This window comes from Oryctolagus cuniculus, chromosome 7, assembly GCF_051225735.1.
Source record: "Oryctolagus cuniculus isolate XC-2025 breed Fujian yellow rabbit chromosome 7, ASM5122573v1, whole genome shotgun sequence".
Lineage (NCBI taxonomy): Eukaryota > Metazoa > Chordata > Mammalia > Lagomorpha > Leporidae > Oryctolagus > Oryctolagus cuniculus.
Window position 1 is genome coordinate 64182198 of NC_142873.1, and position 72089 is coordinate 64254286.

The following is a 72089-nucleotide window of genomic DNA, read 5'->3' on the forward strand; positions in this document are numbered from 1 at the left end:
AGTAAGAACAATGCAAGAACAGCACTCATGTGTAAATGCTTGTAGTCTATGGGGAAATATCACTAATTTTTAAAGTGGCATCACCATAAATGACACCCTGAATTAGAGCAACTAGTTTTGAGGGCTTAGAGGATTTTAGTTACATATGTAAGTTTTACTGTGGTTGCCATGAAACACAGCTAAAACTGAGGCTCAATTTCACCGTATGTATAAATCTTTTGATTACATTTGCATTTTATGTCTTTAGAATAAACTTCTCTTTTTCAAGAGTTTCATGTTTCATTGCATGCATTCATTTCACACTACTTTCCTAACCTTCCATATTGATGGAACATGCTATCAACAACTAGGAAATAAGTATAATTGATATTTAGTTTGGGCTATCAAATATAATATGCTATCTTTTTTTTTTTTTTTTTTTTTTTGGACAGGCAGAGTGGACAGTGAGAGAGAGAGAGACAGAGAGAAAGGTCTTCCTTTGCCGTTGGTTCACCCTCCAATGGCCGCCGCAGCCAGCGCGCTGCGGCCTGCGCATCGCGCTGATCCAAAGCCAGGAGCCAGGTGCTCCTCCTGGTCTCCCATGGGGTGCAGGGCCCAAGCACTTGGGCCATCCTCCACTGCACTCCCGGGCCACAGCAGAGAGCTGGCCTGGAAGAGGGGCAACCGGGACAGAATCTGGTGCCCCGACTGGGGCTAGAACCACGTGTGCCGGCGCTACAAGGCAGAGGATTAGCCTATTGAGCCACGGCGCTGGCCAGCTATCTATTTTTAATTTGAAGCTGTTAATGTTGGTGCTCTATATTCAATCATTATCGTTGATTCATTAACAATTTTTGAACAAAGTGTGACAGATGCTCTGCTAAATTCTGAAGATTTATTGATGAGCAAGATAAACTCTTATGAAATTACAGCTTAGTAGGGAAGACAGAAAGTAAAATAAGCAATGAAAATAAAATAATAAATGCTGTGCTAAAAATATATATTTTTCTGTAATCAAGGCCAGGTGTGGGGGTCAAGGAATCTCCCAGATAAGGGACGTCCAAATCATTTCTAAAGGATAGGATGAAGTGAGCAGGAGAAAAGAAACAGAAAGTCTGGTCAGTCTGCAGAAGTTTAAGATCTTCGAGTTTGTAGTGGTGGTGGATGTATGTTTGTGTCTGTATTTATGCACACTCCTGCAGCCATGTTTGGGTCTTAAAAAGCAAATGTTGTTTAGCATCTGAAAATCAGCAAGGACAATTTAGCTCAGAAGCAATTATATATACACACACACACACACACATTATGCTTTGTTTCCTTGGTTTACTAAAATCCTCCTGTACACTAAGCTTCTTTTTTAATCTTGACCACAAAAAAATACATTTACTTCACAGCTATGTACACATATATGTAATAAAGTTTTTAGAAAAGAATACCTTACTCACTGTAACATTAGACACTCATACTTTGTAATCTTTTATGCTCTTTTTCATTGTTTTTTTATTATGTTGAACATTAATGATATAAAATTGTCTACTTTAACTATTTTTGATTGTACAGTTCAGTTGCATTATGTACATTCTCCTTATCGAGTGTCTGCTACTCAGACATCTTTGTAACATTCTAATTTTCACAAATTAAAATTATGGACCCATTCAACAATAATACTCTATCCTCCCATCTCATTTCTTGACAATCACTCTTTTACCTTCTGATTTTATGAATTTGGACACTCTAGTACCTAATTTTAATGGAATCTTATTGATTTATTTCACTTAGCCTAAAGTCTGCAAGATTCACCAAAGTCAGAATTTCCTTCTGTTTTGAAGCTTCCTCCATTTAAAAAAATATAATTTTTTGAATATTTTACACATACAAACTCATTTGAACCTTGAAAAAACATGGTTTTTCTATTCCATTCTAAAAAATGCAGGATTAAATTGACCCAATGAAGTTTCCTTGTTTTATGAGTCAAAGTTCATAGTTTGAAATACACATTAATCACATGTCCTAAATCTGTCAGATGAAAAATAAATGCAATACACAGATTCAGGGAGAAAATGGGATGAAGAAAGAGAAAAAGGACCAGTGGATGTGTGTGAATCCCATGCACATTGAGAACTATAGGCTGTGTTTTCCATTGCTTGAGATCCAGAATCATGGTGACACTATGAAGACTAAGAGAGCTGAAAAAGACTGAACCATTATGTATGATAAGCCACTAAAAAAATTCTTAGCCTAGCAAGTATAATGACTGTATGTATCAAAGTTTCTTTTAGTCTTAGTTGCTCTATTTGCCATTATCATATGCTACAGTGAAAATGGTAGCCCACTATTAAGTTGTGGAATGTGTTAGTCACTCTTAGTGCTCATGGCAGTCACATTGCTCTGAGCCCACCAAACCTGTTTGCTATTCTTCCCAGGCAAACCACTAGCCCTTGTTTTCCAGGCATTTTATGTGATAAGTAAGGCATATGACTAGCCAATAGGACCAATAGGTTGTGAGTGGAGGAGACATGTGAAAGTTCTAGGCCATAGTGGTTAAGGTGCTGTGCCCTTTGGCATTGTTTTATGTGGCCATTATCTCTAGATCAAAAATAGAGGATTCAGTGAAAGAAAGAATCCAGGGTCCAAGGGTCAAAGATGTTTTCTGGTGAAAGGGACATGTGTCTTTGAATTGTCCAATTTTGTAATGATAAGAGCAACAAATAATGCAATTTCTGTGGCAAGACTCGAAGATTTGGGGCTTTTCAAGGTACAGCAGTTAGATTACTCAGATTAATACTGGACTTATATACTAATTTATTGACATTTGTAACAACCCTATTACACAGATAATTTCCTTTCCTTATAGCTATGATACAGACGAGAACGTTGAAAACAGAGTTTAAGTAACCTATACAGCATATACATCTAATAAGAGTCTGGGCCAAGGTTCAAACTGGGCAATCTGATTCCAGAACCCGTGTTCTTTACTACTGGAGTCTACCCATTGACTCTGAGGAGCATTTGATTAATTCTCACTGCGTTTCTTTGAGGTGATATTCCCAATCCATAGTTGGGAAAATCGTTTCAGAAAGGATAACTGATAACCAAGTTCTATAATTCACTTGAGTCCAAGTTTATAATACTCTGGAGCTGTTTTTAATAAGACATATTTTTTACAGCAGGCATAAAATGTAGATAAAAGATTCATACAGTTCTGTGGAGCAGGGGAATGAAACTACAAGAGCAACAGCTACAGAGAAGTAACGTTGAGCTTAACAATGCAAGATTTGTATAGTGATGTTAGCTGCCCAAGAATGGAGTGAGGCTGCATCGTGAGGTGGTGATTCCACACCACAGGGTTGCAGCATGGGCTAGAGGGATCTTTAAAGAAGATTGTCACATAGCTATGTGTTCCACTTGGTAATGTCTAAAATGATTCAAAGTCTGCAATTCTGTGATAAGGACCTATTAGAAAGTCAGTACTGAAGATTCTAGAGTTTCAAAGGCTGTACTGCAGAGCCATAGGGAAGTGACAGTCTGTGGAATGTGAATGTGGCAGGTAAGACAGATTAGTAATTAATGATCCATAACTTCCAGCATCTACTTCATATTGTTAGAATTAGGTGCCAGGCACAGGTGGAGACTGCATCACTGTTGTAGGACCTCTGTTCTGATTTGCAGACATAAGATCCTCATTGTGAGCCTGGAATGTTACTGAAAACAATCTCAAGAAGAACTGACTGAAGAACAAATGTAAATGTTTTATGCCCAATAGACAATTTCTTTGCCCCTGCCGCTGTCTGGAGTCTTGGGTCCTGAGACACATCTACTCTCTTCAAGGAGGCTGCCTGACCCTGAGCAGTTGCCTCATTGTTTAATGTATTCATTATGTCTGAGGTCGGCTTTAATTTTTCAGGTCCTCATCTGGCTGCCTGGGGATAAGTGTATAAAAAGCCTATCATCAAAACATCATGCCCTCCCCTCCAGAAGTCATTTGGTAACCTCTTCAGGGTTTCAAAAGCAGAGACAAAATGCAAGTCACATTTTACACCCAATGTGGAATACTTTTTTCTGTGCTTTACAGTATGTGCCAAATTTGATTTCTGTGACAATTCATATTGTACAAAGTGAAAGGAAGCTTTTCAGCCTGTTCTTTTTTTCTTCCTTCCATATGGCTGATTGATTCATCTCATACTACAAACTCTTTTTCTCACTAAAATGTGATCTCTGGTGCTTTAAATGAATATATCATTGCTTAAATGGTGCAGCGTGGCACAGTGTTTCCATTTCAAAGCACAGGCTATGGAGTTGGAGAGAACTGGTGTTAAAATACAGCTCTGACTACTTATTAGCTATGAAACACTGGGCAAGTCACTCACATTCTCTGCACCTCTGTGTCCTTAACTGTAAAATCAGGGCAAATCTGGAGCTGCATATTCCTTCTCTTAAGAAAACTCTCCTATGAGTTCACATCACTTAATTACTTCATTTTCCAGTTATTCACTTGACAACAAATATCCATTGCCCTACTCCTGTGTTTCGTCCATGGCACTAAACACAAGGAAGAGAGTCATCACTAAGATCAGATAGGCCCTACTCTCATGGAGCTTAATGTATGCTAGAAAATATGAATGGTCTTCAAAGTCTTCATGGAAAATTAGTGTTGTTAAAAAGCTATGTTTGAATTTCATTTTTGCACCAAAATAAACATATCTTTTAATTCTATTTTCTGTGAATTTTTGAAGTCCCCTCTTGTAAGCTAAATAGCCACTCACCCAGTTCATCAGTTAATGAGAAATGTGAATACTTCTAAGAAGGAGAAGAATGGTGAATTAAAGAGTGATTAATAAGGGCCATGACCTATTATGAGGGACTGGAGAAGGCTGATCAGAGAAAAAAATGACACTTAAGTTAGATTCATTCATTTAGCCACGTGCATATTTATTATTTATTCAATAAGCATTTATATTAAACACTGATGACATCCCAAGCACGATTATATATTTCAGGCATACTGTGGAGAAAAAAAGAGTTTAAAATCTAAATGGTGATTTTACTGAACTTCAATCTCAGTACCAAAATCCACCATAGGAGACTGGAAAGAGATTGTTATAAGACAATAAAATGGAGAAGGCTCTTTAAGGTGAAAATATTGGCATTTATTTTATGGGAGAAAAGAAAAACAAGAAAGAAGTGTAAAGTAAATTAGGGGAAATCTTTGAGGAAAACATGGAGAGGAAAAGTGTATGTGCAAAACTTGGTAATTTATCAAGGGAATTTAGTTTGATGCCAGAATGGATTCTGATGAGAATGATGAGGATTTACTGAGAGGAGTTATTTGGTTGGATGCTGATTCCTTCCAGAATAAATGGCCACATTGTTCATTAGCATGCATACTCAGTGACCCAATAGAGAAAGCTACAAAATCTTTACAAATTCAGAAATGAATTTTTCTGTCAAATTCAAATAACACTCTAATGCCTATTTAGAAAATAATAATAATTTTCCCCATTATACACATTCTATCTCTTATTAATGTTGAACAAAATTCATGCTGTCACTTGTTGGTACTACTATATTAACATGTAAATCTGACTATTACATCCATAGTTACAGGTGCAATAATCAACTTACTTACCTTCTCAAATGAGCATCACTAGGGGATGTTCAATTTATCAACAAGATTGCCAGATCTGCTTCTTAATATTTAATTGTTTACTCTTCTCACCATCACCGTGTTTTCTATGTCCCAATCACATCCATCCTTCAATAATTGCAGTAGCCACCCAATTGGTCAACATTCAATTCATTTGGTACCATATCAAATGAGTGTATGCACTGCAGTCACAATGACCATTTAAAAATGCGAATGTGAAGGAGTTATTTATTTGAAAGACAGTTATAGAGAGGCAGAAGGAGAGAGAGAGAGAGAGGTAGAGACATAGAGAAAAGTCTTCCATCTGTTGGTTCACTCCCCAAATGGCCGCAATGGCTGGAGCTGCACCAATCTGAACCCAGGAGCCAGGAGCTTCCTCTGGGTCTCCCACGCAGGTGCAGGGGCCCAAGGATTTGGGCCATCTTTTACTGCTTCCCAGGACATAGCAGAGAGCTGGACTGGAAGTGGAGCAGCCGAGACTCGAACTGGTACCCAAATGGGATGCTGGCACTGCAGGTGGTGGCTTTACCTGCTATGCCACAATGCCAGCCCCCTTTTTATTTTCTTCAGGATGATGACAACATTTTTTCTGTGGCTTTGACTGATCTGCCTAATCTATTTCAAGTCTTTTCGAAAATGAAGTCCCTAATAATTATTTTAGGAAATTTACTTAACGGATTTTATTTCTTAGAACAGTTTTGTCCTCACAGCAAAATAGAAAGTTATAAGGATTATCCCTGTATGTTCTGCCTTCACACAAGCATAGGCTCCCCCATTAAGAACTCACCCATCACATCATAGTGGTGTATTTGATATAATTGATAAACCCATATTAACATATCTTTAACCCTTAACATCCATAGTTTGTGTTAGGGTTCACTCTTTGTGTGGTATATTCTATGAGCTTGAACAAATGTATGTATTCACCATTATAGTGTCTCATAGAGTTGTAGATTTACTGCCCTAAAAGTCATAATGCTCTGCTTTATCCCTCCCTGCCTCACCTCACATCTTGAAAACCACTCATCTTTTTTCCTGCCTCCATATCTTGTTTTTCGAGAATGTTCTATATCATGCATATGATTCTACACAGAATCCTTTCCAGATAGGCTTTTTCACTCAGTAACATGTGTTTAAGTTGTCCTTTAAGTAGATGTGAGGTATCTTTTCATATTTTTATTTAGCATCTGCACATCTTCTTTGATGATTGATCTGCAATGGTCTTCGAAGCACAAATCTTTGGAAGTATCTCAGTCAGACAAAAAAGAAAATGTTCAGGATCTATGGGATACCATCAGATGACAAAATATACATGTCTTAGGCTTTTCTGAAGGAGTTGGAAAGCAGAATGGCTTAGAAAACTTATTCAGTTAAGTGATAGCAGAAAAGTTCCTTAATTTGGAGAAGGATATGGACATTGGATACAGGAGGCACATAGAACCCCAAATAGACATTATAAGAAAAGATTTTCACCATGACACATTACATTCAAACTTTTAAAAGTAAAATATAAAGATCCTAAAATATGCAAGACAGAAATATTAGATTAACTTAAAGTATATCCAAACAGATTGACAGCACATTTCTCATTAGAAACCCTATAGGCTAGAAGAGAATGGAAAATACAGTCCAAGACCTTAATGAAAAAACACCCTGCCAACCCAGAATACCCAGCAAAACTTTCATTTATAAATTAAAGTGAAATAAAGACCTTCGAAGACAAACAAAAATTTCAAGAATTTGTCACCACCCATTTAGTCTTACAAATGATCCTTAAGGATATGCTACACAGAGTAACAAAGATAATCAACAAATGAAAACCACAATAAGCTTTTACCTCACCCCAATTAGAATGCCTATCATCCAAAATGTCAAGAAATAACAACTGCTGGTGAGGATGTGGAGAAAAACGTACCCTAATCCACTGCTGGTGGGAATGTAAACTAGTACAACCATTATGGAAGACAGTCTGGAGATTCCTCAGAAATCTGAAAATAGATGTATCATATGACCCAGCCATCCCATTCCTAAGAATGTACTCAAAGAATATGGAATCAGCACATGAAAGAGTTATCTGTACCCCCTGTTTATAGCAGCTCAACTGACATTAGCTAAGATATGAAATCAACACAGTTATTTATAAACTGATGACTGGATAAAGAAAATGTGGTACACATACACAAAGGAATACTACTTGGCCACAAAAAAGAATGAATGAAATCATGTCTTTCTTAACAAAATGGATGCAATTGGAGACAGTTGTGTTTAGTAAAATAAACAAGAACAAAAAGACTATTACCATATGTTTTCTGTGATTGGTTGTAGCTAATATATTGAGTACAAAAAAACCCTTAATGTATATTGTGCTAAACTGACATCTAGTGATTTGATTGTTGGCTATAACCATTGTCTATAACCCTGCAGATCATTGGTTTCATCCACTTTTTATTTATAGAGCTCTTTGTATAGAGGAGCATTGAACCTGTTATTATAAAGCAAATTGAAAGTATGTTATCAGAAAGAATTTAAAAGAAATGAAAGAAAGGAAGGAGGAGATATAGAGGGAGACAGGAAAGTATCATTGTATTCTTGTAATTGTATCTATGAAATTCATGAAATATTTTCTCTATATATTAATAAATAATTTAAGTAATTTTTAAAAAAATTCCTCTTGTTTAGTTTTAAGCCTTTATTGTATATTTTTGTTGATAGCCCTTTATCAGATGTGTAAATGTGTGTTTACAAGCATTTTCTCCAAGTTTGTGATTTGTCTTTTTATTCTCTTAACAGTGTCTCCTACAGAGCAGAAAAATTTAATTTAATGAAGTTCAGATGATCAATTATTTTGTTCATTATTATAATTGGCATTATATCTTAAAAGCCATCAACAAACCCAAGGTCATCTAGATTTTCTCCTTTGTTAAGTTTGAGATCTGTTATAGCTATACATTTAATGTTAACATCTGTGACTCTTCTTGAGGTAATTCTTATGAATGCATAAGGCCTGTCTCTACACTCATTTTTTTCTGCATGCAGATGTCTAATTATTCCAGCATCATTTTTCAATAGAGGAAATCCAAATGGCCAACAGGCACATGAAAAAATGTTCAAGATCACTAGCAATCAGGGAACTGCAAATTAAAACCACAATGAGGTTTCACCTCACCCCGGTTAGATGGCTCACATTCAGAAATCTACCAACAACAGATGCTGGAGAGGATGTGGGGAAAAAGGCACACTAACCCACTGTTGGTAGGAATGCAAACTGGTCAAGCCACTATGGAAGTTAGTCTGGAGATTCCTCAGAAACCTGAAGATAACCCTACCATTCAACCCAGCCATCCACTCCTTGGAATTTACCCAAAGTTATTTCTAGAATCTGTTTTCTGTTTCACAAATTCAACCATTCTTTTTCCAATATCACACTCTCTTGATTACTGTAGGCATGTAATTAGTCATGAAGTCTGGTAGTATCAGTCCTCCCACTTTGTTCTTTGCTTTACACATTTTATTGGCTTTTATGAATCTTCTGCTTTTCCAAGCAATTTTAGAGTTGGTTTTGTTGATAGACGGTAAGTTTCTGGGATTTTGATTAAGATTGTGTTGATTCTAGAGATCAATTTAGGAAGAACTATGTTGGAATATCTTTTTATTTATTCTTTGATTTCTTTCATCAATTTTCTCATGTATACATATACAGTTTTAGAATTGTGCCTAAAATTTTAATTTTAGAGGGTGCTAATGCAAATGATACTACGTTTTCAATTTCAAATGTTACTTGTTAATTGCTGTAATATAGGAAAATGATTAACTTATATATTTACCTTACATTCTGCAACCTTACTTTTAATTCTTAACCAACTGTACTACCAATCTGAGACCTCAACTAAGTACCCCAAATGCTCAATCCCTATTTTTCCTTATTGGAACTCAAGTGTCTCACAGACATACATGAACTCTGAGAACTGCTTATCTTAGAGCTGAAAACAAAGCTCTTTGTTCAACACAATGAAATTTTCTCGATACATGTGCAGCTTAGTATAAAAAAAAAAAAAAAAAAAAAAGAGTGGTGGGCAGTATGGCACACAGTTTAAGCCATTGCTTTGGATGCCTAAATGTTATATGGAGTGTGGTTCAAGTTGAGGGCATTTGAGAAGTGAACCAATAGATGGAAGATCTCTTCTTCTTCCTCTCCTTATTTCTCTCTCTCTCTTTCTCGCTCTCGCTCTCAAATAAATACATCTTTTTAAAAAACTCCCGGAGGACTTTCTCTATATTTCTAGTAATGTTCTTCTAGTTAGATTCCCGATTTAAGCCTCCTCAGATGATCAGATTTTAACCTCTGTCTCAAACGCAGACAGCCATGTCCCACATAACATATCAGTCAACCATCAATCACATTTATTAGAGTGGTATCATAAGATTAAGTCTTCCAGGATGCTGTAGCTAGCTTAGTTTGTGTCAGTACACAATACAGTATTGGTACAACTATGAAATTGCCTAACAACATGTTTCTCAAAATGTATCTCATCTTTAAGTGACAAATTACTGTAATTTGCTCAGGCTTCCCTCTCCACTATGGCCCAGATAATGTCTACAAGACAAACATTTAACTCACCTCATTTATTTCCTTTCTCTAAGGGATCACATTGCTGAGATGCCAACTGTCCAAAGCCTGAAGAGTTGTTTAATGTATTGAGTCTATTCTTTCCAGTCATTTATGGTGAGAAGGCAAGCCTGGTACCAGTTGACTATAAATGGGATTCTACTACACTATATTTTAACTGCTCCTTTTCATACTTGTTCATTTTTAGTTTGAACAAGGCTACATGCAGGCTGAATTTCAGACCTATATGCTGTGTTTGTTTTTCTTATTGCAACTGTCACAAATTACTGAAAATTTACTGACATAAGAATAAATTTATCTGGAGTTCAGAAATCTTAAATGAATTTTCTGGGACTGAAATCAAGATATTGGCAAGAAATATTGCTTTTGGAGGCTCTAGATAGAATCCATTCTTTCTCTTTCAGTTTCTAGAGACTACCCACATCCCTTGGCCCACAGACCTTTCATTCTAATGCCTGCTTCTGTTTTTCCATCACATTCTTGTTTCTTTCATCCATCTGCCTTTCTGTTATACTTGATCTTACACTGATCCACCCAATAACCCAGGATTATATACGCATCTTCAAGAAACATTTACGAAGTACCTTGTACTGCATAGAGAAACATATTTACAAGTTTTGGTGAGTAGGAGTTGAGCATCTTTCTTGAGGTTATCATTCAGTCTACCACATTTGATGATTAATGGTAATTATAACATTAGTCCATTTACATGAAGATTTGGGAATTGAGTTTATCAAGAAAGAGGAGATTTCATGAATCATTCAATAGAATGGACTAACAGATAGAGAAAACAGTGTATTGATCATGGTTCTACATTGAAACCAAGAGGCTGGAAAGAAAGAACGAAGTGCATTTGGTTAGTCACATGATTGCATAGTCTGGCAAGTCAGAAATGTGCAGGGCAGTCCAGCAGGCTGCAAGTGTCAGCAGGAGTTACTGCTGCAATCTAAGTCAAACACCATCTAGAGGCAAAATTCTTTCTTTTTCTGGATTCCTCAGTCTTTTCCCTGAAGGCCCCAACTAATTGGATGATTCCCATCCACATCATGGATGGTAATATGCTTTCCTCATATCTGCTGATTTAAACGTTAATCACATTGCAAAAATACGTCCACAGCAGCATCTAGACTGGTGCTTGAAGAGACAACTAAGTGCCATAGACGAGGCAATTAGATGCACAAAATTGACACTGACAGCATAGTGTCTGTTCCACCACCTAGTTATCTATGGATATTGTTATAGGCATAAAGTAGCATTACTAGATACAAAATTTAACACATATTTTCATGGCATATGACTCTGCCATGGGGAATGTGAAGTGAACATAAAACCATCTCATCACCTCAAGCATTTGGAGGCTTTTGGAACATTGGGACTTTAATCTTGATGTGAACTTCTAAGTAAGGAGAATGTCGTTTAGGCAGCATGTTTAGCAGCAGCATGAGGCACTAATTGTGCATGAGACAAGCCAGCGCTGAGAGGTTGACTCCTGACACAGGTGACATCCCTGAGCATTTTCAACTACTGGAGGGAGATTCTGTAAGCTGCTGGGCATTGTTTGCTAGCTGGAGAAAATTGCATTAAATTGCATATTATAAATATTAAAGAGATGTAATCTTTAACTGTAAGAGAAAATATCTAAGAAAATTCAGGTTACAGTTATCCATAATTCCATGAAACAGAAAGCTACTTAAGTGAGGACTGTTTTTATTCACCACTGTATCTTGATTGGCAATCGATTAAAATTAATTGAATGAATGACTCAGTCATTAAATAAGTAGGAAGAGAATTATGGAGGGAAGAAAATGAAAATAACCAAGTTCCTTCTAAATAGATTTTTTTTTCTTTTTTTTTTTTTCCTTGGGATGCCTGTATCCCATATCAGAGTGCCCAGTCTGTGTCCTGACCGCTCTGTGCTTTTGATCCAGCTTCTTTATGCTAATGTGCTTCAGAGGCAGTGGATAATGGGTTCCTGCCACCCACATGAGAGATCTGGATGGAGTTCCTGCTAAACAGATGTTTGAAAGTAAGTAATATTCAACATCATCATCCACTCTTGATCTACTATCATAGTTCCACATTTCTCGCTCATTCAGAAATACAAGATGCTAGTAAACACATTAAAATGACACCTCACACAAAGCAATATAGTTTTTGAGCTCTTGTATATAAATATAAAAGTTAAAAATCATTATCAACTTCTAGCATGTAAGTTTGTTTACAAAAGTAGTGGACTTAATCTATTCATTTTTTTTTCCTGCTGGGTATTAGAAGTTATATACTCATGGTGCACCCAGTGACCTCTCATTTGTGTTATTCTGAGTGCTTCCTTTGAAATAATAGCAAGTGTTTTGCTATTAAGCATAAGAAAATAGTTTTGATAGATAAAATGATGAGAATTTTCTGGGAAAAAAATAAAAATCAAGAAGAAGAAGATTCATGAATCATTCAAGAGAACAGGCTAACAGATGGAGAGGACAGTTGAAAGTAAAGTTTTTGGGGATAATACATATTCAGGGGACTGATAGTAATAAAGTACAAAAGGCAAATGTGGACAGGATGGAAACTAGAAGAGATATAAGAAAGAATAAAGAATGAGGGTTTTAAAATGAAGAAGGAAAAAATGAAAAGGTTTGGAAAATTAGAGACACTGACAAATTGAGGGAGAATGATATAAAAGAAGTGGAAGGTTATCTCTGGACAAGTCAAAGGAAGGAAGACGTGAAGGAAGTCTGGGAATTCAATCTGTGAAGGTGCTAGGTAGACAGGAAATTGATAGAAAAGGTCAAAAGATTCATATTGGTAATTTTTGTTTTCTTCCTATGGTAAGAATAGAAATAACTTGTGTGTTAAAGGCAAGGTTGTGGAAAGGCATTTTATTATTACACATTTTATAAGTGAGGAAATTTAAGGTCTAAGAGTATTTTTTCAGGGCTACAGAGTCTATAATAAACGTCAACAGTGAAAATAAAGTACGTGCTCCATCCAGTATACAATGAAAGCAAATGTTTGCAGTGTCTTGCACTTCTTGAGGGTTTACTTTATGCAAGGCTTATCTAAACATTTTAGAAATGATTACACAATTTAGTGCTTACAAAAATTCTGTGATGTAACCGCCATTATTCTCACCTTATATATGTGGAAAATGGGATTTAACGAATGTAACTTAACCAAGATCTAGAAACTAGCATTAGTGTTGGAATCCAGACTTGATGCGTAAGTTGTCTGTGTTGAGGCTCAATATTTTAGACAATTTTCTCTCTCTAAAGGTATAGTAACTACTGTTGTCTATCCATCTTCCTGAGCCTCTTATTGATTTATTTAATAGTTATAAATATTTAATGCAGAATCCAAGCAAGATCTCAGGGTACTCTTATCACAGAACTCCGCAGAACATTAGAATTGACTCAACAATTACAACTGCCTTACTTGCTTTACTCCATTCTAGGTTCCAAAGAGAAGAGTGGAATTGATTTTAAGATAGCAACATAAAGATCTTTAACTGTTGATGATATACATAGAATTATGTCATGTAAAACATCAACATTTGTGAGTTCGATAAAGGAAATATAAGTGATACTATGCAAAAATAAAATAAGAGAAATTGAAGTCAAGAAAGCCATTGAAGTCTTTCTGGAGCAGTCATCATTGAGGTGAAATATGAAAAAGTAATCAAGTTAATTGGGGGCAAGCAGAAGGTAGAAAATCCTTCTCAAAATAATTAATAGTATTCACAGAGATTTCTTAGGAGTAAATTTGAAAGAAAGTCTTTGTTTCTAAGCAATCTAAAGTTAGGGAAAGCAACGAAATTTATCAGGGAAAAAGTGGGGTATCACATAAAGATCAAAGAAACCAATTCTCCATGAATCATAACAGTCCTCAATGTGTATGCACATATCAACAGTGCATCAACATAGATTAGGCAAAATCTGATAGAACTGCAAGCAAATACATGTGGACCCACTATTATGGTTGGAAAATTTAACCCCACCCCATCCCCACTATCAGAAATGGACAAATTCAGTAGGCAGATAATCAGTAAGAGCATAGTTTAACTCAATAGTGTTAACCAACACTATATAATGTGCACATGTAGACTACTTCATTCAACAACAGCAGGATACACATTCTCCTCAAGCTTGCATAAGATATTCACCAAGATAGACCAAATTCTGGCCCATAAACGTTTTAAAAATTTAAAAAATAGAAAGCATGCAAGTCATGCACTCAGACAATAATGGAATTAATTAAAAGTAAATAAGAAAAAGATAAATTGAAAATAAAAAGAGAAAAAAAGTCAATGAATTTAAAACAGAAAATCAATACAGAAATTCAACAATACCAGAGGCCAGTTACTTAAGAAGCTCTGTAAAACTTATAAGCCTCCTTCTAGGTTAACCAAGAAAAAAGAGAAAGATTACTTAATTTTAAAAAGTTACTAATATATGAAATGAAAGAGTAGAAGACACTACAGGTGCTACAGAAGATAAATGATAATAGAAGTGCTAGGGTAAAGCCTATGCCTGTGTTACCAGCATCCTATGTGGGAGTCCCAGCTGTTCTACTTCCATCCAGTTCCAAGCAGAAAATGGCCCAACTGCTTGATTCTCTGCTACCCATGTGGTAGAGGCAGATGAATCTCCTGGCTTCTGGTTTCATTCTGGCCCAATCCTAGCCTTTGTGGACATCTGGGGCATAGACCAATGGACAGAAGTTCTCTGTCTCTCCCTCTCTTTCTGTAACTCTGATTTTCAAAATAAATAAATAAATCTTAAAAAATAAAAATATAATAAGAGAGGCCAGTATTGTGACATAGTGTGTTAAGTTGCTGCTTGCAATGTTGGCATCCCATATCAGAATTCCAGTTAGAGTCCTGCCTGCTCTAATTCAGCCTCAGACTAATGAACCTGGGAAGGCAGCAGATGACAGCCCAAGTACTGGGATCTTTGCCACTTATGTGGGAGATTCGCATAGAGTGTCTGGTTCCTTGCTTTGTCCTGGCCCAGATCTGGCTGTTGCAGTCATTAGGAGAGTAAGCCTAGAAATGGAAGATTCTCTCTGTCTCTCTCACTCTTTCTCTCTCTCTTTTTCTGTTGCACTGCCTTTCAAATAAATAAAAATATTCTTTTAAAATAGGGTAGAGTTGCCATAGCAGAGGGAGGCATATGGCTGTGTGTGTTTCTGAGGCTTTGCTGCACATGGCTTGCAGAACCAGCTAGTGCCCCCAGCATGGACTTATGCCATTGTTATGTCCCACTACCTGCACCTCCTCAGCACATCTCTGTTCACCAGGAACATGGCAGATGACACCAGGTCTGAAGAATTACAGGATCAATTTGTTAATCATGGTCCGACGGTTGATGTGTGTGTTCCACTTGATTTTTCACATTTACCATTCATGATTTGTTAATGTTCCATTTGAATTGCTTCAAGATGTCAAAGATACTTTATGAAAATTGGAAACAAAGTGGATTTCTGTACAATGAATTGAAATACAGTTTTAACACTGGGACTGGAAGACATCAAATCAGCTGAAATCCATGAATGGAGAAATGTATACAGATATGCAAGTATGATGATTATGACAGATAAAGACATTATAAAAGCTGAAGTTATGAAAGAAATAGATCAAGAAGTCTATATTTACAACTATAGAAGATCTTATGGTTCTAGAAGATATACTTTTTATCAGTAGACCAGTTGAAAGACCTCCCCATATCAGAAGCCATTCTGACAATGAAAGATTAAACTGCAGCTGGAATACCCAAAATAGTTCTGCTTACTACACTTCAAAAGAGATTTGAAAGTGGAAAAAGAACAAAGAAAGACAGTTGGAGCAACCAAATGTTGGGTGGAATGAGCTGCAGTATGAAGAGTGTACAAATATTTTTACTTTGGTCAGAAAATACAAAAGAATTATTTAAAACTACATGGAATAATTGAAATCTCTTAAAGTTTGAAAGCAAGCATTTTAGGACAAAGAAAGGAAGTTCAAAGTTGTACCTGTGGAAACTCATCCTTAAATATGAATAGATTTTTATAATTTATGGGTAACACATCCATAATAAATTATTGGAAACTAGGATATCTGAATATTAAGGGAGACAGCAATAGTTTCTTAGAGTGCTTCTTTGGGCCTGCCTTAAATTGAACTGGAAGGGAAAAGTTATGGTCCAATATAAACTTTTTTATCTCCCCTTGCCTTTGTTTATTCTGGTGCCAGTATTTTCTGCTTAATCATTTGCTTTGTTGACATCTGAATCTATTTGTTTATATAGCAAATACAGTTGATTTTTAACCACATTTCCCCACATAAATCCCAATTACACTTGACATTCAGCTGAAAGAACTGAACTCTTCTCACGTTTTTCCTAGCCAGTATGTTCATTGAGTATTTATTGAGCTCTTAACAGTGGAAAAATATTGTACTTAATAATTAGATAGAAAAATATGTAATTCCTATATTCAACAAATGTCTGCTAAAGATAATCTAATTACAGTATGCCCTTGTTGTTTTATTTGAGGCATGTTATATGTGACAGTATACTACACCATTTACCTCCTTATGTAATTATAAAACCCAGTATACTATCACAGAACTCTCATTTGTTGTTTATCTATTTTTTTAGAAAGTACCCAGTGTTTGTTTACATCACATTAATACAAATAATGAAAAAGGACTTGTTTGCATCTTTAATAAACTGATTTATTATACTGTTACTGTAAAAAAAGTATAATTAAGGAATACAGACAATTCTATGCTTACAAATTTGGTAACCTAAATGAAATAGATGAATTCCTTGAAAGAAGCAGTCTGCAAAAACTCTGGTAAGAAGACACAGACAATCTGAATAACCCTGTCTCTATTAAAGAAGCTGAATCAATAGTTAATTAATAATCTTTCTAAACAAAACCCACCAGGCACAGGTAGAGTCAATGGTGAATTCTACCAAACATTTAATGAAGAAATTACACCAACTTTATATGATCTTTTATACATAGAAGCATAGGGAATACTTCCCAGCTGATCCTATGTGACCAACATTTTTTTAATACAAAACCATATATATTACAGGAAAAAAAAAACCCTAGAGACCAATATTTATCATTATAGATAGATACATACAAAACATTCTCAGCACAATATTAGTATGTCAATTCCAACAGTGCATAAAGAGAATTATATACCATGACTAAGTGGAATTATCAGAAAAGCAGTATAGTTGTTGAAATTCAAAATTCAAAAACTTACTAATGTAAAGGAAATTCAAAGTTTTACTAATGTAAAATTCAGTTGAAATTAAAAAAATGTACTGATGTAATCCATCATACCAACAGGCTAAAAAAATATATATCTATCAATGCTGAAAAAAGCAGTAGACATATTTCAATATATACTTACAATCAAAACTCTAAATAAAAACATCAGAACTAGAGAGAGCACTTCCTCAACCTACTGAAGAATATCTACAAGAAACCTACAGCTGATATCACACTTAATGGTGAGAAACATTTTCCACTAAGATTAGGAACAAGGCAAGAATGTTTCATTCCATCACTGATTTTCAATATTATATTGGAAGTCCCAGCTGATAAAAAAACATTAAAATTATACAAATTAAGAATGAAAAAATTAATTTATCCACAAATAACACAGTCTTCTATGTATAAAATCTAAAAGAATTAAGAAAAAAAGGAAACTTTAGTATTTGAATGGATTGCATTGAATCTGTATAGTTTTACATTTTTTTAAAGAAGTATTTCTTGGAAAGAGTTACACAGAGAGAGAAGGAGAGGGAGAGGGAGGGGGGAGAGAGAGAGGTCTTCCATTTCGCTGGTTCACTCCCCAAATGACTGCAACAGCAAGAGCTGAGCTGATCTGAAGCCAGGAGCCAGGAGCTTCATTCAAGTCTCTGACGTGGGTGCAGGGTCCCAAGGTGGGCCATCTCGTACAAAAAAATTATTTATTTATTTGAAAGTCAGAGTTACACAGAGAGAGGGGAGGTGCAGAGAGAGAGAGAGAGAGAGAGAGAGGTCTTCCATCCGAGGGTTCACTTCTCAATTGGCCAGCAACAGCCAGAGCTCCGCTGATCCGAAGCCAGGAGCCAGGAGCTTCCTCCAGGTCTGCTATGCATGTGCAGGGGCCCAAGGAGTTGGGCCACCTTCCACTGCTTTCCCAGGCCATAGCAGAGAGCTGATTCAGAAGTAGTGTAGGCGGGTCTCGAACCAGTGCCCATATGGGATGCCTGCGCTTCAGGCCAGGGCTTTAACCCGCTGTACCACAGCACCAGCCCCTAGTCTAGACGTTTTGATTATATTAATTCTTTCAGACCAGGAACGTGGAAGATTTTTTCCATTTTGAGGATCTTCTATTTCTTTCCTTATTGTTTTGCAGTTTTCATAGTAGAGGTCTTTCACATCCTTGGTTAAACTTATCCCAAAGTATTTGAAATTTTTGTAGCTATTCTGAATGGGACTGATTGATCTTACAACTTCTTTCTCAGCCACGATATTGTGTATACAAAGGTTATTGATTTTTGTGTGTTAATTTTATATCCTGCAACTTTATCAAACTCTCTTATGAATTCCAATAATCTCTTAGTGGATTTTTTGGTTTTCTTATATTTAGGATCATTTCATTTGCAAACAGGGATAATTTGACTTCCTCATTTCCCCTTTGTATCCCTTTGTTTTTTTAAAGGTTTATTTTATTTATTTGAAAGACAGAGTGGAGTGTAGCTGATGTGGGTCAATGCAGTGCGTTCTGCATTCAGACTGAGGACCACACAGATCCTTTGTGCTGTTCATGTGCCTGAATGTGTAGGAGTTGTAGCCACTGTGGGATAGCACAGTCCTCAGTCTGAATGCAGAACGCATTGCATTGACCTACCCCAAGTAATCAGGAAACTCTAAGCCTCTTAGACAAAACATAGTGATAGCCAAGAGGCCCAGCTACACTCCATATCCTATTTTGCAGCCATAGAATTCCCACAATTGTAAATCTTAAGGCTCACAAAGTCACAGCATGCATGGGATCCACTCTCAGCCTGGTGTGCCTGCCCTATCCACAGAGATAGCAGATGTATTCTCAGAGCCAGCTGACTGTGGGTGCCCCACCTTGCCAAATTGAGCCCTGGAGCCTGTGATGGGGTGGGGGATGGGAGCGCTTCACTTAGTGAGTACCTAGCCCCCTGCCAACCTTCCAAGCTAGATTTAAAGTCAGTGGGAAATGTGAGGTTATCCCTTTGATAAAATCCCTGAGTCACATGTGCACGAGAACCGCCACAACCAATACTGGCATTAAGATGGCGGTTTCTTCCTGCTGGTTGCTGGGTGCCCTTGTGGAGGGATGGGGAGAAAGAAACATGCTTTTGCTTCACAATTCTGTGTGGGTACCCTGTCCTCTTCTAGGGCTCCATGTCTGTCTCATAGTGTGATCTACAAGGTTTTCTCTCAAGCAATATCACTAGTGACACAGGCTGCCGCAGTCTGCTCTCACCTTGCTCTCAGTATCTGGGATCTTCTTTAGTCCCTGGCTGTGGGAGTCTCAGGCAGCATCCCCACTCACTTGTATTTGTTTGTACAGTCCATGCTGCTCCACAAGTCTCTTCTTTCTATAGAATTCCCACTGCAAACTTTTTCCCAACTCTGCCCAGGAAATGCACTTCCTTTGCTCTTCTGTTACTGTTTCATGATTAAAATTGGCATATTTCCCCTATTTGGCTATCTTGGAATAAGACTCAGAACATGAAATTATTGAGCCAAATTAAGCATCTAAATAAAATACTATGCCTCTTATTTAATGTAAATTGATTCAGTAAATTTAACTTGAAAAGTAAACGGACAATGTGATAACTGTTGGAATAAGGGGTAAAAACTCTTAATCCAATTTTGCTTGGGTGGAAAGTACTCTATCATACATCTTATAACTAAAAAAATGTATTTTTTTAAAATTTGAGTGAGAGAGAAGAAAGGCAAGAGAGAGAGATCCCATCCACTGGTGTACTCCAAAATGCCTGCAACAGCCAGGTCTGCAACAGGATAATTGTCAGGAGCCAGGAATGCAATAAAGGTCTCCCACATTAACAGCAGGAACCCAATCGCTTGAATTATCATTACTCCTTGCCAGGGTCTGCACTGGCAGTAAGCTGAAGTCCGGAATTGCAGCCAGGAATTGAATCTATATACTTTGATGTGGGACATGGGCACCTTAATCACTAGAGCTAAATGCCTGCTCCCCCAAAAAAGTGATTTTGAAGATAATACCATTAATCAGAGCTTTTCTTGTCTCTCTTTTTATATAATGCTTCCAGCGCTTTTAATTGTTGCTCATTAAATTGATTATCATTCAATTATCCTAGATTGTCAGTGCTCTTTTTAAAATATCTGTGTTTTTGTTAATTGAGTAGACTGTGACTGGATCTCAGGGTAACTCCCTATTAGTGATGTAGATTATCCTGTGTGAAGCAGAGTTGAACAAGCTCCACCCTTGATCTAGTCCTACTGTCATCTCCTAAGCTTGAAATAATTATATTTTAGGCAGATCCAAGATGACTGTAAAAGGAAAAGACGTGCATAGTTTGCCCACTGGAAGATAACAAAAACAACTGGATTAACTACATTCAAGCAATCTTGTGCAATAAAAACAAATCAGGAGGCATCACAATATCAGATTTCAAGACATACTACAGGGCAGTTATAATCAAAATAGCATGGTACTGGTACAGATACAGATGGATAGACCAATGGAACAGAATAGAAACGCCAGAAATCAATCCAAACATCTATAGCCAACTTATATTTAATCAAGGATCTATAACAATTCCTGGAGCAAGGACAGTCTATTCAATAAATGGTGCTGGGAAAACTGGATTTCCACGTGCAGAAGCATGAAGCATGTGGGATAAAAGGGGCACTAACCCACTGTTGGTGGGAATGCAAATTGATAAAACCACTATGAACACAGTTTGGTGACTCCTAAGAAACCTGAATATAGCCCTACCACATGACCCAGCCATCCCACTCCTTGGAATTTACCCAAAGGAAATTAAATTGGCAAACAAAAAATCTGTCTGCACCTCAATGTTTATTGCAGCTCAATTCACAATAGCTAAGACCTGGAATCAACTTAAATGCCCATCAACATAAGACTGGATAAACAAATTATGGGATATGTACTATATAGAATACTACACAGCAGTAAAAAAGAATGAAACCGTTCATTTGCAACAAAATGAAGGAATCCGGAAAACATCATGCTGAGTGAAATAAACCAGTCCCAAAGGGACAAATATCATATATGCTCCCAGATCAGTGAAAACTAACTGAGCACATAAAAGGAAACCTGTTGAAGTGAAATGGACACTATGAGAAACAATGACTTGATCAGTCCTTGTCCTGACTTGTCAAAAAACAACTATTTTATTCCTTTTAGTATTTTTTTGTTCTACTTAATACCATTGGTTGAACTCTTTAATTAACACACAGTTATTCTTAGGTGTTTAAATTTAACTGAAAAGTGACCCCTGTGAAACATAAGAGTGGGAATAAGAGAGGGAGGAGATGTACAATTCGGCACAGGCTCACTCAGACTTACCCCTAATGGTAGAGCTAGAAACATGCCAGGGGATTCCAATTCAATCCCATCAAGGTGGCATGTACCAATGCCATCTCACTAGTCCAAGTGATCAATTTCAGTTCACAACTGACGATAATGATAGGTCTAAGAGTCAAAGGGATCAGATAAATAAGACTAGTGTCTGCTGATACTAACTGATAGAATTAAAAAGGGAGAGAACGATCCAACATGGGAAGCAGGATACACAGCAGACTCATAGAATGGCAGATGTCACTCTGGCCTCAGAATCAACCCTTAAGGCATTCGGATCTGCCTAAAAAGCCCATGAGAATTTCTCAGGTATGGAAAGCCAAGACACTCTGGCATAAAAAAAAAATGACCTTAATGAAAGAATGAAAGATCTCTGTGAGTAAGATCCCAGCGGAAAGAATGGGCCATCAAAGAAGGAGGTACCTTTCTCTGAAGGGAAGAGAGAACTTCCACTTTGACTATGGCCTTGCCTAAATAAGGTCAGAGTTTGTGAACTGAAGAGGCTTCCATAGCCTTGGCAGCTCATTGCAAGAGCCTTGGGTGATTACTGACATCATAAATAAGAGTGTCAATTGTTAAATCCACAACAGGAGTCACTGTGTACTTACTCTACATATAGGATCTCTGTCCTTAATGTGTTATACTATGCAAATTAATGATAAGACTACTACTCAAACAGTACTCTATACTTTGTGTTTCTGTGTGGGTGCAAAATGTTGAAATCTTTACTTAGTATATACTAAATTGATCTTCTGTATATGAAGATAACTGAAAATGAATCTTGATGTAGAATGGGATGGGAGAGGAAGTGGTAATTGAAAATGAATCTTGATTAAGAATGGGATGGGATAGGGAGTGGGAGATGGGATGGTTGCAGGTGGGAGGGAGTTTATGGGGGGAAAAAGCCTCTATAATCCAAAAGTTGTACTTTTGAAATTTATATTTATTAAATAAAAGTTGAAAAAAAAGAAAACAAATTTAATAAAACACATGGTACTTACAAAGGTTCTATAAAATTGAATCTTAAATTTGGTATCATTACAAATTGCTATAAACTTTATAAAAGTTTTGTAAAGTAAAAATCACAATAGTTATAAATAGAACTTGCAAATAGATGTTCTAATCCAATTCCAGAAATTTATTCTGATTTTGTAACTCAATAGGTACAATAAGTTGTTTTGTATAAAGATACTTATTAATGTTTCATATATTATTAAAAGAAAAAAATATAATGGAAATATTAAATTCAAAATCATGAATGGAAATAATAAATTCAAAATCATGTGAAAAAAAAGTGGAGTAACTGCATTCATATGGGAGAGTTAAGAAAAGTTTGCAGTTGAAATTCTATAGAAAGAATTTCCACACTATGTAGCAGTGTGGACAGTACAAACATTGAGCAGCAAGCAGGGACACCACTGGCAACTCCCACAACCAGAGGCTGGAGATGCCATCTTCTTGGAGGAAGGTGAGGGGAGTCTGTGGCAGCCTGTGTCACTGGTGATATGCCTGAGGGAGAACCTTGTGAATCACACTAACTTTGAGTCCAGCCTGGAGCACTAGTTGGGGAAGGGTGCCTACCTAACTCTTTGAAGAGAGAACATGTTGCTTCTTTCCATTCTCCCACAAAGTTGCTTGACAACTAGCAAGGTAAAGCATCATCTTCATAAGGTGAGTAGAGCCTGCTGTAGCTCGTGTGCACACTTGAGGAGGGAACTTTAGCGAAGGGATATATCTACATTCACCTATGACTTTGAGTCTGGCCTTGATGGCAGACAAGGGAAAGACTCCCAATTAGGCCTGTGAGGCACTATCTTGCCCTCATTCCATCACAGGTCCCAGGACTCAAACTGCTATGCAGAGTACTGACAGACAGCTGGCTCTAGGAGTGTCTCAGCTCTCTCAGTGGATTGGGCAGGCTTGGGGGCTGATAGTGAATTCCCAGATCCTGGAGACATATGGATGTGCTGTACACAGAAGTAAAGAATGATAGTCATTTTGAAAGAATGTACAGGCAGAAAATCTCCTAGCAGAAGTACAAAGGAAATCCAAAGCAAACAATAGGAATATTTATAGAAAAATGGCAATACCAAGTCTGTCCTTTTCAATAATAATCTTGAATATAAATGTAAATATGATTTATTCTAGGGAAAGTTCTTAAATTCTCTAATTAAAAGATAGACTGGCTGAATGGATTAAACAGCAAGACCCATCTATTTGCTGCTTACAAGAAACACACCTTACCAGCAAACACACACAGAATGAAGTGAAAGGATGGAGAAAGATGTTCCATGCTAATGGAAAGTGAGAACAAGCAGGTGTAACCATCTAACATCAGACAAAATAGACTGTAACATAAAAACTCTTAAAAGAGACAAAGAAGAACACTATGTAATGATTAAGAGATCAGTTCAACAAGATGTGACTATAGTAAATGTATATACAACTAATGCGAGGATGTCTGCCATTTAAAACAAATGTTAAGAAATCTAATGTGAGACATAGACTCCAATACAATAATAATGGGGGCATCAACATCCAACTTTCGTCAGTGGACAGATCAACTAGACAAAATATCAATGAAGAAACAACAGAGCAAACACTATCGATCAAATGGACATGACTGATACCTACAGAACATTTTATTCAACAGTTACATAATACACATTCTTTTTGTCAGTGCATAGAACTTTCTATAGAATAAACCATATGCTAGGCCATAAAGCGACTCTCAAAAATTAAAAAAAAAATTGAAATCAAACCATGTATAAGTTCAGACCACAATGGAATGAACCTGGAAATTAGTAACATAAGAAACTCTAGAAAACATGTAAAAACATGGAGACTAAACAACATGATCCTAAATGAACTGTTGATCATAGAAAAGATCAAAAAAGAAATAAAAAATTCTGGAATTTAATGTAAATAATGCAACATATCAAAGCATATGGGTTTCAACAAAATTGGTGTCAACAGGGAAGTTTATAGCAAGTAGTGCCTACATCAAGGAATTGAAAAGGCATCAAAGAAATGATTTAATAATGCATCCCAAGGACCTAGAAAAGCAAGAACAAAACAAACAGAAATTTATCAGGAGGAAAGGAATGAATAAAATTAGAAAAAATAAACAAAATTGACATCAAAAAGCAATACAAAAATAGGTTAAATGAAGAGCTCGTGTTGTGAAAAATAAACAAAATTGATAGATTATTGGCCCAACTAACCAATAAAGGAAGAACACCAGATTAATAAAATCAGAAATGAAAAAGGAGATTTTAAAAAAGATATCTCTGAAATAAAAAAGAATCACCAAGAATTACTACAAACAGTTACATGCCGAAAAACTGGAAAATCTTGAAAAAATGGGTAGATTTTTCAACACATATAATCTATGAAAATTGAGTCATGAAGACATAAAAAACCTAAACCAATAACCAGGGCAGAGGTTGAATCAGTAATAAAGACCCTCCCAACAAAGAAAAACCCAGGACCGGAAGGCATCACTGCTGAATTCTTCCAAGCTGTTAAAGAACAAATTTCATTTTTTTTCAAACTATTCAAAACAATTGAAAGGGAGGTAAGCCTCCAAATCCCTTCTGTGAGGTCTGTATCACCTTATTTCAAAAACCAGAAAAAAAAAAAAACACACCCAGGAAAGGGAACTATAGAACAATATCTCTGATGTGCATAGATACAAAAATCCTCAACAGAATTCAGGCTAATCGAATCCAACACATTAAAAAAATCATTTACCTTAACCAAGTTGGATTTATCCCTAGTATGCAGAGATGGTTCAATATACATAAATCAATGAATGTGATACATGATGTTAACATATTGAAGAATGAAACCCATATGATTATCTCAATAGACACAGAGAAAGCATTTCTGAAATACAACATACTTTCCTTAATGAAAACCTTGAGCAAATTGGGTTAGGAGGAACATTCCTCAACATAATCAAGGCAATGTGTGACAAACCTACAGCAAAGCTTATATTGTATGGCAAAAGTTGGAAGTATTTCCACTAAGGTCAAGAACTAGACAAGGATGCCCAATTTCATCACTGTTTTTCAATATAGTTCTGGAAGTTTTAGCCAAAGTCATTAAACAGGAAAAAGAAATGGACAGGATACAAGTTGGAAAGTCTAATTATCCCTGTTTCTAGATGATATGATTTAATATATAGGGGGTCCCAAAAGACTCCCCTAAGAGACTATTGAAACTCATAAGATGATTAGGTAAAGTTATAGGATATAAAAGCAACACACAAAAATCAATTGCTTTTGTATACCCAAACAATGCCATGGCTCTGATAGATTTTGTAAGATCTGTACTATTCACAATAGCTTTAAGAACTTAAATACCTTTCTAACCAGGGTTATAAAAGATCTCTATAAGGAAATATATAAAACACTAAATAAAGAAATAGAAGACAAAAAAGGAAAAATCTTCCACATTCATGGATTGGAAGAATTAATATCATCAAAATGTCCTTACTATCCATACTATAGCAAATTACAGATTCCATGTGATCCTAATCAATATACCAAGAATATTCTCAGATCTAGAAATAACAGTGCTAACATTCTTGTGGAAATACAAGAAATGCCAAATTGATAAAGCAATCTTAAACAAAAACAAAGCCAGAAATATCACAATACCAGGTTATCAGATTTAAAGACATACTACAGGAGAGTTATAATCAAAACATCCTGGTACTGGTAAAAAATAGACACATAGGCCAATGTAACAGAACAGAAATCACAGAAGTTAATCCACACATCTATAGCCAATTAATCTTTGACAAGTGAGCTAAAATGAATCCCTGGAAAAAGGACAGTCTCTTCAACAATTGTGCCAAGAAATTGGATCCTGCATGCAGAAGTATGAAACAAGACCCCTAATTTATACCTTATAAAAATTGAAGTCAAAATAGATCAAGGATCTAAATCTACAATCTGATACCATTAAATTACTGGTGGAAAGCTTTGGGGAAACTCTGCAAGACATTGGCATTAGCAGTGACTTCTTGGAAAAGGCCCAGAAGCACAGGCAATCAAAGCCAAAATTGACAAATGGGGTTACATCAATCTGAGAAGCTTCTGCACTACAACAGAAATAACAAAGTGAAGAGGGAACCAACAGAATAGGATAAAATATTTGCAAATTATACACTGATAAAGGATTACTATCAAAGGTCTATTAAGTGCCCAGGAAATTCAGCAAAAAACAAAAGAAATAATCCAGTTAAGAAATAGACAAAAGATATGAATAGGCATTTTTCAAAGGATGATATTCAAATGGCCAACAGTTGCATGAAGAGGTACTAAGATCAACAGCCATATGGAAAATGCAAATCAAATTCATAATGAGGTTTCATCCAAAATTCAAAAAAGCAATAAATTTCAGTGAGGGTGTGGGGAAAAATTTCCCTAATACAGTGTTTGTAGGGATATAAAATAATACAACCATTATGGAAGAGAGTATGGAGATTCCTCAAAATTTGAATATAGACCTACCATTTGACCCAGCCATCGCACTCATGGGAATTTATTAAAACAAAATGAAATAAGCATTTAAAAGAGTTATCTGTACTCCTATATTTATTGAAGCTCTTGAAGCTGTATTTATAATGGCTAGTATATGGAATCAACCCAATTGTCCATCAACTGATGACTAGATGAAGAAAAGGTGGTATATAGACATTATGGATTACAACTCAGTCATAAAAAAGAATGAAATCTTGTCTTTTGCAATGAAATGGATGCAACTGGAAATGATTATATTTAGTGAAATAAGTCAGTTCCCCAAAAAACAAATACGATATGTTTTCTCTGATATATGGAGGTTAATATGGAATACAAAAACATATAGGAACGTAATGGTCATTTAGGGATTTGATTGCCATTTTTAGCCCTGGTTCATACTCTTGTGGGACTCTGGTATTCCTACATTTTACTTGTTGTATAATATTGTTAGTGTACTATTATGCCTGTGATTATAGACTGTTTTGAAATCATATCTTTGCAAAACAAATTAAAAAACGAAAGGATTGAGGGAGATTGAGAGAGGTAGAGGGTGATGGAAGGAAGTATGGTTATTTTCTTAGAACTATACCTATGAAATACATGAAATCTGTTCTCTTTACATTAATAAAAATTAAAAAGTGTTTTAAACTTTATTCCACCTACAAATTCCACATCTCAGAAAGATTTGAGAGCAGAAACATGGATTGACCCCATTTATAATGGAAGCTCTAAAAATATTCAATGATCAAATGTTAAAATATCTAGCAATATCTGTACTCATCCAAAATAGGTTATTAATGATTTCAAACAAAAACAATGAAATACAACTGATTTTTAGCCAAGGCAGCTTCTACCATTATGAGACAATATAGAAATATGAGTGTAGGGGCCAATGCTGTGGCAAAGCGGGTAAAGCCACTATATGAGATACAAACATCCCACATGGGCAGTACTTTCTTTTCTAGGCATTCCAATTCAGATCCACCTCCCTGCTATTTGACTGGGCAAAGAAGAAGTTGGCCCAAGTGTTTGTGACCCTGCCACCCATGTGGAAGACCTAGATGAAGTTCCTGGCTCCTGGCTTTGGCCTGGCACAGTCCTCACCACTGTAGCCACCTGAGCAAGTGAGCTATTGTATCGAATATTTCTCTCTGTATTTCCTCCTCTCTTTGTAAACTCTGTATTTCCTCCTCTCAAATAAATAAATCAATATATGTTTAAAAAGGCATATCAGTAAATATAGCATTATTAAATATTACCTTGGAATTTCCACTCAGCTATAAACAAATTGAACATTATGTTTTTGTTGTTAAAAATAAAAGGTTGGGTTTAATGCAAAATAAGAACATTTTGGGTTAAAAAGCCTGGTACTTTGACTTATTTCTTCTACTGAATTTCAACAGAACACAAAACTTGTATTTTTGACTCAAAGATACATTTTCCTTTTCTCTAAAAAGATAACTTAATAATGAAAGGAAAATTGTTGAGAATAATGCCCCTGAAATTAGTGTGTTCTTTTACTCTATTCTAAAAACAGTGAGACATCAGATTTTATCAGTGATGAGTATGCCCAGTGTAGCTCATTTGATATCCTGTGTTATATTACTTGTTTGAAAAGTATGCTTCCAGCAACAGTTTTTATATGTGAGTCTCCTGTGAAGGATGTCTCTATCAGTTCAATAAGGTTTTGAATAAAGCCCTATTATGAGGACCCATGTTTCCAAGGCCAGAATGCCCTGATGGAGGATCCTCCTGACCAGAAAATGAGGTCAACCATACAAAGGAGTCAGACCAATCTAATTGCCTGGAAGCTCATAAAAAATAAATATTGCTGATTTTGGTCAAGATGAAATTTACCTTAGCCTCAAATGTTGGAGTTACCCAATAAGAGGCAAGATTAACCAGTCTCTATGTGGACACTGATTTTGCCTGCATGTTCTAGAAATAGCTTAAAATTTCATTTCTCAGTCTTGTCAAGTGCTGGAGGTTTTTGTTCTGATTGGCATGTACAGAAGACTGCAACTCCAATTGATTGAGGGGTAAGTGATATAAAGTACATGTGTGAATGAATGTAATGGACAAACCCATCCAGGGTTTTCCAGTTTTATTAAAGCAACATTTTGATGCTATCCTATGGTGATGGCAATGATGATAAGGAAACTTTTGAAAGCAGTATCTCAGATTCCAGGTGTTTCCCAAGCACTTGTGGTTCAGTCATGTGAAAACTGTGTGGCTACTGATCACCTCCATCTCTGTCCCTTTTCCCCCCATAGTGGCAGAACACTCCATTTAGATGTCCTATTTATCCCCAGAAATTTCATTTCAGGATTCAATGAGGATGTAGGGGTCACAGTACTGGGGTCAAGGGCTTTGGTGATACATCAGACCATATCTGAGTTCTTCCATGTTTATAGCTGAGCCATGTCCTCCTTGGTGAGCTTTGTGGAACCACTGCCTTGGATTTAGGTGGCTCTGTCCAACCTCTTTGCTTTCACTGAGCTGGTCATAGGGTTTCTAAGCTTTTCTAGCTTTTACTTTACTGCCAATTTCTGCCACAAATCATTAGCTTCATCTTTCATTTACCAAACAAATTTCAGGCGATTTCTCCTGCACAGCAAGATTGGTTTGTTTGTTTTTCTTCCAGGAAGTTTTTATCATTATTATTATTATTGGTTTAATTCAAGTGAAGCTTGAACTCTGCAGAGACTTGTCAGAGAGGTTTATTTTGCTTGTTCCATGTCATCATTTACTTGCCCAGCTCTCTGTAATTAATCTTTAATTCTTCTAGTCTTTACAAGATCACTCTCTAAGGCTGTGATTGCTTGGAAGATTTCAGAATTTTGCTTTTCAGAGACACTCTGGCTCCATCAGGAGGTGGTTATTTTCTGGCAAGAGGGTCCCTGTGCCTATTTTTAATTTGTTGCAGCTGAGTCTCCCTCTCATGTCGTGGTTTCCTTTGGGAATTTTTGCAGTTCCTCTGCACCTTCTTTACCTTTGCGACTTTGTCATAGAAAGATCTTTTCAAAAGCATTTTATCTTCCTCCTGTACAGCTAAAATGTTCTTTCTTTGTTAAAAATGAGGGAAGAGCTACACACTTCTTGCATTCTGGTGTGTGGATTCTGGTGGTTTCTGGGGTTTCCAGGGCCCAACCACACCCTGCATTAATTCTATTAGAATCAGTTTCAAACAGGCTCATTTTCAGCCTGTTGTGAATTATAATTCCTATAAGTTCTCTTAACAAAAGGGAGTTTAGTCATTCTTTTTTCAGACCTATATCTGAGTGCTTTTATAAAGTCTGACTAGATGATGTGGAAATACACATTAGATATTAGCTTGATTTTAGATATAGTTTGGATCGTTGATTTTTTATTCAATGTTAGTGGTCCATTTTCCTAGCTTTATGCCATTTAAAGATTTGATGAGCTTAATGTTTTATATTTTCTCTTTTTTTTGATATGCCCTTTTAATATGAAAAATAACTAGAGATCACATATTTGGGAAATAGCAACATTGGCGAAGTACACTATGTGAAGAAAAACAAATGGAAAATGCATCGCAAAGAAACTTTCATAGAGTAAAGATGTATTCAACTACATCTGGTTATAAATATGAGTGAAATTTCTCCCTTTAGAAGTTTTTTTTTTAACTTTTATTTAATGAATATAAATTTCCAAAGTACGATTTATGGATTACAATGGCTTCCCCCCCATACCGTCCCTCCCACCCACAACCCTCCCCTTTCCCACTCCCTCTCCCCTTCCATTCACATCAAGATTCATTTTCGATTATCTTAATATACAGAAGATCAGCTTAGTATACACTAAGTAAAGATTTCAACAGTTTGCTCCCACACAGAAACATAAAGTGAAAAATAATAGATGATTTTTTTTTAAATGATGATGAAATCAGAGCAGACCTATTGTCATGTTTAATCCCAGTGAGAGTCAAGTTGGGAGTTGATAATTTTTTTTTTTTTTTACAGAGGATCAGTTTAGTATGCATTAAGTAAAGATTTCAACAGTTTGCACCCCCACAGAAACACAAAGTGAAATATATTGTTTGAGTACTCGTTATAGCATTAAATCTCAATACACAGCACATTAAGGACAGAGATCCTACATGAGGAGTAAGTGCACAGTGACTCCTGTTGTTGACTTTACCAATTGACACTCCTGTCTATGGCATCAGTAATCTCCCTATGCTCCAGTCATGAGTTTCCAAGGCTATGGAAGCCCTCTGAGTTCTCCGATTCTTATCTTGTTTAGACAAGGTCATAGTCAAAGTGGAGGTTCTCTCCTCCCTTCAGAGAAAGGTACCTCCTTCTTTGATGACCTGTTCTTTCCACTGGGATCTCACTCACAGAGATCTTTTGCCAGAGTGTCTTGGCTTTCCATGCCTGAAATACTCTCATGGGCATTTCAGCCGGATCCACATGCCTTAAGGGCTGATTATGAGGCCAGAGTGCTATTTAGGACATCTGCCATTCTATAAGTCTGCTGAGTATCTCACTTCCCATGTTGGATCACTCTCCCCTTTATTTATTCTATCGGTTAGAGTTAGCAGGTACTAGACATGTTTATGTGCTCCCTTTGACTCTTAGTCCTTTCATTATGATCAATTGTGAACTGAAATTGATCACTTGGAATAGTGAGATGACATTGGTACATGCCACCTTGATGGGATTGAACTGGAATCCCCTGGTATGTTTCTGACTCTACCATTTGGGGCAAGTCAGCTTGAGCATGTCCCAAATTATACATCTCTTCCCTCTCTTATTCCCCCTCTTATGTTTAACAGGGATCACATTTCAGTTAATTTGCAACACTTAAGAATAACTGTGTATTAATTACAGAATTAAACCAGTCATATTAAGTAGAACAGACAAAACTTTCTCTTTTTTATTTATTTTTTTATTTAGTAAATATAAATTTTCAAAGTACAATTAATGGATTACAATGGCTTCCCCCCATAATTTCCCTCCCACTCACATCCCTCCCATCTCCCGCTCCCTCTCCCATTCCATTCACATCAAGATTCATTTTCAATTATCTTTATATACAGAAGATCAATTCAGTATATATTAAGTAAAGATTTCATCAGTTTGCACCTAAATTTTCTCTTTTAAGAAATGTTAAGAGCAGGGTACTGACATTGTAGCAATAACAAGTTAAGCTGGCACTGTGATGCCGGCATCCCATATGATCACTAGTTATGTCACAGCTGCTCCACTTCCGAGGCAATCCCTGTTAACAGGGAGTTAACAGAGATGGCCAAATATTTGGGCCCCTGCTACCCACATGGGAGACCCAGAAGAAGCACCTGGCTCCTATCTTTGGCCTGGCCATGCCCTGACCATTGTGGCCATCTGGGAAGTGAACCAACTGATGGAATATCTCTCTGTCTCTCTTCCTCTCTCTGAAACTCTAATTTTCATAATAAATAAAGAAAGAAATGTTGGCTGTATGCCACCCATGAACTAAATATCATGTGAAGTACAGTATGAATATTCACAAGATAAAATTCTATGAGTTGGTCATAGACTGGTGGAAAACAAGATAAGTAACCAAGTAATTAAAATGCTATATAATACAATTGTTAATAATGATAGAGTTTTGCATTGCTTTGGACCTGCCTAAATAAGGCATGACTTCTCTGGGCATGGCCTCACTCTGATTCTTTATGAAAATAAATACTAGAAGTTTTAGTATACTAAGCGAATGAAGTCAGTTAAAAGGTTAGAGTACTGAATACTTATTTTTTATGTAAGACAAGGATGCGCAATTTCAGATTTCAGTCACTGATTTTCAGCACTCTGCAGAGGGGAGATTTTTGTTGTGTATCTGAGCAGTGAGTGTTTGTTCACAACCACAGCCAAGCTCCATGTGCATAACCAGAAGACTTTTTATTTTTAAGATTTGATTTATTTATTTGAGAGGTAGAGTTAGAGATAGTGAAAGGGAAAGAAAGAGATAAAGAACTTACATCCACTGGTTCGCTCCCCAAGTGGCTGCAACCACAAGAGCTGCGCTAATCCGAAGCCAGGAGCCAGGAGCCAGGAGCTTCCTCTGGGTCTTCCACATGGGTTCAGGGGCCCAAGTACCTGGGCCATCTTTCATTGCTTTCTGAGGCCATATCAGAGAGCTGGGTCAGAAGAGGAGCAGCTATGACTAAAACTGGCACCTATAGAGGATGCTGGCACCACAGGCAGAGGATTATCCTACTGTACCACAGTGCCGGCCTCACCAGAAGGCTTCTTGATAGGTGGGAAGATACTCTGATTTGATCTCTGGACCATAATGATAGTGTATTACATTTTCATATTAGCATCCTAGAGCTTTAACCGGGTGTTCCTTCTCTGTTTATTAAACTGCAGTCATGGGCACTTTCTGCACAAATGGAGTCTTAGGATTTTTCAAACTTTGCAAAATGTGTATAATAATTTTGCAAAATTATACATTAATTGTTTTAAGGATATTATGCAACAGTTACACTAACTTAATTTCACATTTTTTGAATGGGAAAAATCATTAATGGTGTTGAGAGTGATAGAGTCTTTTTAGATCCTTCAAAGAGTATTTCACCAGGATCCCCAAGAATATTTTAAAATTCTATAGATATACAGAGAAGTAGTGACATGATTCTTAATTTTTTACTCAGATTGTGAGAAAAATAGTGCATGGATCAGACCTATAAAGAGAAAAAAAAGTGACACTATCTCAGAAAATGTCTTTTAGTTCTACATAATTCATAAACTAATTCTTGAAGAATTCTTAAAGAATAATAGATCTTTGTTTTAATTTTCTGGGTTTTATACTTCCCCCAAAGCAGTGATTGTTCAATATGTTTGACTTAAGTGATTGTATTCTATCTCACCCCAGCTATGTTTTATTTTTCATAAGATATAATAATGATGATTTTGATGATTCAAATATGACAGGGATATTTATAGGATAATTTACATTTTACTTTAAAATTCATTTTTTGAAAAATTATTTTCCAAATATTTTAATTTTTAAAGCTATACACTGTGAATCTGAAAGCTAATATTTCCTTCCATCAATACTCTTTATTTGTTTCCAGTTCCTCTTAGTAAATATCCAGTACGGTGTTTAACCTGATGATTATTATTACTCATCTATGTAATATAATCTTTATGTAAATGTTACATGTATTTTAATGCTATTTATATATGATATTATATAATGAATATTGTATCGATATACTGTATATAGATACCATTTTTTAAAAAAACACATAGCTTTGTGTGTTTGGATACCCTGTTACCTACTAAATTAAGTAAATACTTGAATATCTACGATGTACAAAGCACAATTCTCAGCTCTGGGGCTATAGAGGTGAACAAAATATTATAATGCATTTTCTAGTAGGATGGTCAGAAAACTTAGACAAGTAAAACAAAAGTAAAACCTAAGGAGAGGGGTCAGCACTGTGGTGTAGTAGGTTAAGCATCTGCCTGCAGTGCCAGCATCCCATATGGGCACCGGTCCAACTCCTGGTGCCCCACTTCCCATCCAGCTCCCTGCTAATATACCTGTAAAAGCAGCAGATGACTCAAGTCCTTGGGCTTCTGCACCCATGTGGTAGACCCTGAAGACCCGGCTGTTGTGGCCACTTGTAGAATGAGCCAACGTATGTGAGATCTCTCTCTCTCTCTCTTTCTCTCTCTCACTCTCTCCTCCCTCTCTCTTTCTGTAGCTCTGCCTCTCAAATAAATTAATACATCTTTAAAAAAACCAAGAGGAACAAAAATAATGAAGAAGGATGGGAAGGAGTTAGTTGAAGGTTAGTATTTTCAGATGGTGTTACAAAAATGACCTCATCAATAAAATGGTAGTTGTGTTAAAAAATGATAATGAACGGCCGGCGCCGCGGCTTGCTAGGCTAATTCTCCTGGCACACCGGGTTCTAGTCCCGGTCGGGGCACCGGATTCTGTCCCGGTTGCCCCTCTTCCAGGCCAGCTCTCTGCTGTGGCCAGGGAGTGCAGTGGAGGATGGCCCAAGTCCTTGGGCCCTGCACCCCATGGGAGACCAGGATAAGAACCTGGCTCCTGGCTTCAGATCAGCGCGGTGCGCTGGCCGCAGCGCGCCGGCCGCAGCAGCCACTGGAGAGTGAACCAATGGCAAAGGAAGACCTTTCTCTCTGTCTCTCTCTCACTGTCCACTCTGCCTGTCAAAAAAAAAAAAAAAGTGATAACTGTGAGCGAGAGACATATGGATATCCAGGGGAAAAACATTCCAGTTAATGGGAGTAGTATATACAATGATCCTGAGTTGATAGCATGTTCAAAAAGCAACAGAGTTGCTAATGTGACTGGAAGGACTGAGCAAGGGAGAGGGAATGGAGGAATAGAATCTCTAGGAATTTAAATGTCATCAAAGGACTTTTGGCTTTTACTCCTGCACAGATAGAAATATACCAGGGGCTTTATGGTTGACATAGTTCGACTTGTATTTTATGGTATCTTTGTGTCCACTGTGTTGAGAGTAGAATATATGGTGAAAGAATGGAAGCAAGAAAACAAATCAAAAAGCTATTCTAATCATCTAAGTGGTGAAGGAAGGAAGAAATGGTCCAGTTCTTGAAGGTATATTTCTACATTAGTTCACTAGTACTTTCAAGGTTCTTGCCCTGGAATAACTAAACAGATGCTGGAACCATGGAGAAGAGTATTTAGAAACCAAGATCTGGACAGTAACAATGCTCATTGATACTAAGCTATTTAAGTAGACAGTCAATAGGCTACTATTATATTTTTAAAACTTCCTGATTTCCTAATGAGGATTCTCATTTCAACTCCAACAACAATAATCAAATTAAAAGTGCTCGAATTCAGTAATTAAATTTTAAAATATTTAAAATTAAATTTTAAAATAAAATCATTAAAATTATATTACTATATAATTTATATCAATTTGTTTGACAAAGATTTGAAACAAATTTGACAAAACTATTTGCTGCAAATTTATATACACAGGCATCTCTTTCTTTTCTTTCTTAATGTTAGCTTCTACATATAAAGGAGAATATGTGGTAACTGTTTTCCTTTTTAAATTTTTTTATTAATATAAACAACAAATTTCATGTAGTTCATAGAAATAATTCCAAGACTATATAATACTACCCTTCTTCCATTTCTTTGTTTCTGCTTCTTTCTTAAATGTTGTGATGACACTTTTTTGTTTTCCCTTTTTAAATTTTATTTAAGGTATACAAATTTCATGTATTTCATGTATACGGATTTACCTTCTACCCTACCATCCCTCCTACCCATGCTGCCACCCTTCCTCCTCCTTCTGTTCTTACTTTCACTCTGAATTTTTACAATGATCTACTTTCATTACTTTATACTCATAAGATTAACCCTATACTAAATAAAGAGTTCAACAAATAGTAAGAAGAAAAAGACACTCTTTCTCAACAGTAGAGACAAGGGCTATAATTAATCATCAAAATTCAAAATGTAAACTTCACTCCTATGCATTACATGTTTGGTACCATAGATTACCATAGATCAGGGAAAACATGTGGTATATGTCTTTTTGGGACTGGCTTATTTTACCAAATATAATGGTATCCAATTGCACCCATTTTGTTGCAAAAGACAAGGTTCCATTCTTTTTTACAGCTGAGTAGAATTCATAGTGTATATATAACATAATTTCCTTACCCAATCATCAGTTGATGTACATCTGGGTTGATTCCATATCTTAGCTATGATAACACATTTTTAATTTAATTCATACTGGCAGGCTTATTGCTCCACTAAGTAAAGTGGTCAACAAGTAAAAAGTACAAAGAGTAAAGTTCAGCAGGAATACAGACAAGGGCTATAAACAATAATCAAATACCAGGTGTCAATTTAACTTATATACATTATTCTTTGTACTCTATTTATTAATCTCTAAAAATAAGATAAAACATGTAATATTTACATTTTGTTTCTGGATTATTTCACTAAGCATAGAGGTCTCCAATTTCTCTCATTTGTTTTGCTGTGTCTGGCTTATTTCATTCAATATCATGCTCTCCAGTTCCTACCATTTGTTTCAAATGTTAGAATTTAATGCATTTTTATATGTGTGCACACACATACACACACATATTTCACCTTTTCTTTATTCATTCATCTAATGATGAGGCCTTGGTTTATTCCATATTTTAGCTATTGTTAACATTGTTGCTACATACATGGTGAGACAGTTATCTGTTTGATACAATGAGTTCGTGTTTTGGGGTATGTACCCAGTAGTGGAATTGTTGGATCATATAGCAGATATATTTCTAGTTTTTAAAAGAAATATCTATTTTCAAACCAATAGTGTATAATGGTTCCCCTTTTTCCACATCCTTACCAGAATTTGTTGCTTTCTGTGTTTTGGATAATAGGCCTTCTGACAAAGTGATATGACATCTCATTGCAGTTTATATTTGCATTTCCCAGGTGGGCTGGTGATACTGAGCATTTTTTCATATATTTATTAGCCATTTGTATTTCTTCTTTTGAGAACTCTCTATTCAAATTTTTTGCACATTTCTTTAGTGGGTGGTTATATTTTTGCTATTGAGTACCTCACATCCCCAATTTTTATTTCCCTTCTCCTTTCATGGGAAATCTGGGCTAAAAAAATACAATATTTACTTGTTGCCTACTGTAATATATGGCCAAGAATTCTCTGTTATCATGGTAACAGGACAAAAGGGCATTGCTTCTTTTTTTTTTTTTTTTTTTTTTTTTTTTTTTTGACAGGCAGAGTGGACAGTGAGAGAGAGAGACAGAGAGAGAAAGGTCTTCCTTTGCCGTTGGTTCACCCTCCAATGGCCGCCGCTGCAGCCGGCGCACCGCGCTGATCCTGGCAGGAGCCAGGAGCCAGGTGCTTTTCCTGGTCTCCCATGGGGTGCAGGGCCCAAGCACCTGGGCCATCCTCCACTGCACTCCCTGGCCATAGCAGAGAGCTGGCCTGGAAGAGGGGCAACCGGGACAGAATCCGGCGCCCCAACCGGGACTAGAACCCGGTGTGCCGGCGCCGCTAGGTGGAGGATTAGCCTATTGAGCCACGGCGCCGGCAAGGGCATTGCTTCTTAAAGAGGTTAGTTTCTGCACATTAAATACTGGGTTTATGGAGCCAGGACTGTGTGACAGACTCCAGCTGGATAACAGACAAATAATCTGCCCATAAGGAGCTTAGCTATGTGCCTGTGGTATCTGTGATCATTTTGACATTAATAGAGTTCAATTTCAGATTGAAAGTTTGGTTTACATAGACACATCAGCAACACATCCCCCTCAGCTTGACAAAAACTACAGATAGGTTTCTTCCTCTCTATAGACTCTTTCTTTTTTGTCTTAAAGATTTCTTTACTTTATTTGAAAGTCAGAGTTACAGAGAGAGAGAGGCAGAGGTATAGAGAAAGAGGAATAGACAGATCTTCCATCTGCTGGTTCACTCCCCAAATGACTGCAATGGCCAACACTGGGCCAGATAGAAACCAGGAGCCAAGTTACTCATCCAAGTCTCCCTCATGGGTGCAGAGGCCCAAGGATTTGGGCCATCTTCCATTGCTTTCCCAGGTACATTAGCAGGGAGCTGGCTTGGAAGTAGAGTAGCTGAGACTTGAGCCAGTTCCCATAGGGGATGCTGGTGATGCAGGTGGCAGCTTCACCTGTCATGCCACAGCACTGGCCCCACACTATAACTCATCATCAATTTTCTTATAGCAATTATTTTAGGAAACTTGGAATTGTAAATTCTTTCTCTGCCCCTTTGATATGTGAATCCTTTACTTTTTTTTTCTTTGACAGGCAGAGTGGAAAGTGAGAGACAGACAGAGAGAGAAAGGTCTTCCTTTTCCATTGGTTCATCCCCCAATGGCCGCTGCAGCCAGCGCACCGCGCTGATCCGAAGCCAGGAGCCAGGTGCTTCTCCTGGTCTCCCATGCGGGTGCAGGGCCCAAGGACTTGGGCCATCCTCCACTGCACTCCCGGGCCACAGCAGAGAACTGGACAGGAAAAGGAGCAACCAGGACAGAATCCGCCGCTCTGACTGGGACTAGAACCCGGTGTGCTGGTGCTGCAGGCGGAGGATTAGCCTATTGAGCTGCGGCGCTGACATGTGAATCCTTTACAGCCCAGAAATGTCTGTCGCCAGAATTTGAGAACCTTTTTTTAAAGTAGAGTCATTGAGAAGTACAGGCCATCTACCTTCCAGTCTCTTTGAAAGGATCAAGTCTAATTTTGATAAACACTGATTAGCAAGCACAGATGGCCTAATCACCTTGACCAACCTCTTCATAATGGCCTCCATTATTCTTTCCTTAGTTTACCTAATTACAAAAATTCTCCTGTCTTTTGTTTATCAGAGTTGTATTCAATTTCTCTCCCTTATTGCAGTAGTCTTGAGTAAAATCTTCTATGTCTGTTTAATCTATCTGGTGCGATTTTTCTTTGGTACATATGCTATAGATACAGTGACCTAAAGATATCATGGTATGGCAGCTGTGATGAAGACCCTCAGAAGGAAGGACTTCCCAGTATGTGTATAACTACTGTCCGAAGCTACAGAATCATTTCTAAAACCCTTTCCAGTACAATGCATCTCTGTTTCTGAAATAATCTTATTTGCAACTATGGCATGTTGGAGTTGAAATGGATGCTTGATATCACTGAGTCCAGAACTTTTGGTTTACCAATGAAGAAAGAGATCAGTAGGCCAAATTTGCCCATATGGTCAGCGTGGATATCATAAAGCATGTCTTCTGGTACTGAGTTCACCCACTTTGGGCAGAGCTGTGCTATACTTTTATTGCTGACGCATTCAAGAACCTTTAAGTTACTAGTCAATAAAGCTCATCTTGTCTATATAAGGTACTATCACTACTCCAGTAAATAGCTTGATAACTAATGGGAGAAGACTATATAAATTGTCATAATTTTTTTTAACTTTTTTTTTTTATTTGACAGGTAGAGTTATAGACAGTGAGAGAGAGAGAGAGAGAGAGAGAGAGAGAAAGGTCTTCCTTCCGTTGGTTCACTCCCCTAATCACCACTACGGCCGGCGCTGCGCCAATCTGAAGCCAGGAGCCAGGTACTTCCTCCCGGTGTCCCATGCGGGTGCAGGGACCCAAGCACTTGGGCCATCCTCCACTGCTCTCCCGGGCCACAGCAGAGAGCTGGACTGGAAGAGGAGCCACCGGGCATAATTTGTTTTTTATACCATAAAATATTTGGGCTATTGTCTTGGGTTTAATATGAAATACTAGATCATAGAAAGCCTCATTACTTAAATTAAGACTTCCCAGTCAATGCCTGATATGATTTTAATTTTAAAGCATCCAATTTTGCTTCAAGCTGTTAGGAAAATTAAAATACATTATTTTTAGGTTTTACAGCATTTTCAACTAGAATGTTGTCATGAGGTGAATATTGTAATCTATCAGTTTTTATTCATGATGCTATTTAAATAAATATCGTCTTTGCATGTGCTTTTCAACTTTTCATTATTATGCATCAAAGCTTTTTTTCCAAATTGCCTGAGGTTAGTGCCTTTGTTGGAACTCAGGAGATTAGAAAACATAGCTTAAATCATGAAAAAGTTAACTGACCTCTATTTGAAGATATATATATATATATAAATTATAAAAATAAACATCAAAATCATATCATCATATTTAGCCATTATCAGACTTGAATTACTAAATATTAACTCTCATAATGATCAACTCATGGCAATATAACTTATTTCTTCATGGTCACCGGCATTTAGCACCTGTTCAAAAATTTCCTGTTGGAAAAGTCATGGGTCAAAGAGAATGTTTAGAGTTGCTTGGGTTTGAAGATGGTTTAAAAAAGAGCACAGGTGAACCAGATAAATTATCCTTTGTTTTAAATGTAAAGAAGAATTAAAAATCGAATGGCTCTACCACGAAGCTAAGCATACGCTGCTTTGCTCCTGAGTGGGAAGGTTTATGACTCATTTAATAGTGCCTATTTGTGTGACTGCAGCCTCCAAGGAAGGGCATTTTGATTATCAGTTTCAAAGTGTCAGTTCATCTATTTAGTGTTGTAAATGGAGAGAAAATGCCATGCAGCAGCTGTTCTGTGTGCATAACAAATGGTTAAGTACTTATTCCATCACTTGGCCTAATAACTCTTTGCATTTAGAAATACAAAAAGATCAAAACATTTAACTTGTTAAGGAGCTAAAGCACATGGTAATTGACCAGGCACATTTGACCTCCTTTCGCTTGAGTGAGAGCTGTTCTACATGCGGCTAGCAGCACCCACTCTCTTCGCTTATGTTTCTGTTCAATCATATCTGTAGTCCTGAGGCAAGTTCAAAAATCCTTGTCAGTAATTCAGAAATCTGAAAGGTTGTTCATTGCTGTATATTTTTGGAAAGCCACTTTGTCAACTTGAATTGATGTGAGATGATTTTTATTTTTACTCATTATATTTATTTATATATAAGCATGTATATATACCAATGTCAATAAACTGTAAAAATATTAATATAAAGTCTGTTCAGGGTAGAATATGAGTGACATAGTCATAGGAGACAGAAGCCCAACAACTTTTAATGAGTCTTGGAAAGTGTTCCAAAGTGGTCAAATGCTAGTGAAAATGTATGTGTTCTGTGACAGTAAATTTTCATTTATCATTACACAGTGAGCATAGATTAGCTCATGCAAAAAAACTAATGCTTTATGTAAGTGGGGTGAATTTCTCCTAGACTAGAGATTATTTTCTTTAGAATATGATTGCTTACAAATATCTTCTGAGACAAGGTAATGTCTCTGAAAAGGACCTACTGAAGAGAAGGTTACAGACTAATTTGAAGCAGGACATTTCTGGGACTAGGTAAGAAAGGCATTGTTAAAGAACAAGAAATTGCTCAAGGTTGCTCCAGATGGCTAAGATGAAACAGATCTTATGTGCACCTCACCCAAGGCAAATTGACCTAGTGGATAAGATTAATAGCTCTGTCTGGCCACTTCTCAGACAGATGTCAGTAGGTGCATCTCTTCTATGCTTTGTAGACATTTTAGGGGCAGTTTGACTCAGGTATTATCATCATTTATTTAACATATTTTAGTGTAAATGTTAATTTGTTTTACTGTAGAAATACTGTGTGTGTTTGAGGGAAGTTTCTTTATACTTGTATATGAATGTTACATATGTAATATAGTAGAGGGACTATATCATCTTCTTAAAATCTGAAAATTTTTGAATTCTAAAACCCAATTGGCCCCAGAGGTTTCCTGCAGGGAACTACAAGCTCCAGTCACTTATATGCAGTGTACTCTGGAAGCTCTTGCTATTGTTTGTGCCTCCTCTTCTACAGTATGGAGTTGCTGCTGAGGGTGATCACTCATCCAAAAAGTACATTTTTCCAGTCTGTCTTGAAGCCAGTGTGATCACATGAATAACCATAGCCAATAAAATTTGAATATCAGTGAGACGTATCACTTTTTGCACTGAAACTTTATTAAGCAGCTCTAGCATCTTTTTCTTTGCCCTTCTGTTTACTGAAGAACCATGAGACCCAAGGAGAAGGCACAGCAACAAAATGGAAGGTGCTTGGCTCCATAAATCATCATGGGGAGGAAAACTGCTCACTGTTGAACACCCACAGTACATGGTTAGATAAGTGAGGAATGCATTTTTACTGCCATAAACTCCTGAACCTTTAGGTTTTATTTGTTTCAGCAGCTAGAGTTATTCTAATTGATAAAATTGTATAATGTCATGTGATTCTATGATTTTCTCTAGTTACTAAAAATAAGTAATTATTATCCCCAGTAGATTACACATTCTGAGAAGGAGGTTATTAGTTTTATGGATGTACCTGGTGGATTGTATCAGTAAAGGAGTATAACAAAGAGGCTGCTTCTATGTAACTGAGAGTCTTGACTTTGGGGTCTGACGAATTGTGTTAAAACTGCGGTGTCATTTAACAGTGTAATTTTGGACATGCCATAATTTCTTGAACTATGGTATTCCCACCTGTAAAACAGAGATGACGGGATTTATGTGACAGCACCGAGATGGGAATCATAGTATAGAAACACATATTGCATATCAGATTTCTTGACAAATGTTGCAGTTAAATAATAATGCTTTAATCCACTGCTAAAAATGCTTTCTGCAAAACAAAACAGTAACCTCTAGAAGTACACAGTGATTTACAATATACAACATATTTTCATTATATATCTCATTTTATTGCCACGACAAGTTTGGGAAGTTGATATGCTTTGCAATATTATTTTTACAATTAAAAATAGAGGCTCAGCAGTGCTTGCTACTCATAAATGAGAATCTCAGAGGTGCAAACTAATTCTAACACAAAAATCCCATGCTCCTCCTACTTTAATAAAATCTGAAACTAGATAGATTTTCTTTTCCCTTTTCTATTCTTGGGCACATATTTACAGAAAGTGCTTCCTGATTGTTACTTTTTCTTTTTTTATAGGTCCAGACATCCTGCATAGACTGAGTATAAATATTAAGCACATATTTATTTAGGGATATAGGCATAAGTTTACCTGTTCAGTCTAAAAAAATCTATCAATCATTTTTCTGGGTTTATTAGAGCAGGTCTATTGACATTGTGAAGACATATTATAGTAATTGTAATATATTTATAAGAATACCATATACCAATTATTCAGGCATTAATTCATTTTCTATTCACAACAATATTATGAGAAATTAATGTAATTGGCTGCATTTTACATATGAAAAACTGAGATTCAGTGAAAAGTCATAACATTCTCTAGCTCAAAAGGGTCTGGTGGAAGAGTCAGCCATCAGATCTTCCAGAACCTACACTCTTTTAAACACCATGATATCATGTCCCTCAACGTTTCAATTGTTAGCATTTCTCTAATTTATTATAGTTTATTGCTCAACTGAATAAATAATGTGTAATTTACTACTTGTAGTATAATTAAATGTCTAGGACAGAATTATTAAAGTGTTGGAAATTGACGTTTAGATCCAGAAAATTACATTCAATTTTATTCTTCATATGTTTTATAAAGTAGTTCAGGCTAAATGAATTTTGGAGACTGACATTCGATAGCAAGTACTAACAGGAAGCGGGATATTTAGAGCCTCTGTGAAGGAGGTGTGCAAGAAAGGAAAGGCCCAGGTTAGGAAGAAAAGAGATACAGAGGTAAGAGATACAAAAGAAAAAAGAATATAGACAGTTACTGAGAAACTCTGTCCCTGGAGAATTAGCAGAGGGAATGGAAGCCATTGGGTACTAATAAGACTGGAGGGAGAGGATTCCTGCAGTCTCCGACCCTATTAAATACCTGTTGGGAAACCAAGTACAGTCAGGGACAAACCTGGAGTGTATCAGCTGTCTTGCAGAGGCGTTGTCCTTTCATAGCTATCTTGACTGTGAGTTACCTCTCTTGAATTTTGATGGCCTTAACTATTATCCCACCCTGTATTCCCAGGAAGAAGTCCTCACAGTGGGGTCTTTAAGGAAAGTCAACCTAATTATTAAAGCCATAATACTAATATGCCTTCAGTTCTAGGGATTTTGTAAAATGGTCAGTCACCTTACTATTTTAAATACCTTGTTCATTTTTTAAATAGCTCATTTATTTAACACTTTATCCTCTTTCATGTGTTAATGTGTGAGATACTGTAGTATACTAATTAAAGGGCAAACTCTGGGAGCATCAGATATGGATTATAATCTTTGCTCATCTACTTTCTCACTTTGTGACCTTGAGCATGTTGCATAACCACTCTAAATCTTAGTTACATCATTTGTAAGCTGGGGAATAATAAAAGTACCGACTTCATAAAGCTGTGGTGATAGTTTAATGAAATAATGTTTGTAAATCACTCAGTGCAGTGCTTGGCCCATAATTAGTGCTCAATAAATATAGACTCTTATTAAACTGATGGTACATTTTGTGAAGTTGATTTAGGTTTCCAAAGTGAGCAATGTCACTCTCTTTTTCCTGGCAGGAATAAGTTCACCAATATATTCTGATACTGCCACTGTTGCCTTGGCCTACGCTAGTGACTAGAATATGGATGAGGAAAAGTCGACTAAATTGGCTGAAGCCTCAGAATTGGACAGTGGATGGGTAGGATCTGTGAAGATGCTCCTGATTGATGGGAAGGAAGTAGCTTCTTCACTAAACTTTGTTCCAAAAAGGCCCAAGAAACCAACATGGGTTTACAAGACAGTTAAATGCAGTGACAGACATGAGCCTGAGGTTGCAAGTATATTTACCAGAGAGACTCAGACCACAGAAGGAAGACCACAGGGACTCAAACAGGATCAAGAATTAAACGAGGGCAACTGTTTACCAGAAGCTTCCCAGAGCCTGTGGCACACAGAAGGACAGTGAGTCAGAATCCTTTCCCCAAGCCTGAATTGAACTGAGTATAATTTTAGAAAGAAGTAACATGAAGAGGAAAAAAAAAAAAAACTTTTTAGATTTTTTGCCACTCTTCCTTTAATTGTTAAATCATCAAGTCCTCAGAGAGACAATCATATCCTCACTTTTACTTTGTGGCCCCATTGAGGATATGAGACCAAGAAGTGATTGTTTGTTGAATATTTACGTCCCCAGGCTTCTTGGGAGCTGTTATAATCCCTTCAAGCCCACAGGCCTCCATCAATTTTATGAGTGCTGTTAATCTTGTCACTTAACCATCTAGGCCTTTGCTTTTTACTCTCCTCCACCTTGCTTGTCCTTGATGGAAAAGAGTAAGGCGTGTTCATTCTGAGAGGCGAGATGCATCCTTTTCCTCCTCTAATCAACACAACCTGGAGGTGTGCATATGTTATGGATTAGTTTTCCTGTGAATGCTAATCACTGATTTTACAGTAGTGCTTGGAACTAACTAACAATCTTCCTTTCCTTTTATGCAAATATGCTTTTAAAATTTTCAAAATTCTAGAGGCCAGTGTTGTGGTGTGGAGGGTTAAGCCACCTCCTGCAATGCCATTATCTCCTATGGGCACTGCTGCTAGTCCCAGCTTCTCCACTTCTGATCCAGCTCCTTGCTAATGTACCTGGGAAAGCAGCTGAAGATGGGCCAAGTGCTTGGGCCTCTGCATAATACAGAAGACCAGAAAGAAGTTCTTGGCTCCTGGCTTTGGTCTGGCTGAGCTCTGGCTGTTGTGGCCATTTGAGGACTGAACTAGCTCATGGAAGATCTCACTCTTTCTGTCTCTTCCTCTCTCTCTATCTTTCTGTAATTCTGCCTCTTTAAAAAAATTTTTTTTCAAAGTGCTATCTCAGAGTTTTGTTGAGCACCAGTGGGTCAAAGAGCTCAAAGCAAAGGTTTGAATCGCAGATAGATAAGAGTAAAAAACAAATTTGAAGAGACAGGATCACAAGGGGCTATTAACTAACTGCTACCAAATTTACAGTCCTTAACACTGCATAGGGAAGACACAAATTCAGGGAGTCAAAATTGCTGGTTAATCTAAAAACTGTGCTTTACTCCTTCTTCCATGTATTTTTATGTGCTCATTCAATAAACATTTCTTGAGCTTCTACTATGTGCAAAGTTCTAAGGATGAAATAATGAAGAATAAATAAGATGAAAGTTCTATGTCAAAGCAGTTTTCAGCCTGGCTGGGAAGGCAGAAATGCAAATTACTGCTATAAAATAAGGATTTATACATATAACACAAATAAACAAAAAGCCTCAGAAGCCTTGGAAAAGGAGCAATTAATTCTTACTAGAAGCCCTGATGGCTTTATGTGAAGATAAGTGAAAGGTGAGACAAACTTACATTCAGCTACTCTGAGATGGCCAGTGGGCTAATGGCAGTGTTAGAGTCACCGCAGGTGCTGTAAGAAGCTTTCCTTATGGGGTGACCACAATACCGTATTGCCTGGGGATGGCTCTGGTTTTTGTCTTTCCTATTGGTGAAATTGTTCTCTAGTAACCTTTCATTGTACAAAGTGGAAGACTAGATTTCTATATCGCCTTTGTCCCTTGATATTAGGAGGTCCTTCTATTTCTCATTTTTGGGCTCTTTTTTTCCCCAAACTACAAAGGAGAAAGGCATTCAGGGTACAGCCCTTAACTTTGAACCCCCAACGTAAGAACTGTCAGACAACTGAAGAGGAATAGTTGAGAAGCATAGGTCTGGGGCTGGGAGATGGCCTTGAACTGAGGGTATGACCTTTTTTGGTTAGGCTTTTGTCCACGATTTCCCTATATCTGTTGTATGGAGTGCTTATGTAAAATATCAACAGGTAGTTCATGAATAATTTTTTCATCATTTATACTTAACAAAGGCTGGATTAAGCTAGGACAAAAAGACTACTGTACTCTGAATTTCTCACAGCCTTTAATGACTTCAACTACCAGGTAACCTATTAAAGGACTAAATACAATATACTGTGTACCCACACTTAGAAATCCAGTGATAGAAACCTTTTTAACACAGATATTTTTCATTTCATGAAAGCCAGCTTTACAGCCTGAACTCCATATGTTACTGCCTCTTTAATTCTCCAGTTGTCCTTTAGTTAGGTCAATGGATTTTCCAAATGGGTTTTCCACTCAGTTGCCACATGTCTTTTGTTGTCTTTTTTTGTTTTTCTTGAATGATCACTGAATTTGAAAAATATCTGTTTGAGAAACTCACAATGTCATTATTTATTTCCAATACAGAGAGGATAGGGTAGAGCACTAAGACGCAGACCAGCAGTTCGAACCCAGACCATACTGTTTGAATACTACCGCTCCCTGTCTATGTGACATTGAACAAGTTACATAATCTCTTTGTGTCTCAGCTTTCTTATCTGAAAGTGAGCATGGTATAGAGGATTCTACCTCCCAGGGTGGTTGAGGAGAGTAATTGTGAAAATATGTATACAGTGCTTGGAGCAGTTCCTGCCATACCCTAGGAGCTATGTATGTTGTATGTTTTCTCTCTGTGGAGTGTGGAGAGCAAACTACTCCCATTGTGGTCATCATCCAGATGAATGAGATTGTACACAGGAAGAATTGCCTGGGCTTTGCTGACGAAGGAGCTCATAGAACTTGAGAGCTCAGAGAAGCTAATAGAGAGCATCTAACATTTCCATGCTAAAGTTTTTCATTTGTAAACGGGGGCAATAAGAGTTTCTCTCTCATTGTATTTCTTCTAGTAATTATGTGTGATAATACAATATAAGCAACACACTAGACATCATGTGCCATTAGAGCTCAATAAGTGTCAGTTTTCACCATCATCACTGCTAACCTAGCACTCTCATTCTCTAGTTAGAGAACAAGTAACTCTGAAATATGAAGTGCTCAGCCTGCAATTTGTATCTCTTTCTATCTACCTACCTACCTAATTATCTATAGGCATATATAACACACATGTTTATTTATATAATCATTTATCATCTTAACTTTTCCATTGTCTGTTTGGCCCACAGTCATTAGGGATAGCAGAGATCGGCTCAGGTAGGGAGTTCAGACTTGGTCCCTGTACTTCACGGATCATAATTAACATGGTGATTTTGCAAAAGCCTGTGGTATACAAATTTTCTTCCAATGACAAAAGCCTTGAGTGATGAAATGTACCATCTGTTTCAGTTTCAAAATTCCATAATTTAATAATGTAAGTTTTATTGTATTTCTGGAATGCAGACGAAGATTCTGGAGAAACCAGGAATGAGTAATGTGACTAGGAGCCCGAGCTCTGTCAGGAGCACGAGATGGGACCCGGCCCGTGTAGTCCAGTCAGTTTCTCAGTCCACTAGCCCCTTTTAATAGTTTCTCTGCCTTCCTTTTTACAGTCTTTGAAGTGTCTCAAGATACAAAATAACCCATAAAAAATGAAGTCTAATGACCTCTGCCAGCTTCTCTCATACGGGGGTCTCAGATTTCACTGGGGATTGTAGACTAGCATTTCATAACGTCTCAGTGACCCCCCACCCCCAGATCTAAGGCATTGGAGTCAGAATCTAATGAAAGTAGATGAGAAGCTCTTGGGAGAGCAGAGAGGAAAGGCTGAATATATTAACAAACAGGCCTCTCTACTCCAAAGCCCTCTCCCAGTCTTTCTCTAATATTAATGAATTACTTTCAAAATTTACATGCATAAATAAATCACTCAGAGAATTGTGAAACACTGAAAAAGAAAAGTGGCAGCTTGACAAACCCAAGCCTCAAAACTGCTTTGATTTATTTTGTCTCTGTGCCTGAGGGACTAAATAGGTAATTTTCCTGTGTGAGAGTCATTATCCCAGGCTGGCCATCCTGGGAAAGGACCCCCTGGAGCTGCTAGCTGACCTTGTCACTTTTATCTTTTAGTTCTTGCCAGCACACCTGGGGAAGGAAAGAAATCCTATATTGCAGAAACTGCTCCCTTATTTCCCCCGCACTTGCTTGGGGTCACTTGATTTGTTCCATTCGCTGTAGTTTTCACTTACAGCAGAATTAGAAGAAGGTAGGAAAAAAAAAAGACCTAAAAAGAAAAAAAAGTACATGCAAGTAAGTTAAACTTCAGATTCTAACACTGCATTTTGGTCATAGCTGAGATCTAGGTACTGCCTAGATATAAGTGATGGCAGTCTTTTAAGCTTTAAAATTGTCATGTGTCTGCTACTTGAGGAAGTGGCTAATAAAAAGTCAACTTGGATTAGTGAGAAGCAGCTTCTTAATAGAGCTGACATGCAATCGAGCGAATCAGTAGAGGGGATATGAAATGATCTTGTACCAGCTGAAGGGGCATTTCAAAGGGAGCCAAGTGCCTTAGCAGAATTTCATAATGTTGCATCTCCCAAACACAATTTAATGCTTTCCGTAATTAGTTGGGGATGTGCCAGAGAGTTTTAGATTGCCTCATTTTCTTCCTTAACTTTTGATTTGTCCTACTCGTTCTTTCTTTGTAACTTTGTGTTACATTTACAAAAATGGGACTTTTAGCACACATACTGCTTATGTAATGGTGTGTGTGGGCCATCTCTCTCCTTGTATACCTCAGTGTTTAAGCACAAAATCACATGAGTTTGAATCCCAGTTCTTGCACTTCAGAGTTGAGTGACCTTGGATGAGTTGTTGCATATTTCTGTACCTTGATTCTATGACCCATAAGATGGGGATGATGATAGTATCTTTTTAAAAAAAAAGATTTATTTGATTTATTTGGAAGTCAGAGAGTTACAGAGAAAGAGAGGGAGGGAGGGAGAAAAAGTGAGAGAGAGAGAGAGAGATCTTCCTTCTGCTGGCTTACTCCCCAGATGGCTGTAATTACCAAGACTGGGTCAGGCTAAAGCCAGAATCCAGGAGCTTCTTCCAGGTCTCCCACATGGGTTTCAGGGGCCCAGTCATTCATCCTTTGCTTCTTTCCCCAAGACACCATCAGGAAGCTGAACTGGAAGTGGAGCAGTTGAACATGAACTGGTGCCCATATGGGATGCCAGCATTTTAGGTGACAGCTTTACCCACTATGCCACAACATCAGGACTGACGATACTATCCTACCTATAAGGTGGCTCTGAGAATTAAATACATGTGAAGTCTGACACCTGGATATATGTCTATATTATTATTTTTTGAAAAACTGAGTAGTCTTTAACTTTATGGACATATCTTAATTTATAGTTTATTGCATTATTCTATAACTGAGTGTTATTTGGGTTTTTCTAATTATTGACTTTTTTGTAGGGAATATATTTTTATACATTAGGATTTACAACTGTTAAGAGATTCCCCTCCCTTCACATTTTCACTTCCACTTATAATTATTAAACTGGATTTCTTCCCTTTTCATCTCTTCTGCCTCATAACACTGTCTCTACATAAAATAACAAGCAATTTTTCTATATGACTCTAAAGACAGATCATTTCACTTATTTGGTCTTCTGAAAGTCACAGTGTCTAGAGCCTTTCTTTTGGTATTGCCATCCATGCACTTGACAATTTCCCAGTGAACACATTGCATTCTTTTACTCTAGGTTTTATTACAGAGGTTATATATCAATAGCAATGGCCGTCCCCTTAGCCACCTGGTTTTATCCTCACACAGTTTCATTCTGTATCTTTCCCATTGCCTGCTGACTTTTACCTTAAGAGTCACTGTGACTCTGATTTCTATAGCTTTACTCCTACAACTCTTTCTTGACCACTCTCCTCCTCTATATTTGCTGGGAACAGAGTTCAAGAAGATAAATGAGAGACAGTCCTTGACCTTGAAGAACTACCACAGGAGGAAACACAGCAAATAAGGCCTGGTATGTCACAAGTCTAGCACAAATACTGTTTGAAAATGAATGAGAGACATTAGCCTGTGATTGCAACATAGCAGGGGAATTCCAGTGACAAAGGAATTGTAGAAAGGGAAGCAAGAGAATGGAGTGATTACTTAATTACTCATGGACATTAAGCATATGAGGCAAAGGTTTCAGGCTAAAGATCTATATTGGAAATATCATCTTCCAACGAATAGTAAATTTGGGTTTGACATTTTTCTAGAAATGAATAAGAAAAAATAAGTATATTAAAAAATCAATACAAAGAACACCACTTAAAAATCAAACATGCAATAAATATCTACCATTATAGAAAGAGCACATTTACCCAAATATTCATGTGCTATCAAAATCACTATTTAAAATAAAAAACAAAAAAGTACATTTAAACATTAACACTATCACACATTAGTTTTTATTTTTTTAGATTTGTTTTTATTTATTTGAAAGTCAGAGTTACAGAGAGAGGTAGAGGTCTTCCATTTACTGGTTCACTTCCCAAATGGCAGCAAAGGCTGGAGCAGAGCTGACCAAAGTCTGGAGTCAGGAGCTTCTGGTTTTCCTACGTGGGTGCAGGGGCCCACAGCCTTGGAACATCCTCTGCTGCTTTCCTAGGCCCACCAGTGGGGAGCTGGATAGGAAGCTGAGCAGTCAGGACTCAAACTGGCACCCAAAAGGATAAGCATTGCAGGCCGGGACTTTAACCCGCTGTGTCACAGCACTGGCTTTACACATTAGTTTTAACATAAAAATATCTTTGATGATTTGGTCAGTAATAATTGCTTTTTAATTATTTTTCCTTTAAGAGATATTAAAATATTACCTCTGGGAAGAAATATTGAATTAAACCATAAGTGGAAAACTAGACAAAAACATGAAAAACAGAAACTGTAAATGAAGTCAGGAAAACATGGGTTTCAATCTCTGACTCCTAAACCATATGCCATCTTTAGCAAGTTATTTGACTTCTCTGAACTTCTGTTGTTTCATCAGAAAAAGACATTTGTGAGGAACAAACATAAATAAAACAGAACTCATGATAATGGCTGGCACTTGATAATGCTGATTTTTACCCCACAACAATTTACTGAGGTGCTCAAATTTTCCACAGTCATATGCATAGAGTATGCAGAAGAGAAAATTTACGATTACTTTGAACTGTTCCAAAAGAAAAATTATACTTTATTACCAACAAATGCTCAATTTCCTACTGAATTCTAGCCTCCTCTTCCCCATTGAACCAAAGAAAATTCCATTCCAAATTATTCAAATAATCATCATTTTGGGAAAAAGAGCATCTTAATGAATGTTTCCCTTGCTTTGAAGAATTCCACCAACCCAAGATGAAAGGTAGGCAGAAGCATGTGCCAGTCTTTCTCGCTATTTACACCAAACTCCAAGTAGTTCAACAACTACAAAAGAAACTGTTAAACAAAATGATGCATGTTGTTGTAGCAGAAGATATTAGTTACATACTCATTATCCATTGTCCCTTCTTCCTACCCAACAAGAGCCGAACTTTGATCCAGAACCTTCCAAGAGAAGGGGGCCATGATTAACCTGCAGAAATCGCGACAAATCCCATTTCCCACTTTCCCAGACTGCCTTTCCCCTGAGGTTATCCAGTGAGTTGATTCTGACCTAGGATATTTACACAGAAATCCGTTTGGGAAGAGTACCAGTGAAAATATAAAAGATGATCCTTTTCCTTGAATACAACAGTCATCATGTGACCATGGAAAGGCTTAGAGAGTTCCATGGCCCCAAAAGGTGATGAAATAAGCCCTTGGCCCAACACCAGAAACTCTCCATCTCCACATCTCTTTTTATGTAAGAAAAATGAATTTTTATTTATTTAGGCCTCTGAAAATTTAAGTTGTGTCTACACTGCCATTAAATCAGAATTATCAGATATAGTTATATATCAGTATCAAATCCGGGCTTTAATTGTTTCTGTATTCATTAAATATAATTTCTAATTAGTAATGTATACATTCAGTGGCCATTAGTGAGCACCATTTATATCTATGTTGGAAACTGAGACATTTGTATTTATTTAACTTGCAACATTTATGTGTTATTCCTGCAGACACTGTGTGTCTTTCATACTTCAGTTCAACACTTATTTTTCTCAGAGCAGCGCCTCTCCTGACTTGTTGAAAACAAGACCCTCTTTAATGTTTGTCACATTTGCTTTTTTTATGTGAACTTCTATTATTTTTGGACTAAATTTTAAGCTCTAGGAGAGCAGAGAACCTATCTACTTTTGCTCACGTTTGAATGCTCAATTCTATCTATCTTAGGGCCTAATAAACATATACTAGACACAGAACACATATTTTCTGACTCCCTAATGACAGTCTGGCATTGGCATATGAGAGAAAAAATCAAAGACTTTCACTTGAGAGTGTTTTTCCCTACGCCTTCTATGGACTCTTCTGCCTTGTGATGATCTGCCATAATAATAGATTCCAGCCTCACATGCATCCAGAATCTTTCTCTTTGAGTCACCCTGAGGAGTAACGCGTTCAGTATTCTTTTTCTCCCAGTGTCTAGTGCTCAGCCGAATGTTTCATAAAAAGCCATTTCATCCTTTACTGTTAACTCATTCATCATTATGCTTGGTGATCTGTGTCTGTGAACAGCAACAATGGTAATGATGAACACTTGCGGAACACTTACCTAGGTGCCAGGCATTGTTGTAAATATTTAAAATATGGAACTCATCTAAATACAAGAATGACTCAATGGTATAGGTTTCCATTATTATCCCCAGTGCTTCAGATGAGAAAACTGAGACTGGAGGTTAAAAACGTTGCCCTTCATCACATAACTAGTGGTGCTGGAGCTGCGTTGAAAACATAAGAAGCCATATTCTTCATCATGGGCAGTGTCAGCAATACCTGTAAGTTTGTTAATAATGTCAATTACTGAACCTCATCTCAGACCTACTGAAGCAGCAATGCTGGCTGGGAGCCGAGCAGTCTATCCTTTAAGAAGCTGTTCTATACACTCAATTTTAAGAACCACTGACTTACGCTATACTGCCTCACAAAGGGTGATAAAAACCATCAACCCATTAGAAAGGTGAACTGAAAGAATGAACTCCTCAAACTCTAAAGAAATGAAAGTTGGAATTACCCATAGATGGGAGTAGCTGTCTTTCCATGTAAGTGCTGAACATTTTAGAATAGTCAAGGGACAGTGTGGGGCGGGGCAGGGCAGGGGGCAGACTTTTGACTCAGCATTTAAGATGCTGCTTGGGACACCTGCATTCCTTATGAGAGTGCCTGGATTAGAGTTTCAATTCTGCTTCTGATTCTAAATTCCTGTTAAAGAATACCCTGAGAGATGAGTATTTTGGCCCCTGCCACCCACATAGGAGAACTAGATTGAGTTTCTGATTCTTTGGCCTAGGCCAGCCCTGGCTGCTGGGAATATTTTGGCAAGAAATGAAAGACCTCTTTACCTTTGTCTCTATGTCTTTCAAGTATATGAAGACCAATGAAAAATTTGAAAAATAGGGACCATATGGGTATGTCCAGCTACAAAAATAAAAAGATATATTTGAAAATAGAGAAGAAATAGATGATTATAATCAAACCCTTAAATTATAAGCTAGCTTTCCGCATTGCCTATTATAAATCAGGGTGGCTCTGTCACAACCTGAGTAGAATAAGGAAATGTAAGGTAATTACATTATTAAATTTAGCAAAACATAATAAGGTAACTTAACTATGCCAAAATGTATAATGTATTCATTAGTCCAACGTACATGGGGATTTAAACTTTTTGCCCATTTTTATTATTTGTGCCATGCCTAACCTCTTAATTTAGCTCAGATAATCAAATCTTGAATGTGTGTATAGGTACAGTTGGGACTAATTGGTGTAATTAATGTATGTGCAAAAATTTTAGTTGGGTAATGTCTAAAGGGAACAGAAAAAAAGCAAATTAATGAAGTAAATTTTAGATTAGCATCATACCCAAGATGATTTTCTTTTTCAGAAAGAAATTCAGCCTTCATTGTGGACTTTAGTTAATAAAGATGTGGTTGGATTTTGGAAGAGAACTTGCTTCACCCTAAGGAGTCCACTTTAGTAATGATATTTTACACAAACTATTAAATGTGCATAGCAGAAGCCTTCAATTAAATGATATTCATATAAGGTAAACTAGTAAAATAATTTCAAAAATAAATTCAACAATTCTCCCTTTCCCCCACTATGAACATGTTGCATTAACTTATTTCTTATTGTTATGATCTGCCTCAGTCCAGAAAGGTTTTGAGGCCACTTATAGAAGTGTTCAAACTGTTGAAATCTTTCCTTAGTATATACTAAATTGATCTTCTTTATATAAAGATAATTGAAAATGAATCATGATGTGAATGGGATGGGAGAGGGAGTGGGAGATGGGATGGTTGCAGGTGGGAGGGAGGTTATGGGAGGAAAAAGCCACTGTAATCCAAAAGCTGTACTTTGGAAATTAATATTTATTAAATAAAAGCTAAAAAAAGTGCTCAATAATAAGGAAAATAGTTAAAAAACAAGGAGAAAGGAAAATAAAGAATGGCTTACAAATTGATATCTTTGTGCTCAAACTAAAGGAACTTAAATATCACAGTGAAATTCAATTTCAAGAAACATGTGTTAAGTCTCTGGTTAATGCAAGATGTGCCCTAGCCCTGTCTTATAGAACTTTGCAGTCCAACACAAGTGTGAGGCTGCAGTGTGTGCAGACACTTCAAAACTTGTGTATTCTCTTCAGTTATTTTCGAGTATCTATGAACATGATAAAAGCTCTTCAGTTCTTTTTGAATATCTGTGAACATGATAAAAGCATCTTTCCAACTGGGTTAACTGGTAAACTAACCAGATCATCTGTTTGTGTGTTACCAAAGGAAGATATTAGAAAGGAGTCCTAAGAACCCAAGTGTTTTTTTTCCCTGATTGTCAGTTTTGTGTTGTATTGACCAGACTGTTGCTTTTTAAATCTGTGGAACCATGTGTTAATATTGTGTTCATATTTAAGCTAATCGAAAGTCTTGTAACCTGGTGTTCTTACTAGCACATGTTAATCTTTCTTTCTCTATATGATAACAAAAAATTTATCTGAACATCAATCACCCTCAACAGGATCCTGGGGAAAACAATCACCGAATCGAGGATTGGAGAACAACAATTAATATGCAGTATTAAATCTATCAGAAGGGTATAGAAAAGAACACTCAGTCATTCCACTAGATTTAATTTGTTCAGAGAAACAGCCTTCCCACCTGAATCATAGTCACAGCTTGGTTTTCTCTCAATTAAATCCATGTTTGTCTGAAGCAATGAGGGCTTGGAGGACAAGATCAGGGCACATGCTAATGAAATTCCCTGCAGAACAAGGGCATTAAGCAGAAAGTGTTGCATAAGAGGAATCAAATAATCTGTATTTAAAATGCCTTATTAAGTAAGCATTTAAGACTCCACTGTGCATTGGCTACACAACACAAAACCATCTATAAAATCTATACTGCAGGTAGTAGTCTGAGTGGAGGACATGTAAGATGTTTGTGAAATCTATATTTTTGAGCAAGACATGTACATTCTATAAGGTTCTAGGTTTGCTGTTAATGTGGCTTGATCTATCAATTTTCCACTTAGTATTGTACATGCTTGTGTTTATAAAATGTCATTCTTTTATTTATTATTAGTATTTTTAAGGTGCACAAAGGTGAGAAAGTGAACACATACATACGAGGGCATGCATGGGTGAGGAGTGGAGTGCCAGAAGGAGAAAAGGGATCTGGGAGAGGAGGTAGAGAGAGGACAGTTGAACACCTCCGCTAGTCCTTCACTGCAGAGAAAGGAAGGGAGAACCCTCCCAGTTGCTGGGCTCTTTTATGAGATCAGAAAGGGCGTGGCTATTCACATGATACCTTCCTTCCCAGGTCCCAGGTAGAGACAAACTGGAAAGGGGAGGTTCTGATTGACAAGTGGCAGGTAATATTACACATGGCTCAGAGGCTTGTGGCTCACAAGCAACTCCAGCCCTGTGGTCCTGGGTTAGTTATTTCTCCCTCTCCCCACCGCCACACCCAGAGATTTCTGACCCTTAATCTTAAAGTGGTGTGGAAAGATAATGATCCATTTTCTGTGTCTACTTCCTGCTGATCATGGGCATGGTTCCTGGCTATCCTGAGTCTGGAAGCCTCCTTCTAGCTCATCTAATGGATCCATATAAAATGACATTATTTTAAAGGGCCACTCAAATGTTAGTATGTGCTATGAGGTACAGTCTCATAAGGGCAGAGTATTTGTGGTCAGTATAGTCATTTAGAAAAACAAATAAATAAAATATACTGCTACTTACTGATACTTGGTAATAATCTCCCAAAATTGTTTTGAATTTTAGTTCCTGCTGAGTGCTATGTTAACTTTTGGTATACAGTAGTTGCTTTTTTTAAAATAGAAATATCAAATCAGTTTAAAATAATATTCTGATTGTACTTATTCTTTTATTTTGAGCATCTTTATGTGAAATAATCACTACTGTTAATAGCACAATTTGTTTGTGGAAGATGATTGTGTACTTTGCACGAGGTGTTGATTTTATGTGCACTAAAAATATCAAAATAATAAAATAGTCAGTATATGCTTCTAAGAACCTTATGGTTCTTATGAGTGATGTGGTGAATGCTGGGACATACGAAGGCTGCCATGGGAGCACAGTGCTTTCAGAGTGGGTACAGACTTTTCCTACACTGCTTACAGGAGCATGTGAAAGCCAAGAAGGTAAGCCTCAAAGAAGAAGAGTTAAGTACATGCAGAAAGGAGGAGAGAGAATAGAAATGGTACAGAAAGGCTGTTAGGTACCAGGAATAGTTTGTGTAATCAGACTTTGTGAGCCATTATGGCACTTCTATAGAACTCTTTGTATTATACATGAAGTGTTTGTGTACTTGATGTGTGTGTATCAGGGTGCATACTGGGGGAATGTATGGTAGAAATATATAGAAATACCATGTAGATAAACTCCCATAGTTCAGTGGTTGGGTGGTGAAACAACGACAATAAAAACTCCCCAAAGAACCCATAGGTTTCTTTAACTATTATCAACATTTAAAGAATTTCAGCCTGCACTTGAAGTCACACGAAACATCATGTTTCAGGATGACCATGTTGACATTTTAGGAACATGATGGTAAATGGATGAAAGAGACAGATGAGTTTGAGAATCTTTTCAACTTTGTTCATGCTAGGTGAGAACATTGCTTTCCAAAGGGGGAAAAAGTGTGAATGGTAATTTTAAAAAATCTTTATACATTTTTTATTTTAATGGAGGAGCATCAGAAAGAGAGATAGAAATAAAGAAAGAGATATTTTCCATTTGCTAGATCATTCTCCAAACGGTCACAACAAACAGTATTGGGCCAGGCCAAAGCCAGGAGCCAGGAATTTCACCTTAGTCTCCTGTATGGGTGGCAAGGACCAAGTACTTGGGTCATCTTCTGCAGCTTTCCCTGGCACACAAGCAGGTAGCTAGATTAGAAGCCGAGCAGCTGGTACATTAACTGGCACTCTGATAAGTTGTGCCAGTACTGCAAGTTGTGATGAAACAGCTATGTCACAATGCTATACTCATATTTTTAGTTTCTTTTTAAAGGGAAGAACATTCAGTTGCTAAATGAATATGTCAGAAATATTTTGTCCTTTATGCTGTCATTTATTTCTTCTATGTTGTGGCCTGAATGTTTATGTTTCAAAAGTTTTTATGTTGAGACCTACTCCCCAGTGTAGTGGTTTCTGGAGATGCATCTTCTGGGAGGTATTTAAGTCATTAGGGTTGTGCCCCCATGAGTGGGATTATTGCCCTTATTAGAACCCAGAGAGTTCTCTTGCTTTTTCTCCTATATATGATTGCAGTAAGAAGACAGTCCTCATCAGACACTGAGTCTGACAGGGACTCAGTCTTGGACTTCTCAGTCTTCAGAATATGAGAAATAAATTTCAGTTATCTATAAGGCACCTAGTTTATAGCATTTTGTTATTAATCCTGAACAGACTAAGATATTTTTATTATAAAAACTTAGTCTGATCTCCCTGATATAGCATAGGAACATGAGGATAGGGGCCTGCCATTTTAGGAGTTGGCATAGTATCTGACATTTATAGAAGTAAAACAAATATTTCATGAGATGATTGGAACTGATTTGAACTTTCCATCTCCAGATTTTTGTTGAAAGGTGTTGGTAGGTCACCTTCAAGAAAAATGGAATTAAATGATATATATATTTTTAACCTAGGTGGTTATACAATTCATACTGAGAAAAACCAAGAGGCTCTCTGCTTATCTTTAAAAAAGAATTCTAGCAGCAAACTAGTATAGGTGAAACATCATTCACTTCCTTGGAAGTAGGTCCCATTGATCTTTCCAGTTCACTTTGAGGTTCTTCAAACAGTAAGCTGTTCACAGTACTCATGCTGGGAGACAAAGTGTCACTGATTTATGGGCTGAAAAGTGTTCTGTCAGGCAGGGGGGCATTTTTAGGGCAGCAAGCCAGGAGTGTAGAGTCAAGGAAAACTTGGAGACACAAATTAGAGGCATGGGAGTATATGCTGATTATGAGAAATTTTCAGAAACTGGTGCTCAAACAACACTGCCTTATAAGTCAAAATTGGCAGTTAGTCTTTTTTACTCTCTCTCTCTCTCTTTCTGTCTTTAAGTTCACTCTCACTCTGAGTGCTTTACTGAAAAGCTGTATTTTTTCCTAATTGCATTTGTCCAAGTCTTCCTTCACCTCCATTTACTACCATCAGATATATTTGAGACGAGTCTCCTCACAGTCAGTGTCTCTTATTTCTGGTCAAGAGGCTGCAAAATGTGAGAGAGGGACAGAGAGATGAGAAACAGAGAAAGAGAGACAATGAAATATTCCATCCACTGGTTCATCCCCAGCTGCTTCCAACAACAAAGGTTTTGCCAGGTTGAAGTCAAGAATCTGAAACTCACTCTGGAATCTTCTTTGTCAATGGCAGGGACCCAAGTTGAGCCATCATTTGCTACCCCCTAGAATGTGCATTAGCAGGAAGGTGGAGGAACAGGATTTGAACCAGGAACATTGATATGGGATGTGGGTGTCCTAATTGCAGCATCAAACACCTGCCCCTGAATATTTTCTTTTTGATGGAGTCATCTGTGACCATTACTCTCCTGCAACTTGTCATTCTTCCTACCCCTACCCCATATATAGGATTAACCAAGAAGTCTGTCTTTGGTTTCCCTGTGGTCTTGCTCTGATATGCTTTTTTGAGTTATCTCATGGACCTCTACAATTTCAGGTAGCATAGAATGTTGATCCCCAAATTTATGCAGATATTTAAACTCAGTATAACAACTGCCTCCTGGATATACCAGCAAAATGTTCTACATGCACCTCAACTCTAGCAGAAACTTATCCTCTTCTGTCCAAAATAAAATCTACTCTACTTGTTATAATCTTAGTTTGCCTTGACAGTATTAATATTTAAACATCCTTACAGTTTAAAAATCTCTGTGCCATTCTGTAAACTTATCTTTGTTCCAGTCCAGCTTATTCTCACTAAAATCCTCTCCAGGTGATCCAGTCTGTTTTTGCAATTACCAGCATCTTAGGTTAGTCTTATCATCTTCCTCCTTGAATTTCTGAAATTGTGTTCCAATACAGACTCTACCACTCCTCTAAGACAATAACACTAAAACTACCACCATTGACAACCTTGATTATATTACTTCTCCAGCAATAAGTAGCATTGTTCCAGAATATTAATTCTTTGCAAATTTTCCTTCAGTCCTTAAATGAAAGCAAAGAAAAGCAGCATCTTTACTGAGTGTATTATTTTATGCCTTTATGACATTGGATAATCACTTTTTTTTGGTAAAGAAAAGATGAATAGATCTCAGTGACCCAAACCTGCACAACTAAAATTATAGTCAGAATTCAGAAATGGCTTGCCCAAACCAGACTTGTCTGCTTTCTCTGAGCTAAGTCATGGCTTTATTCTTTGAATATCAATGAGATGGGTATAGAGGAGGAGAGATAAAGACCAATGAAGGCATTTGACCCAAGGCCTTGCTAAATGAGCAAGATAAGACAATGGCAGAAAAGGGGCCATTATTACCCCTCTGGAGGCAGAATTCATGTGTCTGATTTTTTTTTCTCTTGATTTTAAGCACAGTACCATCTAGTCTTTTCTTAGGGAACAAGTTACTTTTTACCAATATAAATATTAAAAACAAGAAAACAGTTTCTGATCAGGAAAGCTTCTTACAGACATTTCCCACAATAAAACTGGCTGTTTTCCTTCCAATATTTATGTTTTTTGTCCTTTGGGAATGGTCACATAGTCTTGATGTAACTTAATAGTCACTGTGTGTTAATTCCAGTTTGTTTTTTTCCCCTCTGGCAAAAGAAAAAAGTCAATATTTGCACAGAGCTTCAGAAATCTTGGAGCCCATTTACTGATGATTTATGTTGACATGTTCTATTTTATTGAGTGATATAAGCTGTCTAATTTTGACAAGGATTTAAATTTTATTGTAAGATATAATTATTTTTTAACTCTTTTAAAAAAGATTCTTATTAATTTGAAAAGTAGAGTTATAGACAGAAAGAGGGAAAGACGAAGAAAAAGGTCTTCCATCCACTGGTTCAATTCCCAGATGGATGCAACAGCCAGAGCTGAGCCGATCTGAAGCCAAGAAGTATATTGGGGCTGGCATTTTAGTGTAGCAGGTAAAGCCTCTGCCTGCAATGCTGACATATGGGTGTGTTCAAGCTGCTCCACTTCTGATCCAGACCCCTGCTAATGACCTGGGAAAAGCAGCAGAAGATGGCCCAAGTGTTTGAGACTCTGCTACCCACATGGGAGACTCAGAAGAAGCTCCTGACTTCTGGCATTGGTCTCTCCTAGCACTGGCTATTGTGGCCATTTGAGGAGTGGAGCAATGGTTGGAAGATTCTCTCTCTCTCTCTCTCTCATACTTTCAGATAAATAAATAAATCTTTAAAAAATTTTGAAAGGAAAATATGATTTCTGTAGAACAGAATCCTTTGCTTTCAGTCATTGCTCCAGGCCTAACATGAGTAATCACCAAATCTTATCTTCAAGCTATTCTTTACTGCTTATTTTTTTTTCCATTTTCTACAAAGAAGGGACACAACTGGCTCCAACTTACTTTTCAATTCTTACCTTCCACGAAAGAGTCTGTTTAAGGCAGAGATTTGCTCTTTTCTGAGTATGTGCAGCATCCCTCCACAACTCAGGATAGCTTCTAGCACATGCCTTGTGTGCTGGTTGCCCATTGCCAACTCAGCATCACCAACATCACTTCCTCTGCAGTGCATAGGTAAAGCTAGGAAATTCTTTTCCAGAAATTCTTTTCCCTGGATGGATCCAGTTTAGAGTTTGCCAAAGAGGTACAAATACAAGATTTGGAAGGCTCTGGAGAAGGCAAAGTCATTCTTCTACCAGCCTAGGTGCAGCCAGATACAAGAATAGATGTCAGATCCACAGTGACTTTTGGCATCTTTATGAGAGTTCTTTCTATCCCCACCTCGGACTGGCAGCCACCTTGACTTTTAATTCTAGACTTTTAACTGGATGCATAAGCTTGTAATTTTTAAATTAACAATTAAACCTTGATGTTTTTCTCACACAAAATGTCTTTGTTTTTCTGGTACCTGAAATACCTGCTGTGCTTTCTGTCTTACAGCTCTATCTAAGATCATTCATGATTCAAGTCCCTAACTTAAATCTTGACTTTCAGAAAATAGATTCTCTTTTCCCTGAAATAGAGATTTCTTTTGTTCTCTCTCACTTCACACTGTTCTAAATTACTTCTCTTTCTCCCTTTATTTCTTTCACTCATGTTTTTTTTTTTTTTTAACTTGTTTTTGGATTGCTGTCTCTCTTTCAATCTGTCTCTCTTTTCGGTCTGTCATTCTTTAATCTCCCTTTCTCTTCCCTGTTTTTGCTCTCTCTTCCTTCCTCCTCCTTTATCACTCCATTCCTTTCATTCTTTCCAACTGGAAACAATAGTGTATGTTTTAAGCAAGGAAGGGCACAGTAATAGGGGCAGAGAACCTAAAAAATATACTCACTTGAATTTGTTTTTCACAGAATGTTCCTGGAAATCTTGTCCTGCAACATTGTATTCAGGGGGAGCTACATTACCATAAACAAAGAACCAGTCTGAGCCGTGGTTTTTTTTTTTTTTATATTTTATTTATTTATTTAAGAGGCAGGACAGCGAGAGACAGATAGAAAGGTCTTCGTTCCATTGGTTCACTCCCCAAATGGCTGCGACAGCCAGGGCTGGACCGGACCAAAGCCAGAAGCCAGGATCTTCTTCATGGTCTCTCATGTTGTTGCAGGGGTCCAAGCACTTGGGCTATCTTCCACTGCTTTCCCAGGAAACAAGCAGAAACATGGATTGGAAGAGGAGCACTCGGGACATGAACCGGTGACCATATAGGATGCTGGAGCCACAGATGGAGACTTAACATACTACCCTACAGTGCCATCCACTAAGCCAGAGATTTAAATATACAATGTATGAAGATCAATGTTTCTTGAGTAAGAAGGGTCTCCCAGTTTCCTTTTTGTACATCTCAGATGAATAATGCAAGTAGAAATGACCCTCTCACTCCTGCTTTTCTATATCCTGGATAGATCCATAAATTTTGCTATAATAAGCCAGTCCCAAAGGGATAAATATCATATGTTCTCCCTGATCAGTGACAACTGAGCACCTAAAAGGAAAACCTGTTGAAGTGAAATGGACACTATGAGAAACAGTGACTTGATCAGCCCTTATCCTGACTGTCAAGGAACAACTTACTATTTTATTCCTTTTAGTATTTTTTTGTTCTACTTAATACCATTGGTTGAACTCTTTAATTAACACACAATTATTCTTAGGTGTTTAAATTTAACTGGAAAGTGATCGCTGTTAAGTATAAGAGTGAGAGTAAGAGAGGGAGGAGATGTACAATTCGGCACATGCTCAATCAGACTTACCCCTAACAGTAGCGTTAGAAACGTGCCAGGGGATTCCAATTCAGTCCCATCAGGTGGCATGTACTAACCATCTTACTAGTTAAAATGATCAATTTCAGTTCACCATTGATCACAATGATAGGATTAAGTGTCAAAGGGATCACATAAGCAAGATTAGTGTCTGCTAATACTAACTGATATAATTAAAAAGGAGAGAATGATCCAACATGGGAAGCGGGATACACAGCAGACTCAGAGTGGCAGATGTCCTAAATAGCACTCTGTCCTCAGAATCAGCCTTTAAGGCACTCGAATCTGGCTAAAAAACCCATGAGAGTTTCTCAGGCATGGAAAGCCAAGACACTGTGGCAAAAAAAATGACCTAAATGAATGATCTCTGTGAGTGAGATCCCAGGGGAAAGAACGGGCTGTCAAAGAAGGAAGTACCTTTCTCTGAAGGGAGGAGAGAACTTCCACTTTGACTATGGCCTTGCCTAAATAAGGTCAGAGTTTGTGAACTCAGCAGGCTTCCATAGCCTTGGCAGCTCATGACAAGAGCCTTGGGTGATTACTGACATCATAACTAAGAGTGTCAATTTGTTAAATCCACAACAGGAGTCACTGTACACCTACTCCCCATGTAGGATCTCTGTCCTTAATGTGTTTTACTATGTGAATTTACTATATAACTAATACTCAAACAGCACTTTATACTTTGTGTTTCTGTGTGGGTGCAAAGTGTTGAAATCTTTACTTAGTATATACTAAATTGATCTTCTGTATATAAAGATAATTTGAAAATGAATCTTGATGAAGAGGGAGTGGGAGATGGGATGGTTGCAGGTGGGAGGGAGGTTATGGGGTAAAGAGCCGCTATAATTCCAATACTTTGGAAATTTATATTTATTAAATAAAAGTTAAAAAAATAAAAGACCTGGGAAACTGCTTCTTGTGGAGATAGTTCCATCAGGAAACTCTACATTCCTGCTTTCTCCTTCACTTGTCAGGAATAAATAAAGCCTTCTTCCAAACAAGTCTTCTTTGAGGCTGATTATTTTGTGATATCCAAAGCAAATAGACCCCTTGTATCTGCTAACACACCACACTTCTTTAAACATCTACTGAGCATCTACATTTTTTCTAGTTATCTATTACTGCATAAGAAGACACCCAAAACTCTACAGTATAAATCAGTGCCTATTCATTATACTCATGTATTTTTTGGGTCAAGAAGCTGGATAGGTCATGGAGGGATTCCTTGTCTGTCTGACACTACAATCACTGTGCCTCATCTGGGAAGAGTCAAATGTTGTGAAGACTTCCTTACTCAAACTCAGGTCTCTGCTGGGACACTGTCCATGGGTTTACATTTTCTGACAGATGGCAACTGGATTCTGAGAGGGAACACATTCCAGGAATGAAAGTGTAGAAGATAAGTATTCTAAGAGACACCAAGATGCTCACGGTTTTATTAATCACCCTCAACCATCACATAGTGTCCCTTCTGCTGTACTCTATTTTTAAAATAGGTGATAGTCTGTCTAGATTCAAGATATTGGTACAATGGCTCTGTTTCTCTACAAGGAGGCGTAAAGGTAAAGGTCTCTCAAGCCATGTTTTAAAACTGACATTTATTCCAAATTCTAGTGAGATGTTTTGTCTTTAAAAAAATGTGAATAATAGACCATTTCCTTCCTCAAGGTCCTTTTTTCCCTTCCATGAAATAATAACACCTTCATTTACATTTATCAGCAAGTTCAGCTATTATTGCAATGGATAAATTCTGAACTTAGATTGGGCGAATGGCTACAGTGCAGAATAATACTACATTGGACAATATAAATGCGAGCCTTAGAACTGGCAGTTGACCCCTCAGATGCAGGAGCAGGTGTAGTGTTGACTCTTCCTGAATGTTGCAGTCAGAAAGGGTATGGCATATTTCCAGCTGCTTTCCTGTGGAGATGAATTTACTAATTATGGGAAGGGAGTGTGTCTTCTTTATACTATATTTTGTCCTTTACACTTGTGATGGCAATACTGGACTCCATCCACAGGGCAATGATCCTGCTGGCCTATGCTATTAAGTGGCTAAAAGTATTAACATGTTCCAATAATTGTTTCCCTTGTCTGTAGTTATAGATCTTTGAAGACTTTTCACAGCATGAAACTTAATATTTATTGTACTGTTATTTTTATACATATCTTTCCTATTAGCATTTTCAGGGAAATCAAGGGAATTTGTACAGTTGTTGGTAGCTCACACAGTGTTTTGTGCTTTCCACAGTTTCCAAAAACATTAATTGAACTGAATTGACTATGTATTAAGAATTTCAAATTTTTAATATTTTGTGAGAATGGATCCATCTCAAATGATTTATAGAATACTGAGCAATATTATTAAATTTCTCATGGCTAGTGGGTTTCATAGAAACTGTACAGTTTATTGCAAATCCATTTCTTCAGTAAGACATATTGAGACCTTTTACAAAACTGTGCCAGTCACCGTGAGGTTGGCAGACTTGGATCCTGTCTTTCCGAAGCATAGGTCTTGGAGAGAGGTGCAGATAAGAGACCTGCAATTGCCTTATGAGGTTAAATTAGTACAAAATATTCCAGTAAGAGCTAAATATTTTTTAAAATGAGTGACTTGGAGCTGGAAGAACTCACAAAACTATTGAGGTCAGTAAGGAAGTAGGAAAAGGGTATGTGGTAGCAAGATGTTGTTTAAGAGAAAAACAGGATGAACTCGTAAGAAAGTAAGTTTGATTTTCATGTTGAGAGAAATGGAGAATCATTGATGGACTTTTAAGCAGTGAACTGACAGAATGAGGATTATGTTCAGAGCAGATAGTGAAAATGCAGCTTGTAAAGAGATCTGTTAAGAGGCCAAGAAGTGATGGTGGCCTGATTTCTGTAAGCAACAATAAACATATAATAAACTGAATTAGTTTAAAGTATTTAGGATAAAGAATCAATAGAACTTGGGACCAGGTTGAGAAACTTATTATAGAACAGTATAACTCATTAAGGGTGAATACTGGGGGGAAAAGTTTACGGAGAAAAACTGGGTCAGTGCTGTGCATTGAGGTCAATAGAATACTAGGATTGTGAAGATGACCTTGTGCTGATCCCCAAAAGGATTTTGCAGATGTAATTAAATTAAGAACCTTGAGACAAGAGAGATTATCCTGGACAATCCAGGTAGGCCCTGTGTAATTATAAGAGGAGGGGAGGTAGGTCAGAGTCAGAAGAAGATACAACAAGAGATTGGAGTGACATGCACAACCACAGAGGCTGGAAAAGAAAGACATGCATTATCTCCTACAGCCTCCAGAAGGACAGCATCCGTGCTGACACCTGGCTTCTAGGATTTCTGAGCTCTAAAATTGTACCACTGTAAATAAATTTTTGTTGTTTTAAGTTTCCATGTTTATGTTTAGCACAACACCAACAGAAAATATCAGAGACATGATTGATGAGTTATAAGGACTGTATGGGGTCTCTTACACTGTTGGGCACACTGTGCTTGTGTACAGGACAGAATGGGCCTGGTGACTTAGGCTGGCGAATCAGCAGTGAGATGGGGCCAGATGCAGTGAGGTTGGAAGAGAACATGAATGGGAATGTGGAATGAGAAAAATTTCCTATATGGAACCCCAGAGAATCTCAACTTTTAGGAATGGTTGTCCACAAAGTCAACTGATGGGCAGACCTCAGAGCAGAAGGAAAATAAGCAGAGTAAGGGCTCAGGGAAATCCATGACAGAATAGTATCAGATGGTGCTAGGAAACATTAACCAGAATCTTCAAATCAAAAAGAAAAATTCAAAGGTGATTATTGTATGAAAATGAGCCCATAGGGAAGAATTTTAAAAAGGGAGAAACAGAAAACATGCTGCATCAACAAGTCCTTTGGAAGGGAGCATGGCATTACACCCTGATTGGAACTGAAAAAACAGTACTCACAAGTTGCAGAACCCTGCCTTTCTCTTTGAGGGCAGCAGATTTGTGTATAAGAGGGAAGTGGAGCCGGCGCCGCGGCTCACTAGGCTAATCCTCCGCCTAGCGGCGCCGGCACACCGGGTTCTAGTCCCGGTCGGGGCGCCGGATTCTGTCCCGGTTGCCCCTCTTCCAGGCCAGCCCTCTGCTGTGGCCAGGGAGTGCAGTGGAAGATGGCCCAGGTGCTTGGGCCCTGCACCCCATGGGAGACCAGGAAAAGCACCTGACTCCTGGCTCCTGCCATCGGATCAGCGCGGTGCGCCGGCTGCAGCGCGCCGGCCGCGGCGGCCATTGGAGGGTGAACCAACGGCAAAAGGAAGACCTTTCTCTCTGTCTCTCTCTCTCTCACTGTCCGGTCTGCCTGTCAAAAAAAAAAAAAAAAAAAAAAAAAGAGGGAAGTGGAGGGATTGACACTGTGGTATAGAGAAAGCAGTGGAAGATAGGCCAAGTGCTTGAACTCCTGCACCCACAAGGGAGTCCCAAATGAATCTTCTGGCTCCTGGCTATGGTCTGGTCCAGCCCAGGCCTTTGTAGCCAGCTGGGGAGTGAAACAGCAGATGGAAGATTCTCTCTCTCTCTCTCTCTCTCTCTTTTTCTCTTTCCTCTCTCCCCTCCTCTCTCTTCTCTCTGTAACTCTGTCTAATAAATAAATAAAAAAAATAATAGTGGAATACAGAGCAAAACCTTATAACTGGAAGAAAAATCATTCCTTCCTATGTCCTAGCTTTTAACTAGTAATGATGGTTGATAACTGAAAACAGTTTGATGCATGTAATAATGAATGAATGGTTTATGGTGGCTTCTAATTTAAACATTCAAACCAAAACATGTAACTTTCTTAGGTGAGAAAACCTACAAAAGAAATGAGAATGAAAGTTTCAAAACAATAGAGCATGTTAAGTTACCTTATGGGACTACAGAAGTGAAATGAAACAACATTATACTAACCGTAAAGGGAAAAGTCTAAATAGGAATATAAATCTATGTGAATTAGTAAATAGTGAAAGATTTCAGGTGCCAGCATTCTGGCAAAGTGAATAAAGCTACCACCAGTGAATCCTCCATCCCATATGGGCACCGGTTTGTTTCCTGGCTACTCCACCTCTGATTCAGCTCCCTGGGAAAAGCAGGATTCAGCCTGGGAAAAGCGGCAGAAGATGGCCCAAGCATTTCAGCCCCAGCTACCCAGGTGCAAGAGCTGTATTTAGCTCCTAGCTCCTGGCACTGGCCTGGCTCAGCGCTGGCTGTTAAGACCATCTGGGGAGCAAATCAGTGGATGGAAGATCTTCTTCTCTGTTTCTCTCTGTCTCTCCCTCTCTATATATAACTCTTATTTTCCAAATACATAATACAAATCTTTAAAAAGTTAATAAAGATTTCAGTTTAATATTGAAGACAAGAGGTAAGCTGTTATAGAAAATAGAGAATATTTTTGACTTATTCAGTTTTTCATACCATATATATGCAGGGCTTATGCATACCAGAAATCTTATCAAATAAAAAAGGGTAAAACATTAAGAAGAAGAGGATATAGTGACCATAGTATTTATTATTTAACACTCACTAAAAATCATGATTGACTATATAACAACATCCTCACCACCTTATTTTCATTGTGGTAATGTACATTTTAAGAGTAAGTTAAATGATAGGGTGCTTTACTTATTGAACCATAAACCCCAAAAAAGTGCATGATCAGAAATGTGCTTACACACACACACACACACACACGCAATCCTGTCAGCAAGCAAATTACTAAATACAGGCTATTTTTCTTTATACAACAAGCATAGAGGACACCTTTTTCTTCCTTCCTTTTCCTACCCTTCTTTCTTTTTTTCTATGTGTTTAAATATTGTATTTGCTCAATCCACATTCATAAGTATAATCTGAAAATGAAACTCACCAGTAAAATTTACAGACAAGCATAAGAGACTAATCTGGTTGGTTCTGGGATTCTAGTGAAATGTCCACAGGAGAAAAGATATAGAATCATTTAGGAAGGTGACTGATAATGGGAGGTTCTTGGCAGTTTGCTCTGGAAAGCTGTGAAACAAAGCTAAAGGAAAGATTCAAATGTTCTTTCTAATACAATAATAGTAATAATATAATAATAAAAGAAAGTAATCAAATTTTCTCCCTTGGCAATAACTCGGTAGTTTTACTCTTTCCTTCTTGAAATAATTATGAATTATAAATAGGTGAACTTCACTAATGATAATCAAAAGTAATTAAAAGTCCCATATAGATGACCAACAAAAATGTGTGAGAAGATATAATTGATTGAATTTAGTGAGTTTTAGAAACGAGATCAGAGCTCATGATTTGAATAAATAAAAACAAATTATTTTTTAATTTTTTGTTTTAATTTTCTTATATAAAAATGAAGAAAACTGGCCAGCGCCGTGGCTCACTTGGCTAATCCTCTGCCTGCGGTGCCAGCACCCCGGGTTCTAGTCCCAGTTGGGGCATCGGGTACTAGTCCTGGGTGCTCCTCTTCCAGTCCAGCTCTTTGCTGTGGCCCGGGAGAGCAGTGGAGGATGGCCCAAGTGCTTGGGTCCCTGCACTTGCATGGGAGACCAGGAGGAAGCACCTGGCTCCTGGCTTCGGATCGGTGCAGCGCCGGCCATAGTGGTCATTAGGGGAGTGAACCAATGGAAGGAAGACCTTTCTCTCTGTCTCTCTCTCACTGTCTATAATTCTCTCTCTGTTTCTCTTTCTCACTGTTTAACTCTGCCTGGCAAAAAATAAAAATAAATAAAAATAAATAAATAAAAAGTGAAGACAATCTCTTCCTCACCAGATTGTTGTAGAGTTCAATGCTCATATATTCCACATAACAACACTTTCAAATTCACCAGTTCTTGTAAACTGACAACAAATTTTCCCAATCTTTTGTAGAGGTGGGCACTTATCACTTCCAGTTATAGAACAGAAAATGAGTTGTGAGGATCTTTTGTTTTAAAAAACAGAAAACAAACAAATCCCTCCTTCTTGTAAACTAAAAGATCCTTGCCTGTTAACATAATTTTTTCTCTTCATACTATTTGTTGAACTCTCCACTCAGTGCAGGATCAATCCCATGTGTATAAAGTCAATTGAAAACAGATCCCTGTAGAAAACAAGAATGGAGTAGCAGAAGGAGGAAGAAGAAGGGTGAGAACATGACAGGAGGAAAAATAGGTGGGAAAAATCACTATGTTCCCAAACCTGTACACATGAAATGCATGAAATTTGTGCACTCCAAAAAAAGGTTTCTAGGTTAAAAAAAACAGAACGAATTACTGAGCTGTTATCTATCTCCTTAGGAGCCTTTTCTTCATCATTCCAAAGAAGTTCCATAGCAAACACAGGTAGAATGGATTATCTTACAACCAATGAAGGTACTTTACAAAGATCACAAAAATGCAT